Source organism: Staurois parvus, unplaced genomic scaffold, assembly GCF_062004578.1.
Source record: "Staurois parvus isolate SC_StPar_1 unplaced genomic scaffold, SC_StPar_1.0 ptg001150l, whole genome shotgun sequence".
Taxonomy (NCBI): Eukaryota; Metazoa; Chordata; class Amphibia; order Anura; family Ranidae; genus Staurois; species Staurois parvus.
In genome coordinates, this window is record NW_028318946.1 from 1,531,553 (window position 1) to 1,588,565 (window position 57,013).

The 57,013-nt window shown below is 44.9% G+C and overlaps 2 protein-coding genes across 3 annotated transcripts; both read left to right on the forward strand.

Moving 5' to 3' along the window:
* Nucleotides 1-1,582: 1,582 nt before the first annotated feature.
* Nucleotides 1,583-26,401, forward strand: LOC149439179 (NACHT, LRR and PYD domains-containing protein 12-like). Its single transcript, XM_089659372.1, has 11 exons — nucleotides 1,583-1,668; nucleotides 5,121-5,185; nucleotides 6,938-7,101; nucleotides 8,619-8,796; nucleotides 10,014-10,079; nucleotides 15,142-16,816; nucleotides 18,965-19,051; nucleotides 21,176-21,346; nucleotides 22,612-22,782; nucleotides 23,552-23,716; nucleotides 24,447-26,401. The coding sequence occupies exons 2-11, from the start codon at nucleotides 5,155-5,157 to the stop codon at nucleotides 24,529-24,531; spliced, it is 2,793 nt and encodes a 930-aa protein (XP_089515498.1). The 5' UTR covers nucleotides 1,583-1,668; nucleotides 5,121-5,154; the 3' UTR covers nucleotides 24,532-26,401.
* Nucleotides 26,402-27,359: 958 nt separating this feature from the next.
* LOC149439180 (NACHT, LRR and PYD domains-containing protein 3-like) lies at nucleotides 27,360-51,969 on the forward strand. 2 transcript variants are annotated; one of them, XM_089659373.1, is made up of 11 exons: nucleotides 27,360-27,427; nucleotides 32,430-32,494; nucleotides 34,506-34,669; nucleotides 35,916-36,093; nucleotides 37,495-37,560; nucleotides 42,452-44,126; nucleotides 45,849-45,935; nucleotides 47,149-47,319; nucleotides 48,736-48,906; nucleotides 50,375-50,539; nucleotides 51,288-51,969. In XM_089659373.1, the coding sequence occupies exons 2-11, from the start codon at nucleotides 32,464-32,466 to the stop codon at nucleotides 51,370-51,372; spliced, it is 2,793 nt and encodes a 930-aa protein (XP_089515499.1). In that variant the 5' UTR covers nucleotides 27,360-27,427; nucleotides 32,430-32,463; the 3' UTR covers nucleotides 51,373-51,969. The 2 variants fall into 2 exon arrangements, with proteins under 2 accessions (XP_089515499.1, XP_089515500.1); XM_089659374.1 differs by lacking the exon at nucleotides 27,360-27,427 and adding an exon at nucleotides 30,257-30,328.
* The last annotated feature ends 5,044 nt before the right edge of the window (nucleotides 51,970-57,013 follow it).

The window sequence follows — 57,013 nt, forward strand, 5'->3', positions numbered from 1 at the left end:
CCACCTGTGCCCAGCAGTGCACCCACCTGTGCCACTCTGCAGTGCCACCTACCTGTGCCCAGAAGTGCCACCTACCTGTGCCCAGCAGTGCCACCCACCTGTGCCCACCCACCTGTGCCCACCAGTGCCACCCACCTGTGCCCACCCACCAGTGCTGCCCACCAGTGCCGCCCACCAGTGCCACCCACCAGTGCAGCCCAGCAGTGCTGCCAGTCAGTGCCACCAGTCAGTGCCCAGGGGTTGTGCCAGTCAGTGCCGCCAGTCAGTGCCCAGCAGTGATGCCAGTCAGTGCCGTCTATCAGTACCCATCATCAGTGTCACCTATCAGTGCCGCCTATCAGTGCTGCATATTAGTGCCGCCTATCCGTGACACCTCATTAGTGCTGTCTATCAGTGCCGCCTATCCTTGCCGCCTCATTAGTACTGCCTATCAGTGCCCTTTAGTGCTGCCTATCAGTGCCCATCAGTGCCGCCTATCAGTGCCCATCAGTGCTGCCTCATCAACGCACATCAGTGAAGGAGAAAAAATACCTGTTTGAAAAAATTTTTAATAGAAACAAAGAAACTTTTTTTTTTTTTTTCAAATTTTTTACATTTTTTTTATTTTTAGCGCAAAAAGTAAAGCGCCCAGTGGCGATTAAATACCACCAAAAGAAAGCTCTATTTGTGAGAAAAAAATGATCAAAATTTCATATGGGTACAATGTTGCATGACCGCGCAATTGTCAATCAAAGTGCAGCAGCGATGAAAGCTGAAAATTGGCCTGGTAAATAAGGGGGTATAAGTGCCTGGTAGGCAAGTGGCTAAGAGGTGGGAAATTGCTCATTGCTCAAAGAACCCTTAGCAACAACTGGAGGAACCCTAGATGAGAAAGGCTGCTATAAAGAAAAAGGAAGAGTTGCTATAGAAGAGTTACTCTACCAACATGTGGCATTTGAACGACCTATGTAGGTTAATTAAAAAAAAGTTATAATAAATTCTAATTTGAATAGAATAGAATAGAAAAAAAATAGCATAGAATAGAAAAAATATAATATACATGTCTTCCAAAATTTGAATAGAATAAATTTGAATAGATTTGAATAGCCTAGAAAAGAATAGAATAAAATAGAAAGAATACAACCATCTCCCGAAATTCACATTTCGAATAGAATCAGTTAGAATTTGAATGCGGATTTTGAGATTTTCCGAATTTGAATCGAATTTGAAAACGAAACGAAGTAAACACATTTAATGAAATTAAATTATTTAAAAGAATAAAATGAAATGAATTATTTCAATATTAAATAATATCCAACAAAACAATTTTTTTTTTTTCGTTCTGCACATGTCTAGCTAATATGCACGGGACATAAAAAAAAAATGGGAACTTCCTCTGTTGTATTCTTCGGGGTGTCTGCATTTAGCAAAGTGTATTTTTTCGGGGTTTCTTACTAATCTTCAGACCTAAAATTATTTATTTATTTTTTTTACGTGTGTAAAAAAGCACAGAGAGGGCTCTGGCAGTGAACGGGTGCATTGACGTATTTACACATCTGTGCAGACAGGCTGGGGAAGGTAAATTCCTGGGTGTGGTGAGTGATCAGAGTCTGACCAGGAAGTACCGGGAGAGCACAAAGCGCAAGGTGTCCCCCAAGACCGGACTTTAGAGGACGATAAACTTTGCAGGTAACATTATTCGTTCTTACTGTCTGGGGGAGGGGGCGCCGTTTAACCCCTCGCCTACTCGGCACTTACACCCCCTTCTTTACCAGGCCAATTTTCAGCTTTCAGCGCCGTCGCATTTTGATTGACAATTGCGCGGTCATGCAACATTGTACCCATATGAAATTTTTATAATTTTTTTCTCACAAATAGAGCTTTCTTTTGGTGGTATTTAATTGCCGCTGGGCGCTTTACTTTTTGCGCTATAAACAAAAAAAGTGCAAAAAATTTGGAAAAAAAAAAAGTTTCTTTGTTTCTATTATAAAATTTTTCAAACCGGTAATTTTTCTCCTTCACTGATGTGTGTTGATGAGGCGGCACTGATAGGCAGCACTGATGGGCACTGATAGGCAGCACTGAAGGGCACTGATAGCCAGCACTGAAGGGCACTGATAGGCAGCACTGATGGGCACTGATAGGCAGCACTGATGGGCACTGATAGCCAGCACTGAAGGGCACTGATAGGCGGCACTGATAGGAAGCACTGATGGGCACTGATAGCCAGCACTGAAGGGCACTGATAGGAGGCACTGATAGGCAGCACTAATGAGGTGGCACGGATAAGCAGCACTGATAGGCAGCACTAATGAGATGTCACGGATAGGTGGCACTGATAGATGGCACTGATGATGGGTACTGATAGACAGCACTGATAGGTGGCACTGACTGGCATCACTGCTGGGCACTGACTGGCGGCACTGCTAGGTATTGACTGGCGCAACTGCTGGGCACTGACTGGCACAACCGCTGGACACTGACTGGCATCACTGCTGGGCTGCACTGATGGGCACTGGTGGGTGGTACTGGTGGGCACAGGTGGGTGGTACTGGTGGGCACAGGTGGGTGGCACTGGTGGGCACAGGTAGATGGCACTTCTGGGCACAGGTGTGTGGCACTGCTGGGTGGCACTGGTGGGCACTGCTAGGCACAGGTGGGCGGAACTGGTGGGCGGCACTGTTGGCACTTGTGGGTGGAACTGGTGGGTGGCACTGCTGGGCACCGATCATCAGGGCACTGATCGTCAGTGCCCAGATGATCGTTGCCGATCCCTGCTCTCACGATCCCTGCAGCCGAAAACCGGCAATTGGATTTCCCGATGATCAGTGTGTCATTGGACACGGCTGATCACATGGTAAAAGGCCGCTGTGATTGGCCTTTTACCACATCACATGATCAGCTGCGTCACAGAGATTGCCGGGTGCGTGCCCCCGGGGGTGCACAGGAGAGCGCGTTCTGGGAGGACATCATATGACGCCCTCCCAGAACTGGCCAGCCGCAGTGTAGCCGTCATTCGGCTATTTGCGGTCGGCAAGTGGTTAAACGATCGGGGAATTCGAATATTGGCTGGAAAACACTCAAACCATAAATAAGTAGGGCATCAAAACAGACGAGGTAACGAGATCTAACCGGAGATACGGTCTACATGCACTTACAGTCTATAGAGGTACACTATATTGGCAAAAGTATTGGCTCCGCCCTCCAAATCATGTGATTCAGGTGTTCCAATCCCCTCCATGGACACAGGTGTATACAATCAAGCCCCTAGGCATGCAGACGGCTTCTACAGACATTGGTGAAAGAATGGGTCGCTCTCAGGAGCTCAGTGACTCCAAGCGTGGTCCCGTGATAGGTGGCCACCTGAGCAATAAGTCCATCCGTGACATTTTCTGGCTACTAAATATTCCACGCTCAACTGTTAGTGGGATTATAACAAAGTGGAAGCGACTGGGAACAACAGCAACTCAGCCACCAAGTGGTAGGCCACGTCACATGACAGAGCGGGGTCAGCGCATGCTGAAGCGCACAGTGCGCAGAAGTCACCAACTGTCTGCAGAGTCAATAGCTAAAGACCTCCAAACTTGGTGTGGCCTTCAGATGAGCCCAACAACAGTGCGTAGAGAGCTTCATGGAATGGGTTTCCATGGCCGAGCAGCTGCATCCAAGCCTTACACCACCAAGTGCAATGCAAAGCGTCGGATGCCGTGGCGTAAAGCACGCCGCCACTGGACTCTAGAGCAGTGGAGACGTGTTCTCTGGAGTGACCAATCACACTTCTCTGTCTGGCAATCCAATGGACTTGTCTGGGTTTTGCGGTGGCCAGGAGAACGGTACTTGCCTGACTGCATTGTGCCAAGTGTAAAGTTTAGTGGAGGGGGGATTGTGGTGTGGGGTTGTTTTTCAGGGGTTGCGCTTGGCCCCCTAGTTCCAGTGAAGGGAACACTTAAGGCGTCAGCATGCCTAGACATTTTGGACAAATTCATGCTCCCAACTTTGTGGGAAGAGTTTGGGGATGGCCTCTTCCTGTTCCAACATGACTGCGCACCAGTGCACAAAGCAAGGTCCATAAAGACATGGGGGAGCCAGTTTGGGGTGGAGGAACTTGACTGTCCTGCACAGAGTCCTGACCTCCATAGAACACCTTTGGGATGAATTAGAGCGGAGACTGCGAGCCAGGCCTGTATACATCATAAAAGAACACCTGGTCTGCAGGTAATGCAGTTCTTCCGGAGTGGAAGAGGATTGAGTAAGACCACAGAGATGTCCAAAGATGGTAGATACCACTGCAGAAGCAGATGGGGCCACAGAACCTGGGTGTAATGGGCCACTTTGCTGCGTATCATAGGAAACAAGCATGCTCATCAGCTCCACCTAGTGGCCGCAAGGCGGATCTCTCCCCATTCACGCTTTTATTTTTTTTTATTTAAAATCTAAAAAAACTACTAAAATCTAAAAAAAACTACTAAATCTAAAAAAACTACTAAATGAAATGGAAGAAGGTACCCCAAGGAAAGCCCAGAGAGGGAGGGGGATAGGTGATCTGCTGTTCATATGGAAGATACACTAGTGGTATGTCCATAAATCTGATGTCCTATCCATGATAATCTGGAGTGGCATGCATGAGGCAATGGGGTCCTGACCATGGTTGTTGAGTAAGACCACAGAAATGTCCAAAGATGGTAAAGACCACTGGAGAAACAGATGGGGGACACAAAACCTGTGTGTAATGGTCCACATTGGGAGCCCTTGTTTTGCAAAATCAGAAAGTACCCCCAGGATAACCCAATGACAGAGGGGGGATAGGTGATCTACTATTTACATGGAAGAGGTAAAAGTGGAATGTCCATAAACCCGAGTCCTAGTGATGTCCTATCCATGAAATCTGGAGAGGCACAACAGGAACGCTCAAATACATGAGGCAATGGGGTCCTGTCCATGTGTAGGAAAGTGAGCAGAGTGAGGAACACCAAGAAATATCTAGCATGATCACTACCTAAGTCTCTCTTTCTGCAGTATGGTCAATGCCCCACCCCTCAACAAAAGGTTAACAACCCCCCAGCATAAAAAACAGATGGATTGTGATAGACCCCCCCCCCCCCTCCCTTTACATTCATATAATTTATATTTTTGCTTTATAGGTCGGGTTTCTTGTTTGCTCTGCTGGAATAGAAGATGGGTCAGATGCCTTCAAGATACAGTGATGGTAGGTCCTCTACCTATTTGCTATGTTCAGCCTGTGTTGGTCTCTAATGCAACTTCAGTCGTACAGAATCACATGGTAATGGAAATTACATTGTTTTGAACGGTGCCATCAATGTGACTCGGCACAGTGCCATTTCAGAAAAGGTCCTCGTGCTACTTTGGTGTGATCCCAGTTTGATTTTGGACCTATAGACTTCAATGGAAAGGCACAGAAATCGTACGCACGTGGGATTCTGATTTGGAAAGCAATTTACTTTTTTTAAACTCTGAATTCTCCTCCGAGGCAAATCCTTGATCCCTCAAAAGTAGTAGTAGTAGTAGTAGTAGTTTACAAATCGAGTGAAAATCTCAAACAAGCCACATTATATAATTGCACCTGAAATCAGAAATAAAATCGCATCTTACTCAAGTGAACCAGGCCTAAAAGAAAAGTAAGGTGTCCTGCGGAAGAGCCTATATTTTGAGCTACCCACCTCCGAGCACCGTCACTTGGTTCCATCTCCTACCCACCTCCCAGCACTGTCACTTGGTTTCACCCCCTACCCACCTCCAAGCACTGTCACTTGGTTCTACCCACTACCCACCTCCGAGCACCGTCACTTGGTTCCACCCCCTACCCACCTCCGAGCACCGTCACTTGGTTCCACCCCCTACCCACCTCCGAGCACAGTCACTTGGTTCTACCCCCTACCCACCTCCAAGCACCGTCACTTGGTTCTACCCACTACCCACCTCCAAGCACCGTCACTTGTTTCCACCCCCTACCCACCTCCGAGCACTGTCACTTGGTTCTACCCCCTACCCACCTCCAAGCACCGTCACTTGGTTCTACCCACTACCCACCTCTGAGCACCGTCACTTGGTTCCACCCCGTACCAACCTCTGAACACCATCACTTGGTTCCACCCCCTACCAACCTCCGAGCACCATCACTTGGTTCCACCCCCTACCCACCTCCGAGCACCGTCACTTGGTTCTACCCCGTACCAACCTCTGAGCACCATCGCTTGGTTCCACCCCCTACCCACCTCTGAGCAACATCACTTGGTTTCACCCCCTACTCACCTTTGGGCACCATCACTTGGTTCCACCCCCTACCCACCTCCGAGCACCATCACTTGGTTCCACCCCCTACCCACCTCCAAGCACCGTCACTTGGTTCCACCCACTACCCACCTCCGAGCACCATCACGTGGTTCCACCCCCTACCCACCTACGAGCACCGTCACTTGGTTACACCCCCTACCCACCTACGAGCATCATCACTTGGTTCCAACCCCTATGCACCTCCCAGTTCCTCTTCTTTTAGAGAATACAGAGCCAAGTATCATTTTGTGATGCAAAACAATTGGAATGTATGGAATGGTAACAAGAAAAGCAGAAAAATAGATCCCCTGCAGCCAGCAGCAATAGGCCCTCCTCCCTAAAAACAATATATTCTTCCAGCAACAATGGGTCCCCAAAACAAAATACCACCCCAGCAACAACAGACCCCAGAAGCTACAACAGATCTCCCAGCAGCCAGCACAAATAGACTCTCCAGCAGCTAGAAACAATAGACCCCTCCCTCCATTAGATCTCTTCCAGCAACAACTGACTCCCATCAACAATAGACCTCCCACCAGTAACAATAGACCCCACCCAGGAACAGTAGACCACCACACAAAAATACATCCCCTTCAGTGACAATAGATCCCCAGAAGCTACAACTGATCTTTAGGTAAACGTTCGTTTTGTCCCTCTTTTTATCCAGACACACAGGAAGAGTTCCATCAGCTGCTGGCTCAGCGCGACTTCAACGAACTTCAACTCATCTGCGAGTATTTTAAAAATGACCTGATCTACATCGTGGCGTCCGCCTCCGAAATCAAACAAATGTTGGAGCACATGGAGTCTCGGAATATCCTCAATAAGGAGGTAACTAGGGAAAATGTGCCGATAGCAAAAAAAAAAGAAAAAGAAAATGAAAGGAAAACTTAAAATAAAAGACAAATCGCAGAGCACCGCGGGGTATCTAAGGAGAGGACGGCAGAAGCTGCTTTCTTTCAGACTCTCGGTCTCTTACAACTCATATAGATTGGTCCAAAGGAGGCAGAGATACGTTATTTGTTTGAGTAAATTACATTTTTACCTAATTAGCTTTTTTTTTTTAAGTCTTTACCAAGATATAAATCTTTCAGAAAATGTTATATACTGTGTATGTCTGTGTCTACGTCACATGTGTCAAACACGAGGCATGCTGGCCAAATCTGGCCCACTGGGCCATTTCATGTGGCCCTCACACCAACAGCTGTGGCACCCCCCTTGCCTTTGCCCCCACCTTGTGTCAGCAGCAGAGAGGAGCACAGAACTCCTCAGCCAGATCCTGTGCTCCTCTGTGCAGTCATGGTAAGGCTCGTCTGTGCCCCCCCCCCCCCCCCGTTCTCAGCAGTCAGCAACAGAGAGCAGGACAGAACTCCTCCGCCAGATCCTGTGCTCCTCTGTGCAGTCATGGTAAGGCTCGTCTGTGCCCCCCCCCCCGTTCTCAGCAGTCAGCAACAGAGAGCAGGACAGAACTCCTCCGCCAGATCCTGTGCTCCTCTGTGCAGTCATGGTAAGGCTCGTCTGTGCCCCCCCCCCCCCCCCCGTTCTCAGCAGTCAGCAACAGAGAGCAGGACAGAACTCCTCCGCCAGATCCTGTGCTTCTCTGTGTAGTCGTGGAAAGGCTTATCTCTGCCCCCCAGTCTCAGCTGTAAGCAACAGAGAAGAGGACAGAACTCCGTCAGATCCTGTGCTTCTCTGTGCAGTCATGGAGAGGCTCGTCTCTGCCCCCTCCACATCTCAGCAGTCGGCAACAGAGAGGAGGACAGAACTCTTTTGCCAGACCCTGTGCTTCTCTGTGCAGCTGTGGAGAGGCTCCTCTCTACCCCCCCCTCCACATCTCAGCAGTCAGCAAAAGAGAGGAGGACAGAACTACTCCTACAGATCCTGCACCTCTCTGTGCAGCCGCAGAGCCCCCTTGTCTCTGCCTCCCCTGGTCTCAGCATTCAGTAGACTCTGGCAACTGAATTCAGCCCTCCTCTGGTCCTCCTCCAGACCCTGCACTTTCTGTTTCCCCGTTCCACCACCAGCTTTTTTCCTGGCAGGAGCAAGGGTAAGGGGGGACTCTTGACTTTTAATGGTAGGGGGTCTCTTAACGTCTGATGTCGGGGGGGTTGGGGTGCTCTGGACATCTAGAGATATAACCGGCCCTTTGAGGGCAACCATAAGGCTGATGTGAAATTGGCTTTGACCCCCCCCCCCTCCCCCCCGCTTTACATGACTCTTCCATGAAGCCATCTGCACATATTAGGCAGGGTGGTGGGAGGAGTCTCTTCGGGACGATGAAACCGATTATATTCACAAATATGTTGCTTCTGTTTATTTTCCCTGAAATCAGTCACATTCTATTCTAGATATACCTCCAGATGAGGAGCGACCTTGGACCCTTCATGTTCTCAGAGAAGCTGCTACAAGAAATCCTGGAGGCTGGAAGAGAGGCCATCATGGGGTTCTTGGAAGGGATCTACAATCTGCAGTTTTTCAACTCCCCTAGTCATTTGTATGAGCTGCGGGACGAATTGGATCGATTCGGTAACTGAAATGTCACATCCTGTGTGCTGATCCGATATATTCACTGACTAGACATGTGCAGAACGAAAACATTTGTTTAAAGTAAAAATGATGCCGCACCCTTATATTATAACCATGAATAAATAAATAAAATCAATTTTTAAATAATATTAATTCAGTAATTAAATAATAAATGATTGCCCTTGATTTGTCAAAATATAAAAATATAAAATGTGCAACTCATTATTATAGAGATATATAATACATCAATTATGAAGAAGAAGAAGGAAAAAAAAAAATTCCAAATTATATAAATAAAATAATCAAAAATATAAAAATATATATAATTAAAATTAATAATTAAAATTAAGTAAATAATTAAAAAAAAGTATATATATTTTTATTAATTAATTTTAATTATATATATTTTTATATTTTTGATTATTTTATTTATATAATTTGGAATTTTTTTTATTTATTTATTTTTTTTCTTCTTCATAATTGATGTATTATATATCTCTATAATAATGAGTTGCACATTTTACATTTTTATATTTTGACAAATCATTTATTATTTAATTACTGAATTAATATTATTTAAAAATTGATTTTATTTATTTATTCATGGTCATAATATAAGGGCGCGGCATCATTTTTACTTTCAATTTGTTATTTTCAGTATATTTAATGAGAATATAGCTAGGAGCTCGCGAACTTATCCTAGACTAAATACTTATAGTGGCTCACAGGATATTTCCATCATATTTTCCTTGAAAACATTTGTTTCATTTCGGATTGATTCATATCGTTACTCATTTCATACTCGTTACCAGAATTATATATATATATACTGTATGTTGAAATGCATTTTTTATATATTACAAAATATATGAAAAATATATTTTTTTTAAATATATTTTTTAAATGTATTCTTCAGATTTTTTTTAACATATAGAAAAGTCTTTTTAACGTATGTTTATGCATATATTTGTAAATGCATTCCAAAAATATAGATTAAATGTATTTGTAAAGACATACGGTATATTTGAAAATATGTAATTTGAAAAATATTGTTCAGATATTTGGTAATATATAAAAAAAAAGCATTTCAGCATACAGTATATATATATATACAATTTTGGCCGTATACAATATATTTCAATATATATATACATATATATTTGAAAATGTATTTTTAAAAATATTTTTCATATATTTTGTGATTTCCATTTGTTTAGGGGACAGTCTGATGCAACAGATATTACTGGACCGGAATGGACACCCTCTGACTCCCGAGCTGAAAGGTAAATGTTAGAGGATGTTCGTTGGTTGGGAAGCCAATGCAATGCCGTAGAAAAGAAAGAAGAAAGGAAAGAAAGAAGAGGGGCGCCCATCAAGAGTCCATCAAAAAAGTCCAAGTGGGGGACTATTAGTGTTCACAATGGCAATATATGTCAAACGGCAGCATCAGTGGCAGCACCCTCAGACCAAAGCTGAACTCCAGATTCCCTGGAAGCGATGGAGGACAAGTGGTAACCTTGCGTCAAGTTGATGCTTCAGGTTATGGCTGGAAAGGTCTCCTTGGAATGCAAATGGCGTGACGTCAGCGTGGGAACGTGATGACGTGCGTTTCGAAGCGGAGCTTCTTCCTAAGACCTCAGCTTCAACTTGACGCATGGATACCTCTTGTCTTCCATCACTTCCCAGAAGTCTGGACTACGTCTGGTGAAATTCTTATTTCCTTTTTATTTCTTGTGAGTTGCCAATTGTCATTTGGCAAATAAATTGTATACTTAATGCTGCACTTAGTCGGGCGCCCCTCTTCTTTCTTTTCTTTTGCAGAGTTCAGCTTTGACTGAGGGTGCTGCCACTGATGCTGCCGTCTGCAATATATTGGCATTGTGAAGACTAATAGTCCCCCACTTGGACTTTTTTGATGAACTTTATGGACTTCTTTATAGCTCTAATATACCCCTCCAGCGCCACATTTGTACATATAATGCAGTGCCGTAAGGCTAGTTTTGGTGTAAAATGTGAAAAACAAAAACAGCATCCTAGGCCAAGTCCCAGCCAATGGGTAATGCAGGCATCCTGTGTGACACCTACGTCTGTCATACATAACCTTCCAACAAAGAAAAAGAAGATACACTCCATCATAAGAGCCTAGTATGAAAATGTATTATTACTTTCCAGGAGAGAGGCTGTTCCATCTGCACTTCTGCCTTCTAACATGTTTTACTCTCTCGAGAGCTTAATAATAGAATGAAATAAGTTACAGTCTCACGGTCAGGGGTCAGGCTTGGAGACCAGTAGCTATAGCAGTAGAGAAGCTCCCACTGACCAGCTGGATAAGTGCACAAGCAGGTCACCTTGGCCAATGATGCAGGCTCGCCCGAAGTGTGTGGTCTGAGCACTAACCAGTTTTCACCAGAACTCCTGATGGTGGAGACAGGGGTGTATTTACCACAAGGCAAACAAGGCAGTTGCCTAGGGTGAAATTTTTCAGGGGGGCAGCACCTCCCCCCAGAAGAAGGGCTGGAAGGAGGGACATGTACACCTTGGGAACGAGGTGGCATCCGAAAAAGGCTGCGGTTTGCTTGATGGTGTATATAGAGCCTGACTCTCATTCCCAGAGCTGTGAAGAGTGTCTTTCTCTCTGTTGCCTTGAGGTAGGGGGTGGTTAATGGAAGGCTCTCCCAGGTGGTGGGCAAGGGTGTTGTTGGTCAATGTCAGGCTCCCTCCGTGGGTAATGTTGGTTCGTGTCCTTGGGGGGAAGACAATCTTTGAAGAGTTTGGAGATGGCCCTTACCTGTTCTAACATGACTGCGCACCAGTGCACAAAGCAAGGTCTATAAAGACATGGAGGAGCCAATTTGGGGTGGAGGAACTTGACTGGCCTGCACAGAGTCCTGACCACAAACCCATAGAACACCTTTGGGATGAATTAGAGAGAAGACTGCGAGCCAGACCTTCTCGTCCAACATCAGTGCCTGACCTCACAAATGCACTTCTGGAAGAATGGGCAGCACAAAACCTAAATGCACCATTGGGTGTAGATGAGTTTTGTTAGTACCAGGTTGTAGGCCTCAGGGTCACCCCACCAGGAGGAGGACCAGCTGTGGTCCAACAGCAGATATAGCAGGTAGGAATCAAGCAGAAGCATAATCAGTAAACAAGCCAAAGTACAGTAATAAGCAGTTGCAGGTTGGGATCAAGCAGAAGCGTAGTTGAGGAACAAGCCGAAGGTTGGTAAGGAGTGGTAGTAAAGATACGGACAGCAGTAAGAAAGACAAGAGCGAGACATTGGCTGCAGAGAGCACAATATTCTTGCAAACAGGAAGTGCAAAGGCATGGCTTTAGTAGGAAGTACATGTGAGGAGCAAAGGGTTCAACGTTCAGGACAAACAAGGTACAAAGCCAGGTTGTCCTAAGAGATCAGAAAGGTAGCTGACCAGCATCTCAGGTTATGACTGTGGAGCAGGTAGCAGACCACTTGAAGCCATTGCCTATTGGCCAATGGAGCAGAGGGTAGAGTGCTTTGAGCGGAGCGAGGTTGTCTTCTCCTGTCATTGTGGGTCATTTGTAGCATAAGGTTAAAAGTTAAGGTAATAGCACCCCTACGGCACTGAGAGCCATCATGGGCGCAAGGTAGAAGACCTTTCAAAAGCCCCTCTTCACATTCTTCTAAACAGCTTCATAAACAAAGGCTAAAAAACAAAAAAAACATTAAATAAAATAATTTTTTTGCCAATGCAGAGCAATGCAACAGGTTCAACTAAATGCCACCACCACAGCTTACACTATATTGCCAAAAGTATTGGGCCCGCCCTCCAAATCATTGAATTCAGGTGTTCCAATGTGTTCAGCTCCATGGACACAGGTATATAAAATCCTCACCTAGGCATGCAGTCTGCTTCTACAAACATTTGTGAAAGAATGGGTCGCTCTCAGGAGCTCAGTGACTCCAAGCGTGGTCCCGTGATAGGTTGCCACAAAGTCCATTTGTGACATTTCCTGGCTACTAAATATTCCACGCTCAACTGTTAGTGGGATTATAACAAAGTGGAAGCAACTGGGAACAACAGCCACTCAGCCACCAAGTGGAACGCCACGTAAAGTGACAGGGCGGGGTTAGCGCATGCTGAAGCGCACACTGCACAAAATTCGCCAACTGTCTGCAGAGTCAATAGCTAAAGACCTCCAAACTTCATGTGGCCTTCAGATTAGCACAGCAACAGTGCATAGAGACCTTCATGGAATGGGTTTCCATGGCCGAGCAGCTGCATCCAAGCCTTACATCACCAAGTGCAATGCAAAGCGTCGGATGCAGTGGTGTAAAGCACGCCGCCACTGGACTCTAGAACGGTGGAGACGTTCTCTGGAGTGACCAATCACGCTTCTCTGTCTGGCAATCTGAAGAAAAACATCTCTGGGTTTGGTAGTTGCCAGGAGAACGGTACTTGCCTGACTGCATTTTGCCAAGTGTAAAGTTTGGTGGAGGGGGGATTATAGTGTGGGGTTGTTTTTCAGGGGTTGGGCTTGGCCCCTTAGTTACAGTGAAGGGAACTCTTAAGGCGTCAGCATACCAAGACATTTGGGACAATATCATCTTCCCAACTTTGTGGGAAGAGTTTGGGGATGGCCCCTTCCTGTTCCAACATGACTGCGCACCAGTGCACAAAGCAAGTTCCATAAAGACATGGATGGACGAGTCTGGAGTGGGGGAACTTGACTGACCTGCACAGAGTCCTGACCTCAACCCCACAGAACACCTTTGGGATGAATTAGAGTGGAGACTGCAAGCCAGGCCTCCTCCCCCGACATCAGTGCCTGACCTGACAAATGTGCTTCTGGAAGAATGGTCCAACCTTCCCATAGACACCCTCTTAAACCTTGTGGACGGCCTTCCCAGAAGAGTTGAAGCTGCAAAGGGTGGGCCAACTCAAGATGACACTTGGGGGTTCCAGAACAATGACACACTGACACTTGGGGGTTTATTTACTAAAGCTGGAGAGTCCAAAATCAGACTCCCTTCTGCATAGAAACCAATCAGCTTCTAACCTCAGCTTGTTCAATGAAGCTTTGGCAATGAAACCTGGAAGCTGATTGGTTTCTATGCAGAAGGGAGTCTGATTTTGGACTCTCCAGCTTTAGTAAATAAACCCCTTGGAGTCCTGACCTCAACCCCATAGAACACCTTTAGGATAAATTAGAGCAGAGACTGTGAGTCTGTCCTACTTGTCTGACATCAGTGCCTGACCTCAGAAATGCACTTCTTGAAGAATGGTCAAACCTTCCCATAGACACCCTCCTAAACCTTGTGGATGGCCTTCCCAGAAGAGTTGAAGCTGTTATAGCTGCAAAGGGCGGGGCCAACTCAATATTGAACCCTACGGACTAAGACTGGGATGCCATTAAAGTTCATGTGCGTGGAAAGGCCGGCCGACCAATACTTTTGACAATATAGTGTATGCAAGTATGGCAGGAAGATCTTGCTGTGAGAATATTCAAGACATCTAATGAAGCCAGGGGCTGGCTCAGACCCTTGTGTTCCATCTGTAACTAAAGCAGCCCTTAGAGGAGTAATTTCTTTTCCATTCAACCTGTGGGTTGAACAAAAACAACAACTCGATTCCCCCATCTACACTCAACGTGGATGTGGGAATCCTCCTTCTGAACCTTTGAAGTCTGAAAGGGAGACTTCATCGCCATTAGTTCACACTGATTAGCACTACCTATAGCCAGCAGCACTGATCGAGTGGCAAAAATCTGACAGGGTGGTTGTACAGAAATTGACTGGTAGAGCAACGTCTGTACCAGGGGTGGACTGACAACTCATGGGGCCCCCGGGCAATAGGGGATCATGGGGCCCCTGTGTCCTTGCCCAAACTCAAAAAAGCCTATGAAAAAGGTACCAGGGGCATCTCATGGAGCCCCCTACTGACCCCGGGCCCTCGGGCAGTGCCCGAGTTTCCAAATGGTCAGTCCACCCCTGGTCTGTACAATCTGAGTGCCCATACATAGAACAAAATTCAGATGGCCTCTGCTAAACTGACCAAATTTCGATCCATGTATGGTTGGGATCTACTCTTGGAAGGAGAGGTCATGAATGCTCAGGTGACCTGAGTGTTTCTCTTCACAATGGCATCTAGACCCAAAGACATCTTTAGATGGTTCTATTCTGCACGTTCAGTTAATGTCGTGCAGTTTGTGGTCAGCTTAGAACACATGACCACCTGGCCTAAAAAAGAAAAAAATAGGCTGGTCGTTCTGGTGTAAAACAAATTGGCATATAAATCTTTGGACACCCTCAACTCATTTTTTTTTCTTTTATAATTGTATTGATATTATATTTTGCTTTGGCAGAAATACAAGAACATCACAAACAACATCTGCTACAAACTGCTATACCAAAACCCTCAGAGTCTACAGGACAGAATAAGGATTTTTATGTTTCTGATCGTTACATGGATTTGATTGCATCCCATGTCCGCCCCTTTCATAGATCAGCTAAAAACAAGCTTCTAGAGACAGCAGCAAAACATAGAGATTACTTTCGAAATGACGTAGGAAGTGTTTCTCCTTACAGACTGTTCCGGTGGTGCCAATGGCTAAAATGTGAACCGCATGTAGTGATGGTGACTGGTGTGCCAGGAATAGGGAAGACAACGCTACTACAGAAGCTGGTTTGTGATTGGGCAAATGGAAAATTCTATCAGGGGTTTTCTTTCATCTTCTTCTTGAGGTTTCGGGATCTCAACAAGCTAGAAAAGATCAGCTTGGAGTCAATGATCCTTCAGGAATATCCATATTTAGAGAATCAACTTGGGAACATTTTACAGAATCCAGAAAGGTTGCTCTTTATCTTTGATGGCCTGGATGAAAGTGTTCATGAAATAAATTTTAAATCAGGCCAGCTTCCCCATGATATAAAACAAGTGGCAAATGTTGGAGCGGTTGTGGTTGGTTTGGCAAAACAGACTCTACTCAAGGGCTGTCGTTTTCTTATGACCAGCCAACCAGACAGGTTAGCGGGAAAGAATATTAACATTTGCAGGAGAGCACTGGAGGTCATTGGATTCTTACCAAAAGAAAGTCAGCTTTACATCGAAAGATTCTTCATGAACAAAGAAATATCAGACAAAGTTTTGGGTTTTCTGAGGGAAAACAGTGTGCTGAACACCTTCTGTTACAACCCATCATACTGCTGGATCATCTGCACAGTGCTATCAAAGTGCTTCAAAGGTCAACCAACCAATGATGACCAAATAATGCCATCACTGCCGAAAACTCTGACGCAGCTCTTTGCGGCCTTCATTGCTGATGTTCTGTCCAATCTTGGTTCAGATAAATTCACTGCTCGGAGTCTGTTGACATCTATCGGGTGGATGGCAGAACATGGAGTTATAAACCGCATTACCAAATTTAAAAAACACACCTTCGCACAGTTTAACGTGGACAGGACCTCAAAACTTTTACCAGGATTAATGAAAGAATACACCTGTTCCCCAGAGGCATCCTTCTCCTTCCTTCACCCCATCACCCAGGAATTTTTGGCTGCCTTGGTCCATTATATTGATTATTCTCCTGAGAAGTTACATGACTCACTTGAAAGAGCCAAGTCCTTCAAAGATAACTATGGTGAATTATTTCTCTCGTTCCTCTGTGGTCTCTCCGATATCTCCACCAGGACCATTTTGGAGCCTTATCTGGGTGATTTGTCTTCCGATGCTGCCAAGGATGTCCTCTCTTGGCTTCAACAAGAGGTTACAGAATTAGACCCTTTGGAAAAAACAAGGCTCTTGAGTATATGTTTTAAATTCTTTGAGCAACAGAATAAGGCATTTTGTTCAGAATGCCTAGGATCATTCAGAAGTTTTAACTTTTATCAAGAAAAGCTGACCCCTCTGGACTGCTCTGTGGTGTCTTTTACAATTCAGTCCTTAGAAGAGATTGACGTTCTTGGCCTAGGACAATGTGACCTTCAGAGGGACGATGTTGAGAGATTTGCACCTGCTCTACATAAAATACATAGCATAGGGTACAATATAAATGCATGTCTTCTTGTGCCTTGTGAATGTCAAAAGATCTTGATGTTAAGGAAGGAAATGTTACAATATAACGAGAGACGATACAGCAGCAATAAAGTTTAATACAAGAGGGTTAGAGGAGGGCCCTGCTCTTTGGAGCTTACAATCTAGGAGGGAGGGGCTGGTGGTACAAAAGGTAATAACTGTGGGGGATGGACTGGTAGGAGGAGTAGAAGATTCCATTATTAGCTGAGGGCAGGATAGGCTTCCCTGAAGAGATAGGTTTTCAGAGATCACCTAAAAGTGAGCAGAGTAGGTGATAGTCTGATAAATTGGGGTAGAGAATTTCCAAAGCATGGGGGAAGCTCTGGAGAAGTCCTGGAGATGAATAGGGGAGGATGAGACAAGGTAGCTAGTGAGCAGGAGGTCGTGCGAGGAGCGGAGAGGACAGTTTGGGTGATATATGGAGACAAGATTGGTGATGTAATTGGGGGCAGAGTTATAAATGGCTTTATATGTTATTGTTAATGTTTTGAATTTTATCCGTTGGACAATGGGAATCCAATGGAGGGATTGGCAGAGAGGGGTGGAGGTCACTGAGTGGAGGCCAGTGGAGGGATTGGCAGAGAGGGGTGGAGGCCAGTGGAGGGATTGGCAGAGAGGGGTGGAGGTCACTGAGTGGAGGCCAGATTGGCAGAGAGGGGTGGAGGACACTGAGTGAAGGCCAGTGGAGGGATTGGCAGAGAGGGGTGGCAGATATGGAAAGGTTAGTAAGGTGGATGAGTCTAGCAGCAGCATTCATGATAGACTGAAGAGGGGATAGCCTGCTACGAGGTTGGCCAATGAGGATGGAGTTACAATAGTCAAGGTGAGAGATAACCAGGGAGTGAATAAGTTGCTTAGTAGTTTCCGAGGTTAGGAACGGGCGTATCTTGGAGATGTTGCAGGGACGGGCAGAGAAGAGGAGAGGCTCTGTGACCTCTTCTGTCTCCCACCAGTGCAGCCTGTAGAGCCCAGTCAGTCCTCTGGGGGCAGTGTATACATTATATGTGTGTTCCTGGGGGAAGGGGAAGAAAGGGGCTGATAGGAAGAGGGAAGACAGACACTGAGGCTCCCACCACTTCCCTTTCTATGCAATTCTTCCAATGCATTTTCTAGAAATCCAACATCCCTATTTATTAGTTATTAATTTTACTGCTTTTTCATGGTAACCTTATTTACAACCCCGCTATTTATCACTCCTCCTTCCTAAATGAGTGACCCTTCTAAATTATTATTTTGAACAGGCAATCTCTATATCAGGCTGGAACTAAGGGGGAAACTACAACTCTAATTTTACTTCCTTTGTACTAGAAGGGTAGGATAGGTTATGCAATCTTTGCTGTACAACATTGCAAAGGATTTCCAGAGCACTATGGGTTAGCTAATGAGATCAAAAGACCACAATAGACAGTGCCAGCCTTTACCTGGCTTTAATTGAAAACTGGGGCTTAGGCATCCAATACTGCTGGAATTTATTGCCTTGTGTATGCAGATTTCCACTTATGCTTTTGCATTTTCTAAACTGCATGCATTTTTCTACATGAGTAGAGATGGCAAAGTTCTCCAAACCAGTGTGCAATATATTAATAGATAATATTTTATACCTAAGAAAATAAAAATATGTTTTACAATACTGCAGTTATGTATTTAAACATTTTAATGAAATATGTTCAAATACAGCTAGTGTGGGGAACCTAATATGAGCCTCCTTTCATTGTGTGCACTGCAGCAAACAGGCAGAGAAATGGAGGGAAACACTAGGAGCCAATCAGCTGTCGTGCATTGGGCTCACTGACAGGAGGAGAGAGCAGAATAAGCAGAGGGATGGCTACATCAGTCTACTGCTACTCCTTCACTAGACAGTCAGTAGGCTAGTCGTATGTACTTCACCAAGTGTGCTGCTTCTTCAGTGGAAGAGATTGAGGGCCTGGTTGTGCTATCTTGCAGAAGTGTCTGGATCACAAAGCCGAACATCCCAGCACCCCTGCCACTGAACCCCAAGATACCAGACACATTACAAATTCACTTGCAGGGAGGATAGTACTGTATATGTGAGTAGTTGAACAATGGATTTTTTGAACATGGTACTGAAATGTCTCTTATTCATCTCCTTATAGATTCTATGGCTTTGGATTCGGAGATGATGCAGCCGAATTGATATGTTCAGCATTAAAACATCCTGACTGCAAGATACACACTCTGTGGTAAGCAGGGGCGGACTGACAACTCATGGGGCCCCCGGGCAATAGGGGATCATGGGGCCCCTGTGTCCTTGCTCAAACTCAAAAAAGCCTATGAAAAAGGTACCAGGGGCATCTCATGGGGCCCCCAACTGACCCCGGGCCCTCGGTCAGTGACCGAGTTTCCAAATGGTCAGTCTGCCCCTGGTGGTAAGTTATCTTATCATATGTGATTGTATAATTCAATGTCCAATTTTAGACTTTGGCTCTAAATTAAGGATAGCAGGAAAGCTGTCAGCGTAGACTAGGGGTTTACTCCAACCTTTCTAGAAAAAATGGCCGGTTTACTGTCCATCAGACCTTGGGGGGCCAGACTGTAACCAGTGGGAGCCAAAATGCCCCCACATCAGTGGAAGTGGACAATGTCTTAGGGTGTCATTGGATGTAAAAGAAAAACCTTGCACCTGTGGTCAGTAGGAGGAGTAGTGCCCCTTTCATTGGTATAGGTGGGAGGAATGGTGTCCTATTATTTGTGTCAGTAGAATAGTGCCCCATGATTGGTGTCAGTGGGAGGAATAGTGCTCCATCATTGGTACAAGTGGGAAAAATGGCGTCCCATTCTTGGTATCAGTGGGAGGAATAGTGCCCTATCATCGGTCTCTGTGGGAGGAATAGTGTCCCATCATTGGTATCAGTGGGAGGAATAGTGCCCCATCATTGGTATCAGTGGGAGGAATAGTGCCCCATCATTGGTATCAGTGGGAAGAATAGTGCCCCGTCATTGGTATCAGTGGGAGGAATAGTGCCCCATCATTGGTATCAGTGGGAAGAATAGTGCCCCGTCATTGGTATCAGTGGGAGGAATAGTGCCCCATCATTGGTATCAGTGGGAAGAATAGTGCCCCGTCATTGGTATCAGTGGGAGGAATAGTGCCCTATCATTGGTATCAGTGGGAAGAATAGTGCCCCATCATTGGTGTCAGTGGGAGGAATAGTGCCCCATCATTGGTATCAGTGGGAGGAATAGTGCCCCATCATTGGTGTCAGTGGGAGGAATAGTGCCCCATCATTGGTGTCAGTGGAAGGAATAGTGCCCCATCATTGGTGTCAGTGGGAGGAATAGTGCCCCATCATTGGTGTCGGTGGGAGGAATAGTGCCCCGTCATTGGTATCAGTGGAAGGAATAGTGCCCCATCATTGGTGTCAGTGGGAGGAATAGTGCCCCATCATCAGTCTCTGTGGGAGGAATAGTGCCCCATCATTGGTATCAGTGGGAGGAATAGTGCCCCGTCATTGGTATCAGTGGAATGAATAGTGCCCCATCATTGGTGTCAGTGGGAGGAATAGTGGCCATCATCAGTCTCTGTGGGAGGAATAGTGCCCCATCATTGGTGTCAGTGGGAGGAATAGTGCCCCATCATTGGTGTCAGTGGGAGGAATAGTGCCCCATCATTGGTATCAGTGGGAGGAATAGTGCCCCATCATTGGTATCAGTCAGAGGATTAGTGCCCCGTCATTGGTATCAGTGGGAGGAATAGTGCCCAATCATTGGTCTTTGTAGGAGGAATAGTGCCCCATCATTGGTCTCTGTGGGAGGAATAGTGCCCCATCATTGGTGTCAGTGGAAGGAATAGTGTCCTGTCATTGGTATCAGTGGGAGGAATAGTGCCCAATCATTGGTCTCTGTAGGAGGAATAGTGCCCCATCATTGGTCTCTGTGGGAGGAATAGTGCCCCATCATTGGTGTCAGTGGAAGGAATAGTGCCCCGTCATTGGTATCAGTGGGAGGAATAGTGCCCCATCATTGGTCTCTTGGGGAGGAATAGCACTCCATCATTGGTATGAGTGGAAGGAATAGTGCCCCCTAGTTGGTGTCAGTGGGAGGTATTATGCCCCATTGTTAGTGTCAGTGGATGACATGGTGCCTCATCATTGGTGGCGGTGGGAGGAAATGTGCCTTGTAGCAGTGAGAGTAACAGTGCCCTAAGGGCTGGATAAAGCCAAACAAAGAGCCGCTTCTGTCCCGCGGGCCACAGTTTGGAGATCACTGGCATAGACAGTGAATTACACATGAAATCTGCACTCCAGTGACATAAAAAGAACAAATTATTTTTTTAATCAGATTTCTTTTATATTCCTTTCCTGTAGTTTGTCACTCACTGGACTAACAGACCGGGCATGCTCATATTTTGGACCTGCAATCAGTGCCAACAAGTCACTACGAATACTTCGATTGTCCAATAACAGGCTGGATGGGCCTCACTTTGGTGACCTGATGACAGCTTTGTCCAGTCCTTCCTGTAAATTAGAGGAACTGGAGTGAGTAGAATACATGTAAATGAGAAGGCATTTGCTGGGATTGGTTGTGGGTGTTTACCAACATGTCTGATCTGATGAAAAATTCAACACCAAAGGAAAACTATAATGGTCTGGTAAAATGATATCTTATAACTGATACTCGGGGTCTTATGGCTGTCATTGTTCCTCAGTCAGGGAGTTACTCGTCTCTTAGCTGTTACATGAGAGACGGGTCATGTATCCGGGGTTCACCTTCTTCAGTGCACTCCCTTTCTTCCAGTCTTTTCCCAAGCTGTCTCAGCTCTTTCTTCTGCTGTTGTCAAACGAGCTGATACAGTTATTGACCAGACCGAATTTTCTGTTTCTGAGAACCAGGTAGTTCCTTACCTGGTTTTTCAGTTCCAGAGGTGGGGAAATCTTCTTTTCTCACATTGAGGGGGGTCCTATCATTTGAGGTTTCTTGTCTCCTGGTCTACATCCTGTAGTTCCAAAAAAAGGTTGTTCATTCAACATCAATGGATCATTTCCTTGGAAGGTCATTTGATCTAAATCCAGCTGGATAATGTCACAGTTCTAACACACCTCTATCTTCAAGAAGGAATGTAAAATCTTGCTTTAACAAGAATGGTAGTTTGAATTCTGAAGCAATTTTAGGTTCTAGTTTTGTTTGCTGTGCTGATCTCAAATGTGGTCCTTTGGAGATCAGGTTTTGTCATCTAATGGTTTCTGGGTATGGAGAAGCAGTCCATACACCTGGGTTCAATCCAGGACCTGCAGTGCAGGTGGAAAACCCTTTTTTGGCGGGTCCCTCAATAGCCCTGTTCAACAGAATGCTGAACAGGCTTGTCTCCAAGGGCCAGAATGTTCTGGCAGTAGCACCAAATGCTCCATGCAACTAGATCTAGGTCTTTCTTCCTTGTCCACTTCAGAGGCTTAAGAGTGGGGGCTTTCTAGCAATCCTCCTTGCTCTGGATTGATCCAGGAGAATGTTCCTCGAAGATTCTGGTAAGCTTCTTGCTCCAGAGACCAAACACTTGATTCAGTTTGTCAGATGCATCTTTAATCTGTGACTCTGAATGCTTGAGGATAAGTAGGACATTTCAAGAAGGTTTACCACGGGACTTTGCTTACCAGAATTTTGAAAAGGCACCCAATGGTGCAAATGATGAGGTAGCTCCTGGTGCTTCGTACTGGCTGAGAGTCAGATGTGACTGAAGGGATATCACACACAAATTGATACATGCTTCATCATTCCTATGCTCTTACATTCCTTTTTCTTCCTCCAGTTTGAGCAGCAACTGGTTGATGGACAATTCCTGCTCCCTTTTGGCATCAGGAATAAGAAGTAACCAGTCTCTGAAGATACTCATCCTATCGTCCAATTATTTGATCTGTCCATACTTTGGTGACTTGATGCAGGCTTTGTCCAGTCCAACCTGCATGGTGGAGCAGTTGGAGTGAGTATATCATCACTATACAGTGCATTTGACTTGCTCTCTTTCTTACCATGTGGGTACCCATGTGGGATGTGTCGTTGGTGATTGTGAAGTATCGATGTTACATGGGGGTGAGTCCTTTTTACTTTGTCTTCCTTTGGGAAAACAGAGCAGTGAGGGAGCAGAGGAAATGTAAGTATAGGCAGCTGTATGGGTCGTCATTAAAGAGAACCTGTTACTTTGGTAGGATGGGAAGGATAAGGAAGAGAGGAAATGAAGGAAGGAGGGGAAGGGAGTGAGGTAGGAAAGAAATAAAGATTAAGAAATAGTAGGGAAGGGAGGAAGGAAATGGAGAGGAAGAGTGAGAGAAAGAAGCCCAGGATAGGAGAGGAGAGAGAAAAGGGAAGGGAGAGGAAAGGGAGGAGAGAGGAAAGGGAGGGGGGAGGAGAGAGGAAAGGGAGGGGGGAGGAGAGAGGAAAGGGAGGGGAGAGGAAAGGGAGGGGAGAGGAGAGAGGAAAGGGAGGAGAGAGGAAAGGGAGGGGAGAGGAGAGGAGAGAGGAAAGGGAGGGGAGAGGAGAGAGGAAAGGGAGGGGAGAGGAGAGAGGGGAGGGAATGGGGGAGGAGAGGAATGTTGGAAGGAAATAAAAGAAGAATGGAATGGAGAGAGCAAAGAAGGAATAGGGAGAACTGAAAAGAACAAAAGCTAACCTTGCAAATTCTCAATATTATTTTTAAAAATTAGCAAAACCGATTTGGGGAAGACATGATGCTTTTTTCTTCTTTCGGTCAGGCTACAGGATATTTTGCTAGATGATGAACACTTCCAATTGATGATGCCTCTGAGTAACAATAAGAACCTCACATATCTAGACCTGAGGAGGAATAGCGTTACGGGTGCCTCAACCCCTTACCTCCGAGAGCTCATCCTAAACTCAACCAACCTGAAGAGGGTCAGGTATGTAGAACCAACACCGGACAACGACGAGGAGATTGAGGGGTTTTTATACTTTGGTAAAAAAGTTTTCAAATGTCAATTGGGTGGCACCTTATCTTCTCAGAATAGTGCCATATTGTGCTAATCCTATCCAAGGTTTGGTATGAAAGTGGAGGAAATAAAAAAAGCTATAGTTAAACTATAACTATGGGCAAAATGTAAAAGATGACATACAGTATACTTGTTTCATCCTGGCAGCAGATGAGTTATTTTTCCTCTTCCTTTATCAGTGTGACAACCATTCCAAGGCACCCCTGACGATGTCATATGTTTTGTCCCAACCCTGTAACTGCCATGTTCCATGACGACTTGGCCTAGGGAAGAGAAAGAAATGGAATATTATAACTTTAATAGTTGTCACCAGAACAGGTTGTGAGGGAAATCATCCAACAAGGAAATCAGATGTCATGGTTACAACTGCCTAAACTTGGGGAGTGCTCCACCTACTTCCTCTTGTTCCTCCGACATAGGAAGTGAAGGGAAATCTCCCTGGTGGGTTTAAATACATCAAAAACCTAACAAGAGTTCCAGCCTCTTTTCACTCCATCCAAAACTAAACAAAAGCTTTGACTTACTTTGTCCTATACATTCCTTTTTAATGGACATGGTGGCTTGTTGGGTAATATTTTGCTTTATAACAACTGTGGAAATATTTTAATATCTGCTCATTTTCTATCTTTCTTCCTTCTAGCCTCTTTTTTAATCACAACCTGTTCCTTGAAGACAGAAGATCGTTGCAAGAGCTGGAAGCTCAGAAACCAGGCCTTCATATTTAAGTTGGTTGAACTCAATGGACATGTGAACAGTTGTGACATTGAGAATTGTACAATTGCCATGATGATACATTCACTGTGACGATGAGCTCCGCAAATGTGGTGTGGGGATGAAACTCTGACATTTGCTGGGATGATGAGACTTGTACATTCCATGCGATATGAGACCCATACACTTGTCATGATGATGATGAGACTAATGAGTTCAAATTTTAAAAACTTTAAACCTTCACCTATACAGACCCATCAATGCAAACATTTAAATAAATTGTATACAGTAGATATAATATTTAAATCAATATAATTATTTACCAAACCTTTGAGCGATAGACAAAGTTATAGTACATCTAGAGCAATGGTCTCCAAACTGCGGCCCTGGGGCTGGATACAACCCTTTCCATTCATAATCCATTCGTAGCTCCAGTCTTTTGTAACCCTGAGTTTATTCCTGGCCTATCACCATCTGCGTTTCAGTGGTGGATCAGTAAGGGGTTTTTTGCGTATTTAGGACTATTTAGATGGCCTTCGTCCTCGTTCTCTCCAATACTTTTTGACAAATTGCCAGATGCCCTGCAGTGAACTGTTCCATTGCCATTAAATTATATCTTTTGTCACCAGTAAACTCAAATTACTTCTAGAACCCTGTACACTCACACCTCTAGAGATCTTCTGTGGTGCTACTGGGATGGTGAAAGGTCGATTATCCATTATTTATGCTTCCCTTGTTGATCCACTTACTAAGCTATCCTATAAGACTCAGTGGGAAAGGGATTTGAATAGTTCTTTAGATTTGGACACTTGGCGGACTATGGCCAATGCTCTATCTAAAATTTCGAACCCTGTGCATTCACACCACTAGAGATCTCCTGTGGCGCTACTGGGATGATGAAAGGTTGATTATCCATTATTTATGCTTCTCTTGTCGATCCACTTACTAAGCTATCCTATAAGACTCAGTGGGAAAGGGATTTGAACAGTTCTGGACACTTGGCGGACTACGGCCAATGCTCTATCTAAAATTTCGATTAATACTACTCTTACCAAATCCAGTTATAAAACACTTCTTCACTGGTACCTAGTTCCTACACGTCTTGCCAAAATGTACCCATCTGTGTCCCCTAATTGCCTTCGACACTGCGGACAAGAGGGCACTATGCTTCCACATGGTGGAAATGTCTGGTGGTTCATAGATTTTGGAATCCGAATATTTAACTTCATTTATTCGGTAATGGGAATTAATATTCGTAAATCACCAGAAGCAGCCTTATTTCATTTGTTGCCCCACTGATATTCCCAAGAAATCAGTTAAATTAATCCTTTATCTTCTGTTGGCAGCACGAATTACTATAGCTAGATGTTGGAGACAGCCATCCATTTGACTCGGTCAAACAGAAATTGGATTATGATAAATGATAAACTTACGAGTATCGTTAACAATAATACTTCTAAATTTGAGGTTACATGGGAACCATGGATTAGGTATATCTCTAATATCTAATGGACTTATGGCTGGCCCTCTTCTCTTCTTCTCGTCTCTCTTTTCTTTCCTTCCTCCTTCTTTCTTCTCTTCTGTTTTTTTTTCCGTTGTATTCTTTAGTCTCTTCTTTGACTCCTCTGTTCAATTTTTTCGGTCTCCTTATTTTGTCAGATGACTATCTGAAACTGCCCAGGTTTACTGACCGATGGAATATGTGCTACCCTACTGGGGCTGTGTCCTCTTGTTTACAACATCGTTGGTTGATGTATTCATATGTGCCTATGTACTCTATGAATCTGTTTGTTCGCCACAACTCACCATGTAGGTGGGCTGTTTCCAATTTTTCTGTACATCCTTTCTACAGTTTTTCAATAAAAATATTGAAATATAAAACCATTCAATGTGTTTCGGGATGGATCTCCACTCTCCACTTGAGGTGCCTGCAGAACATAACATTTGGGTTGCATTGGGTACTCTCATGACCGTGGCTCCTCAGCTGCTGATGAAATGTCTGGCCTCTTCACCTCAAATGAATAAGGTGACCTGTACAAGCCAAATCCAATGACTATATGACCATAAATCACCAGCGCCAAAAATTACAAATTTTAACCACTTGCCGCCCAGCCACTGTAGAAATACGGTGGCAGGGCGGCACGGCTGGGAAAAACCATGTTTTAAAACTTGTGTTTTTAAAACAGGTAGGGGGCGTGTGCGAGGCGCGCCGCCGCCGCCCAACCTGTCCCGCCAATCACGGCCACGGATGTCAGTCGCCGGGTCATAGCCGGTCGTTACCGGCTATGTCCCGGCGATTAGCGGCAATCAGTGAGATATATATTTTATATTGAATTTAATATTTTTTATATATTGATTTAGCACTATAACAAATTATTTTGCGCTGTTTGTGATGTTACAAATCCAATGACTGAATGTTTTATGGCAGATCATTGGCATAGGACAACAGTCATCCACAGAACACCTTTAATGCATTTTACAAAACTGACTCTTTCGTCAGTAGAAGTTCTACATCAGGGGCGGACTGACCATTCGAGCACTCGGGCACTGCCCGAGGGCCCGGGGTCATTAGGGGCCCCATGAAATGCCCCTGGTACCTTTTATAGGCTTTTTTGGGTGTGCTTTGAGTGTGGGCAAGGACACAGGGGCCCCATGATTCCCTATTGCCCGGGGGCCCCAGGAGTTGTCAGTCCGCCCCTGTTCTACACCTCACCAGCTCTGCCCTCTGATATTACGAGGGATGGAGTATCTGTGTGATCCGGCTATGGAATGTTCTGAAAGTGAAAGTAACAGCTGTGGTTACATTGTAGTCATCTTTCCCTCCTCCTCTTCCCCCTGCTCCTGCTCCTTCCTGCTGACACCATCCATTTTCAGAGCCGCCCAGATCTGTGTCTTCACAATTACATACAGGTAAAGCAGACTGATCTGCTAATGCGGTCTATCGGAAAGCATCCGGACTTTATCATGGATTCTTTCCTAGATACACAGAATATAACTGGATATAACATTTATAGGTAAAGTTGATCCAGGGAATATCCGATTGCCTCTCGGGGGATCAGGAAGGAATTGTTTTCCAAGCAGGAGCAAATTGGATCGTGCTTTGCTGGGGGGTTTTTTGCCTCCCTCTGGATCAACTGTGGGTGTAGGATAATAAGTTGGTTTTTTTTAATGGTTGAACTGGATGGACTTTTGTCTTTTTCCAGCCAGACTAACTATGTAACTATATCATGGAATAAGTTTCTTGGCTTTTTTGTAATTCCTCACCCCCCCTCCTGTAATCTGATTCTGTTGGATAAAGCATGTTAGTTGAGGTGATGTAACAATAGCCATAGCAGCAATGGAGCCAGGGAGTGAAGGGGCCCCATTAGGGGGGTTGTTGAGGAACATTAAACTCTGGAAAATCTGTGTGCAGTTGAAGATGACACAGATCCTTCCAGCATATATGCTATGTTATTAAGGATTGGAGTGGTTGCTGACCCTGTACCCCCTGTGATAATCCCAATCAAGAGCTGACATCAGATGTACAGGAGGAGACTTTAGAATAATTGTTGCCACTCACAGATCCTCTGTTGCAGGCTGATCAGTAAGGAGAATTTGTTTAGCTGTCTTGCAGGCCATAGACGGGGCAAAAACCGGCCGTTTTTTTATAAAAAAAAAACGAAAAATCGGTCGTTCGATCGGCCGACATTACCACCAACGGTAAAAAAATTGCCCGATTTTCGTCCCGTCTACGGCCGGCATTTAACCCTATAATTACTTCTGTCCCTTGCAGAGAGCTCTGCTATTATATTTTATATGAAAAGTCTTGCAGTTGCAACAATGTATCCATTTTGGATCTTCTTCTTCTTCTTCTCCTCCTCCTCTTCCTCCTCCTAGATTTAAATAGCATAGAAAAGAATAGAATAAAATATTCCTCCTCCTCCTTTCTTCTTCTCCTTCTTCTTCTCCTTCTTCTCCTCCTTCTTCTTCTCCTTCTTCTCCTTCTCCTCCTTCTTCTCCTCCTTCTTCTTCTTTTTTTTCTCCTCCTCCTTCTCCTTCTTCTCCTCCTCCTTCTTCTTCTCCTCCTTCTCCTCCTCCTCCTTCTTCTTCTCCTCCTCCTTCTCCTCCTTCTTCTCCTCCTCCTTCTTCTTCTTCTCCTCCTTCTCCTCCTTCTTCTCCTCCTCCTTCTTCTTCTTCTCCTTCTTCTCCTTCTTCTTCTTCCTCTTCTCCTTCTTCTTCTCCTTCTTCTCCTCCTTCTTCTCCTCCTCCTTCTTCTTCTTCTTTTTCTCCTCCTCCTTCTCCTCCTCATTCTCCTTCTTCTCCTCCTTCTCCTCCTCCTTCTTCTCCTCCTCCTTCTCCTCCTTCTTCTCCTCCTCCTTCTTCTTCTTCTCCTCCTTCTCCTCCTCCTTCTTCTTCTTCTCCTCCTCCTTCTTCTCCTTCTTCTCCTCCTCCTTCTTTTCTTCTCCTTCACCTCCTCCTCCTTATTCTTCTTCTCCTCCAACTCCTTTTTCTTCCTCTTCTTCTTCTTCTTCTCCTCCTCCTCCTCCTTCTTCTTCGACCAAATTGTGCAAGACGTGCATTGCGTTGGTGCGCCCTAATATTAACTTTGGTTGAGTTTTTTTACTGACATTTTAAGTTTCGTGAACCACTGCGCTAATATTAGACATATGTGATTCATTTTGTTCCGAATTCGAACAAATTTTTGGTTATTCGGATGTCTCTGAATGTACGACGTACAATAGTAACAAATCTGAAATAAAATTTGGACGAAATTTGAAAAGAATAGAGTAGAACATAAAAGAATACAATAAAAAAGAATAGAAAAACAATAAAATAGAATAGAATGCAATATAAAAGAATTGAGCAGATTAAAATAGAAAAGACTAAAATAAAATAGAAAAAAAATTTTAATAGAATAGAAAAAAATAGAATAGAATAAAAGAGATTGTAACTGTCTTCCGAAATTTGAATTTTGAATAGAATCAATTTGAATTTGAATAGAATAGAAAAAAACAATAGAATAGAATAAACGTGAATAGATTAGAATAGAAAAGAATTGAGTAAAATAGAAAAAAATAGAATAAAAAATAATAAAATAATAAAATAGAATAAAAGAGAATATAACTGTCTTCCGACATTTGAATTTTGAATAGAATAAATTTGAATTTGAATAGAATAGAAAAAAAATAGAATAGAATAAAATATAATATAACTGTCTTCCGAAACTCGAATAGAATAAATTTGAATAGATTTGAATAGCATAGAAAAGAGTAGAATAAAATAGAAAGAATATAACCAACTCCCAAAATTTTAATTTAGAATAGAATCAATTAGAATTTGAATGCCAATTCGAATGCGGATTTTGAGCTTTTTTCCAATTCAGTCGAATCGAATTTGAAAACGAAACGAATTCCAGAAATGAAGTAAACACATTTAATGAAATGAATTATTTTAATATTAAATAATATCAAACAATTTTTTTTTTCGTGCTGCACATGTCTAGCTAATATGCACGGGACATAAAAAAAAATTGGAACTTCCTCTGTTGTATTCTCCGGGGTGTCTGCATTTAGCAAAGTGTTTTTTTCGGGGTTTCTTACTAATCTTCAGACCTAAAATTATTATTTTTTTTTTTACGTGTGCAAAAAAGCACAGAGAGGGCTCTGGCAGTGAACGGGTGCATTGACGTATTTACACATCTGTGCGGACAGGCTGGGGAAGGTAAATTCCTGGGTGTGGTGAGTGATCAGAGTCTGACCAGGAAGTACCGGGAGAGCACAAAGCGCAAGGTGTCCCCCAAGATTGGACTTTAGAGGACGATAAACTTTGCCGGTAACATTATTCGTTTTTACTGTCTGGGGGGCGTCGTTTAAACGATCGGGGAATTTGAATATTGACTGGAAAACACTCAAATCATAAATAGGTAGGGCAGCAAAACAGACGAGGTAACGAGATGTAACCGGAGATACAGTCCACATGCATTTACAGTCTATAGAGGTACACTATATTGTCAAAAGTATTGGCCCCTCCCTCCCAATCATGTGATTCAGGTGTTCCAATCCCCTCCCAATCATGTGATTCAGGTGTTCCAATCCCCTCCCAATCATGTGATTCAGGTGTTCCAATCCCCTCCCAATCATGCGATTCAGGTGTTCCTATCCCCTCCCAATCATGTGATTCAGGTGTTCCAATCCCCTCCATGGACACAGGTGTATACAATCAAGCCCCTAGGCATGCAGACGGCTTCTACAAACATTGGTGAAAGAATGGGTCGCTCTCAGGAGCTCAGTGACTCCAAGCGTGGTCCCGTGATAGGTGGCCACCTGGGCAATAAGTCCATCCGTGACATTTCCTGGCTACTAAATATTCCACGTTCAACTGTTAGTGGGATTATAACAAAGTGGAAGCAACTGGGAACAACAGCAACTCAGCCACCAAGTGGTAGGCCACGTCACATGACAGGGCAGGGTCAGCACATGCTGAAGCGCACAGTGCGCAGAAGTCGCCAACTGTCTGCAGAGTCAATAGCTAAAGACCTCCAAACTTGGTGTGGCCTTCAGATGAGCCCAACAACAGTGTGTAGAGAGCTTCATGGAATGTGTTTCCATGGCCGAGCAGCTGCATCCAAGCTTTACATCACCAAGTGCAATGCAAAGCGTCGGATGCCGTGGTGTAAAGCACACCGCCACTGGACTCTAGAGCAGTGGAGACGTGTTCTCTGGAGTGACCAATCACACTTTTCTGTCTGGCAATCCGATGGACGTGTCTGAGTTTGGCGGTGGCCAGGAGAACGGTACTTGCCTGACTGCATTGTGCCAAGTGTAAAGTTTGGTGGAGGGGGGATTATGGTGTGGGGTTGTTTTTCAGGGGTTGGGTTTGGCCCCCTAGTGCCAGTGAAGGGAACACTTAAGGTGTCAGCATGCCAAGACATTTTGGACAATTTCATGCTCCCAACTTTGTGGGAAGAGTTTGGGGATGGCCCCTTCCTGTTCCAACATGACTGCGCACCAGTGCACAAAGCAAGATCCATAAAGACACGGAGGAGCCAGTTTGGGGTGGAGGAACTTGACTGGCTGCACAGAGTCCTGACCTCAACCCCATAGAACAACTTTGGGATGAATTAGAACGGAGACTGCGAGCCAGGCCTGTATACATCATAAGAGAACACCTGGTCTGTAGGTAATGCAGTTCTTCCAAAGTGGAAGAGGGTTGAGTAAGACCAGAGAGATGTCCAAAGATGGTAGATACCACTGGAGAAGCAGATGGGGGCCACAGAACCTCGGTGTAATGGGCCACTTTGGAGACCTTTGTGTTGCAAAATAAGAAGGTACCCCAAGGAAAGCCAAGAGAGGGAGGGGGATAGGTGATCTGCTGTTCACATGGAAGATACACTAGTGGTATGTCCATAAATCTGATGTCCCTATTCATGATAATCTGGAGTGGCATGCATGAGGCAATGGGGTCCTGACCATGGTTGTTGAGTAAGACCACAGAGATGTCCAAAGATGGTAAAGATCCCTGTAGAAACAGATGGGGCCACAAACCTGCGTGTAATGTCCACATTGGGAGCCCTTGTTTTGCAAAATCAGAAAGTACCCCCAGGATAACCCAATGACATAGAGGAGATAGGTGATCTACTATTTACATGGAAGAGGTTAAAGTGGAATGTCCATTAACCTGAGTCCTAGTGATGTCCTATCCATGAAATCTGGAGAGGCGCAAGAGGAACGCTCAGATACATGAGGCAATGGGGTTCTGTGAAGGAAAGTGAGCAGAGTGAGGAACACCAAGAAACATCTAGCATGATCACTACCTAAGTCTCTCTTTCTGCAGTATGGTCAATGCCCCCAGCATTAAAAAAACAGGTGGATTTGGATTGTGATAGACCCCCCCCCCCCATTACATATATATCATTTATATTTTTGTTTTATAGGTTTGGTTTCCTGTTTGCTCTGCTAGAATAGGAGATGGGTCAGATGCCTTCAAGATACAGTGATGGTAGGTCCTCTACCTATTTGCTATGTTCAGCTTGTGTTGATCTCTAATGCAACTTCAGTCGTACAGAATCGAATTGTAATGGGAATTACATTGTTTTGAACGGTGCCATCAATGCGACTCGGCACAGAGCCATTTCTGCAAAGGTCCACGTTCTACTTTGGTGTGATCCCAGTGCGATTTTGGACCTATAGACTTCAATGGAAAGGCACAGAATTCGTACGCACATGGGATTCTGATTTGGAAAGCAATTTAATTTTTTTTAAACTCAGAATTCTCCTCCGAGGCAAATCCTTGGTCCCTCAAAAGTAGTAGCAGTAGTAGGTTCACAAAATCGAGTGAAAATCTCAAAGAAGCCACATTATATAATTGCACCTGAAATCAGAAAAAAATAGCATCTTACTCATGTGAACCAGGCCTAAAAGAAAAGTAAGGTGTCCTGCTGAAGAGCCTATATTTTGAGCTACCCACGTCCGAGCACCGTCGCTTGGTTCTTCCCACTACTCACCTCATAGCACTGCCGCTTGGTTCCAGCCCCTACCCACCTCTGAGCACCATCACTTAGTTCCACCCCCTACCCACCACCGAGCACCATCACTTGGTTCTACCCACTACTTACCTCATAGCACTGCCGCTTGGTTCCACCCCCTACCCACCTCTGAGCACCATCACTTAGTTCCACCCCCTACCCACCACCGAGCACCGTCACTTGGTTCCACCCCCTACCCACCTCCGAGCACCGTCACTTGATTCAACCTCCTACCCACCTCCGAGCACCATCACTTGGTTCCACCCCCTACCCACCTCTGAGCACCGTCACTTGATTCAACCTCCTACCCACCTCCGAGCACCATCACTTGGTTCCACCCCCTACCCACCTCTGAGCACTATCACTTGGTTCCACCCCCTACCCACCTTCAAGCACTGTCACTTGGTTCCACCTCACACCCACCTCCGAGCACGGTCACTTGGTTCCACCTCACACCAACCTCCGAGCACGGCCACTTGCTTCCACCCCTTACCCACCTCCGAGCACCATCACTTGGTTCTACCCCCTACCCACCTTCAAGCACCATCATTTGGTTCCACCCCTACCCACCTCCGAGCACCGTCACTTGGTTCCACCGCGTACCAACCTCCGAGCACCGTCGCTTGGTTCCACCCCCTACCCACCTCCGAGCACCATCACTTGGTTCCACCCCCTACCCACCTTCGGGCACCATCACTTGGTTCCACCCCCTACCCACCTCCAAGCACCATCACTTGGTTCCACCCCCTACCCACCTCCAAGCACCATCACTTGGTTCCACCCCTTACCCACATCCGAGCACCATCACTTGGTTCCACCCCCTAACCACCTCTGAGCACTGACACTTGGTTCTACCTCCTACCCACCTCCGAGCATCGTCACTTGGTTCCACCCCCTACCCAACTCCAAGCACCATCACTTGGTTACACCCCCTACCCACCTCCAAGCACTATCACCTGGTTCCACCTCCTACCCACCTCCAAGCACTGTCATTGGGTTCTACCCCCCACCCACCTCCCAATTCCTCTTCTTTTAGAGAATACAGAGCCAAGTATCATTTTGTGATGCTAATCAATTGGAATGTATGGAATGGTAACAAGAAAAGCAGAAAAATAGATCCCCTGCAGCCAGCAGCAATAGGCCCTCCTCCTTAAAACAATAAATTCTTCCAGCAACAATGGGTCCCCAAAACAAAATACCACCCCAGCAACAATAGACCCCAGAAGCTACAACAGATCTCACAGCAGCCAGCATCAATAGACTCTCCAGCAGCTAGAAACAATAGACCCCTCCCTCAACATTAGATCTCTTCCAGCAACAACTGACTCCCATCAACAATAGACCTCCCACCAGTAACAATAGACCCCGTCCAGGAACAGTAGATCACCACACAAAAATAGATCCCCTTCAGTGACAATAGATCCCCAGAAGCTACAACTGATCTATAGATAAAGAAAACGTTTGTTTTGTCCTCTTTTTATCCAGACACACAGGAAGAGTTCCATCAGCTGCTGGCTCAGCGCGACTTCAACGAACTTCAACTCATCTGCGACTATTTTAAAAACGACCTGATCTACATCGTGACGTCCGCCTCCGAAATCAAACAACTGTTGGAGCACATGGAATCTCGGAATATCCTCAATAAGGAGGTAACTAGGGAAAATGTGCTGACTTTTACGGCCATCAAAGCTCGGAGCGGCAGGTCAGCAACAAGCGCTAGCAAAAAGAAAATGAAAGGAAAAACTTAAAATAAAAGACAAATAAATCGCAGAGCACCGCGGGGTATCTAAGGAGAGGACGGCAGAAGCTGCTTTCTTTCAGACTCTCGGTCTCTTTATTACAACTCACATAGATTGGTCCAAAGGAGGCGGAGATACGTTATTTGTTTGTGTAAATTACATTTTTAACTAATTAGCTTTTTTTTTTTTTTTTTATTTAAGTCTTTACCAAGATATAAATCTTTCAGAAAATGTTATATACTGTGTATGTCTGTGTCTACGTCACATGTGTCAAACACGAGGCATGCTGGCCAAATCTGGCCCACTGGGCCATTTCATGTGGCCCTCACACCAACAGCTGTGGCACCCCCCTTGCCTTTACCCCCACCTTGTGTCAGCAGCAGAGAGGAGCACAGAACTCCTCAGCCAGATCCTGTGCTTCTCTGTGCAGTCATGGAAAGGCTCGTCTGTGCCCCCCCCCCCCCATTATCAGCAGTCAGCAACAGAGAAGAGGACAGAACTCCTCCGCCAGATCCTGTGCTCTTCTGTGCAGTCGTGTGGAAAGGCTCGGCTGTGCCCCCCCATCTCAGCAGTCAGCAACAGAGAGGAGGACAGAACTCCTCTGCCAGCACCTGTGCTTCTCTGTGCAGTCATGGAGAGGCTCGTCTCTGCCACCCCCTGTCTCAGCAGTCAGCAGCAGAGAGGAGGACAGAACTCCTCCGCCAGATCCTGTGCTTCTCCACACAGCTGTGGAGAGGCTCCTCTCTACCCCCCCCCCCCCACGTCTCAGCAGTCAGCAAAAGAGAGGACAGAACTACTTCTACAGTAGTTGTCTCTGCCTCCCCTGGTCTCAGCATTCAGTAGACTCTGGCAACTGACTTCAGCCCTCCTCTGGTCCTCCTCCAGACCCTGCACTTTCTGCTTCCCTGCTCCACCGCCAGCTTTTTTTCTGGCAGGAGCAAGTGTAAGGGGGACTCTTGACTTTTAATGGTAGGGGGTCTCTTGACATCTGATGTCCCCCCCCCCCCCCCCCGCTCTACATGACTCTTCCATGAAGCCATCTTCAGATTTTAGGCAGGGTGGTGGGAGGAGTCTCTTCGGGACGATGAAACCGATTATATTCACAAATATGTTGCTTCTGTTTATTTTCCCTGAAACCAGTCACATTCTATTCTAGATATACCTCCAGATGAGGAGCGACCTTGGACCCTTCATGTTCTCCGGGAAGCTGCTACAAGAAATCCTGGAGGCTGGAAGAGAGTCCATCATGGGGTTCTTGGAAGGGATCTACAATCTGCAGTTTTTCAACCCCCCTGATCCTTTGTATGCGCTGCGAGACGAATTGGATCGATTCGGTAACTGAAATGTGACATCCTGTGTGCTGATCCGATATATTCACTGACTAGACATGTGCAGAACGAAAACATTTGTTTAAAGTAAAAATTATGCCGCACCCTTATATTATAACCATGAATAAATAAATAAAATCAATTTTTAAATAATATTAATTCAGTAATTAAATAATAAATGATTGCCCTTGATTTGTCAAAATATAAAAATATAAAATGTGCAACTCATTATTATAGAGATATATAATACATCAATTATGAAGAAGAAGAAAAAAAAAAAATCCAAATTATATAAATAAAATAATCAAAAATATAAAAATATATATAATTAAAATTAATTAATAAAAATATATATACTTAAAATTAATAATTAAAATTAGGTAAATAATTAAAAAAAAGTATATATATTTTTATTAATTAATTTTAATTATATATATTTTTATATTTTTGATTATTTTATTTATATAATTTGGAATTTTTTTTATTTATTTATTTTTTTTCTTCTTCATAATTGATGTATTATATATCTCTATAATAATGAGTTGCACATTTTATATTTTGACAAATCATTTATTATTTAATTACTGAATTAATATTATTTAAAAATTGATTTTATTTATTTATTCATGGTCATAATATAAGGGCGCGGCATCATTTTTACTTTCAATTTGTTATTTTCAGTATATTTAATGAGAATATAGCTAGGAGCTCGCGAACTTATCCTAGACTAAATACTTATAGTGGCTCACAGGATATTTCCATCATATTTTCCTTGAAAACATTTGTTTCATTTCGGATTGATTCATATCGTTACTCATTTCATACTCGTTACCAGAATTATATATATATATATATATATATATATATACTGTATGTTGAAATGCATTTTTTATATATTACAAAATATATGAAAAATATATTTTTTTTAAATATATTTTTTAAATGTATTCTTCAGATTTTTTTTAACATATAGAAAAGTCTTTTTAACGTATGTTGACGCATTTATTTGTAAATGCATTCCAAAAATGTAGATTAAATGTATTTTTAAAGACATACAGTATATTTGAAAAGATGTCATTTGAAAAATAATGTTCAGATATTTGGTAATATATAAAAAAAAGCATTTCAGCATACAGTATATATATATATAGATAGATAGATAGATAGATAGATAGATAGATAGATAGATAGATAGATATCTATAGATATATATAGATATATATATATATATATATATATATATATATATATCTATATAGATATATATATATATAGATATATATATCTATATATATATATATATACAATTTTGGCCGTATACAATATATTTCAATATATATACATATATATTTGAAAATGTATTTTTAAAAATATTTTTCATATATTTTGTGATTTCCATTTGTTTAGGGGACAGTCTGATGCAACAGATATTACTGGACCGGAATGGACACCCTCTGACTCCAGAGCTGAAAGGTAAATGTTAGAGGATGTTCGTTGGTTGGAAAGCCAATGCAATGCCATAGAAAAGAAAGAAGAAAGAAAAGAAAGAAGAGGGGCGCCCATCAAGAGTCCATCAAAATAGTCCAAGTGGGGGACTATTAGTGTTCACAATGGCAATATATGTCAAACGGCAGCATCAGTGGCAGCACCCTCAGACCAAAGCTGAACTCCAGATTCCCGGGATGCGATGGAGGACAAGTGGTAACCTTGCGTCAAGTTGATGCTTCAGGTTATGGCTGGAAAGGTCTCCTTGGAATGCAAATGGCGTGACGTCAGCGTGGGAACGTGATGACGTGCGTTTCGAAGCGGAGCTTCTTCCTAAGACCTCAGCTTCAACTTGACGCATGGATACCTCTTGTCTTCCATCACTTCCCGGAAGTCTGGACTACGTCTGGTGAAATTCTTATTTCCTTTTTATTTCTTGTGAGTTGCCAATTGTCATTTGGCAAATAAATTGTATACTTAATGCTGCACTTAGTCGGGCGCCCCTCTTCTTTCTTTTCTTTTGCAGAGTTCAGCTTTGACTGAGGGTGCTGCCACTGATTCTGCCGTCTGCAATATATTGGCATTGTGAACACTAATAGTCCCCCACTTGGACTTTTTTGATGAACTTTATGGACTTCTTTATAGCTCTAATATACCCCTCCAGCGCCAAATTTGTACATATAATGCAGTGCCGTAAGGCTAGTTTTGGTGCAAAAAGTGAAAAAAAAACAGCACCCTAGGCCAAGTCCCAGCCAATGGGTAATGCAGGCATCCTGTGTGACACCTACTTCTGTCATTCATAACCTTCCAACAAAGAAAAAGAAGATACACTCCATCATAAGAGCCTAGTATGAAAATGTATTATTACTTTCCAGGAGAGAGGCTGTTCCATCTGCACTTCTGCCTTCTAACATGTTTTACTCTCTCAAGAGCTTAATAATAGAATGAAATAAGTTACAGTCTCACGGTCAGGGGTCAGGCTTGGAGGCCAGTAGCTATAGCAGTAGAGAAGCTCCCACTGACCAGCTGGATAAGTGCACAGGCGGGTCACCTTGGCCGATGATGCAGGCTCGCCCGAAGTGTGTGGTCTGAGCACTAACCAGTTTTCACCAGAACTCCTGATGGTGTAGACAGGGGTGTATTTACCACAAGGCAAACAAGGCAGTTGCCTAGGGTGAAATTTTTCAGAGGGGGCAGCACCTCCCCCCAGAAGAAGGGCTGGAAGAAGGGACATGTACACCTTGAGAACCAGGTGGGATCCAAAAGAGGCTGCAGTTTCCTTGATGGTGTATATAGAGCCTGACTCTCATTCCCAGAGCTGTGAAGAGTGTCTTTCTCTCTGTTGCCTTGAGGTAGGGGGTGGTTAATGGAAGGCTCTCCCAGGTGGTGGGAAAGGGTGTTGTTGGTCAATGTCAGGCTCCCTCCGTGGGTAATGTTGGTTTGTGTCCTTGGGGGAAAGACAATCTTTGAAGAGTTTGGAGATGGACCTTACCTGTTCTAACATGACTGCGCACCAGTGCACAAAGCAAGGTCTATAAAGACATGGAGGAGCCAATTTGGGGTGGAGGAACTTGACTGTCCTGCACAGAGTCCTGACCACAAACCCAAAGAACACCTTTGGGATGATTTAGAGAGAAGACTGCGAGCCAGACCTTCTCGTCCAACATCAGTGCCTGACCTCACAAATGCACTTCTGGAAAAATGGGCAGCACAAAACCTAAATGTACCATTGGGTGTAGATGAGTTTTGGTAGTACCAGGTTGTAGGCCTCAGGGTCACCCCACCAGGAGGAGGACCAGCCGTGGTCCAACAGCAGATATAGCAGGTAGGAATCAAGAAGTAGCATAATCAGTAAACAAGCCAAAGTACAGTAATAAGCAGTTGCAGGTTGGGATCAAGCAGAAGCGTAGTTGAGGAACAAGCCGAAGGTTGGTAAGGAGTGGTAGTAAAGATACGGACAGCAGTAAGAAAGACAAGAGCGAGACATTGGCTGCAGAGAGCACAATATTCTTGCAAACAGGAAGTGCAAAGGCATGGCTTTAGTAGGAAGTACATGTGAGGAGCAAAGGGTTCAACGTTCAGGACAAACAAGGCACAAAGCCAGGTTGTCTTAAGAGATCAGAAAGGTAGCTGACCAGCATCTCAAGTTATGACTGTGGAGCAGGTAGCAGACCACTTGAAGCCATTGCCTATTGGCCAATGGAGCAGAGGGTAGAGTGCTTTGAGCGGAGCGAGGTTGTCTTCTCCTGTCATTGCAGGTCATTTGTAGCATAAGGTTATAAGGTAAGGTAATAGGACCCCCATGGCACAGAGAGCCATCATGGGCGCAAGGTAGAAGACCTTTCAAAAGCCCCTCTTAACATTCTTCTAAACAGCTTCATAAACAAAGGCTAAAAAACAAAAAAAACATTAAATAAAATTTTTTTTTTGCCAATGCAGAGCAAGGCAACAGGTTCAACTAAATGCCACCACCACAGCTTACACTATATTGCCAAAAGTATTGTCCCCTCCCTCCAAATCATTGGATTCAGGTGTTCCAATGTGTTCAGCTCCATGGACACAGGTGTATACAATCAAGCCCCTAGGCATGCAGACTGCTTCTACAAACATTGGTGAAAGAATGGGCCGCTCTCAGGAGCTCAGTGACTCCAAGCGTGGTCCCGTGATAGGTGGTCACCTGGGCAATAAGTCCATCCGTGACATTTCCTGGCTACTAAATATTCCACACTCAACTGTTAGTGGGATTATAACAAAGTGGAAGTAACTGGGAACAACAGCAACTCAGCCACCAAGTGGTAGGCCATGTCACATGACAGGGCGGGGTCAGCGCATGCTGAAGCGCACAGTGCGCAGAAGTCGCCAACTGTCTGCAGAGTCAATAGCTAAAGACCTCCAAACTTCATGTGGCCTTCAGATTAGCACAGCAACAGTGCATAGAGACCTTCATGGAATGGGTTTCCATGGCCGAGCAGCTGCATCCAAGCTTTACATCACCAAGTGCAATGCAAAGCGTCGGATGCAGTGGTGTAAAGCACGCCGCCACTGGACTCTAGAGCGGTGGAGACGTTCTCTGGAGTGACCAATCACGCTTCTCTGTCTGGCAATCTGAAGAAAAACATCTCTGGGTTTGGTAGTTCCCAGGAGAACGGTACTTACCTGACTGCATTGTGCCAAGTGTAAAGTTTGGTGGAGGGGGATTATGGTGTGGGGTTGTTTTTCAGGGGTTGGGCTTGGCCCCTTAGTTACAGTGAAGGGAACTCTTAAGGCATCAGCATACCAAGACATTTGGGACAATATCATGTTCCCAACTTTGTGGGAAGAGTTTGGGGATGGCCCCTTCCTGTTCCAACATGACTGCGCACCAGTGCACAAAGCAAGTTCCATAAAGACATGGATGGACGAGTCTGGAGTGGGGGAACTTGACTGGCCTGCACAGAGTCCTGACCTCAACCCCACAGAACACCTTTGGGATGAATTAGAGCGGAGACTGCGAGCCAGGCCTCCTCCCCCGACATCAGTGCCTGACCTGACAAATGTGCTTCTGGAAGAATGGTCCAACCTTCCCATAGACACCCTCTTAAACCTTGTGGACGGCCTTCCCAGAAGAGTTGAAGCTGCAAAGGGCAGGCCAACTCAAGATGACACTTGGGGGTTCCAGAACAATGACACACTGACACTTGGAGTCCTGAGCTCAACCACATAAAACACCTTTAGGATGAATTAGAGCAGAGACTGTGAGTCAGTCCTACTTGTCCGACATCAGTGCCTGACCTCAGAAATGCACTTCTTGAAGAATGGTCAAACCTTCCCATAGACACCCTCCTAAACCTTGTGGACGGCCTTCCCAGAAGAGTTGAAGCTGTTATAGCTGCAAAGGGCGGGGCCAACCCAATATTGAACCCTACGAACTAAGACTGGGGGGCCATTAAAGTTCATGTGCGTGGAAAGGCAGGTGCCCCAATACTTTTGACAAAATTGTGTATGCAAGTATGGCAGGAAGATCTTGCTGTGAGAATATTCAAGACATCTAATGAAGCCAGGGGCTGGCTCAGACCCTTGTGTTCCATCTGTAATTAAAGCAGCCCTTAGAGGAGTCATTTCTTTTCCATTTAACCTGTGGGTTGAACAAAAAATAACAACTCGATTCCCCCATCTACACTCAACGTGGATGTGGGAATCCTCCTTCTGAACCTTTGTAGTCTGAAAGGGAGATTTCCTCGCCATTATTTCACACTGATTAGCACTACCTATAGCCAGCAGCACTGATCGAGTGGCAAAAATCTGACAGGGCGGTTGTACAGAAATTGACTGGTAGATCAACGTCTGTACCAGGGGTGGACTGACAACTCATGGGGCCCCTGGGCAATAGGGGATCATGGGGCCCCTGTGTCCTTGCCCAAACTCAAAAAAGCCTATGAAAAAGGTACCAGGGGCATCTCATGGGGCCCCCTACTGACCCCGGGCCCTCGGGCAGTGCCCGAGTTTCCAAATGGTCAGTCCGCCCCTGGTCTGCACAATCAGACTGCCCATACATAGAACAAAATTCAGCTGGCCTCTGCTAAACTGACCGAATTTTGATCCATGTATGGCTGGGATCCACTCTTGGAAGGAGAGGTCATGAATGCTCAGGTGACCTGAGTGTTTCTCTTCACAATGGCATCTAGACCCAAAGACATCTTTAGATGGTTCTATTCTGCACGTTCAGTTAATGTCGTGCAGTTTGTGGTCAGCTTAGAACACATGACCACCTGGCCAAAAAAAGAAAAAAATAGGCTGGTCGTTCTGGTGTAAAACAAATTGGCATATAAATCTTTGGACACCCTCAACTCATTTATTTTTTCTTTTATAATTGTATTGATATTATATTTTGCTTTGGCAGAAATACAAGAACATCACAAACAACATCTGCTACAAACTGCTATACCAAAACCCTCAGAGTCTACAGGACAGAATAAGGAGTTTTATGTTTCTGATCGTTACATGGATTTGATTGCATCCCATGTCCGCCCCTTTCATAGATCAGCGAAATACAAGCTTCTAGAGACAGCAGCAAAACATAAAGATTACTTTCGAAATCCCGTAGGAAGTGTTTCTCCTTACAGACTGTTCCGCTGGTGCCAATGGCTAAAATGTGAACCGCATGCAGTGATGGTGACTGGTGTGCCAGGAATAGGGAAGACAACGCTACTACAGAAGCTGGTTTGTGATTGGGCAAATGGAAAATTCTATCAGAGGTTTTCTTTCATCTTCTTCTTGAGGTTTCGGGATCTCAACAATTTAGAAAAGATCAACTTGGAGTCAATGATCCTTCAGGAATATCCATATTTAGAGAATCAACTTGGGAACATTTTACAGAATCCAGAAAGGTTGCTCTTTATCTTTGATGGCCTGGATGAAAGTGTTCATGAAATAAAGTTTAAATCAGGCCAGCTGCCCCATGATATAAAACAAGTGGCAAATGTTGGAGCGGTTGTGGTTGGTTTGGCAAAACAGACTCTACTCAAGGGCTGTCGTTTTCTTATGACCAGCCAACCAGACAGGTTAGCGGGAAAGAATATTAACATTTGCAAGAGAACACTGGAGGTCATTGGATTCTTACCAAAAGAAAGTCAGCTTTACATTGAAAGATTCTTCATGAACAAAGAAATATCAGACAAAGTTTTGGGTTTTCTGAGGGAAAACAGTGTGCTGAACACCTTCTGTTACAACCCATCGTACTGCTGGATCATCTGCACAGTGCTATCAAAGTGCTTCAAAGGTCAACCAACCAATGATGACCAAATGATGCCATCACTGCCGAAAACTCTGACGCAGCTCTTTGCGGCCTTCATTGCTGATGTTCTGTCCAATCTTGGTCCAGATAAATTCACTGCTCGGAGTCTGTTGACATCTATCGGGTGGATGGCAGAACATGGAGTTATAAACCGCATTACCAAATTTAAAAAACACACCTTCGCACAGTTTAACGTGGACAGGACCTCAAAACTTTTACCAGGATTAATGAAAGAATACACATGTTCCCCAGAGGCATCCTTCTCCTTCCTTCACCCCATCACCCAGGAATTTTTGGCTGCCTTGGTCCATTATATTGATTATTCTCCTGAGAAGTTACATGACTCACTTGAAAGAGCCAAGTCCTTCAAAGATAACTATGGTGAATTATTTCTCTCGTTCCTTTGTGGTCTCTCCGATATCTCCACCAGGACCATTTTGGAGCCTTATCTGGGAGATTTGTCGTCCGATGCTGCCAAGGATGTCCTCACTTGGCTTCAACAAGAGGTTACAGAATTAGACCCTTTGGAAAAAACAAGGCTCTTGAGTATATGTTTTAAATTCTTTGAGCAACAGAATAAGGCATTTTGTTCAGAATGCCTAGGATCATTCAGAAGTTTTAACTTTGGTCAAGTCAACCTGACCCCTCTGGACTGCTCTGTGGTGTCTTTTACAATTCAGTCCTTTGAAGAAATTGAAGTTCTTGGCCTAGGACAATGTAACCTTCAGAGGGACGATGTTGAGAGATTTGGACCTGCTCTACATAAAATACATAGCATAAGGTACAATATAAATGCACGTCTTCTTATGTCTTGTGAATGTCAAAAGATCTTGATGTTAAGGAAGGCAATTTTATTAACTTCCTGGTGCTACTGCACAGGGTATTGGCATTATTTTGGGTTGTCCCAAACACTGTACACTCCCCAGAGTGGATCTGGCATTTAGCGACAGTCTGTCCCGCAACACAGAGAGTACCACGTGTTGCTGTTAAACACACATTACTACAGCGCTTAGGTCTGAAGGGGGCCTAAAGGCTAATTATAATTACAGATAACTTAATCCTGATGACCTTTTTCCCCATTCTAACTAAATATCCTTTCACGTACCTTAGATCAGTGGACAATGCTGTCCAGGAGCCGCACCATATCGGGTGGCACTTAGTCAGAGAAGCCTTTCCGCAGACGTACATATAGATGGCTTTTGAATTTGGGCCCTTGAAGAACCAAGTGCTTTTGGCACCCTGTCTCCTGACATTTCCTGCCACCAAGAACTTCTAACACTGAATCCCCTTGAACCCCAATGCCTCCCAGAGTCCCTGTTACTGCACGTCAACAACCCAGACACTGCACCTATCTGAACTCAAGACTTGCCAGGCTCCCAGCACCCCGTCACTGCACCCAAACATACCAGACACTGCACCTTTCTGAACCCCTGACTCTGAACTTGCCAGACTCCCAGAACCCCTATCACTGCACCCAAATATACCAGACACTGCACCTTTCTGAACCCCTAACTCTGAACTTGCCAGACTCCCAGCACCCCTATTACTGCACCCAAACGTACCAGAAACTGCACCTATCTAAAACCCTGACTCTGAAGCTCCCATCCTCCCAGCACCCCTGCCACTGAACCCCAAGATACCAGACACTGCACCTATCTGAACCCCTGACTCTGAGACCCCAGTCTTCCAGCACCCCTATCACTGCAGCCCAACATAATAGACATTCGACCGTTCTGAACTGTTCCTGCTCCTCACTTTTGCAGGGACAGGCAGAGAAGAGGAGAGGCTCTCTGACCTCTTCTGTCTCCCACCAGTGCAGCCTGTAGAGCCCAGTCAGTCCTCTGGGGGCAGTGTATACAATATGTGTGTGTTCCTGGGGGAAGGGGAAGTAAGGGGCTGATAGGAAGAGGGAAGACAGACACTGGGGCTCCCACCACTTCCCTTTCTATGCAATTCTTCCAATGCAGTTGCCATTTTCTAGAAGTCCAACATCCATATTGATTAGTTATTAATTTTACTGGTTTTTCACAGTAATCTTTTTTACAACCCCGCTATTTATCACTCCTCTTTCCTAAACATGTGACCCTTGTAAATTATCAGGCTGGAACTAAGGGGGAAACTACAACTCTAATATTACTTCCTTTGTACTAGAAGGGTAGGATAGGTTATGCAGGCAGAGAAATGGAGGGAAACACTGGGAGCCAATCAGCTGTTGTACATTGGGCGCACTGACAGGAAGAGAGAGCAGAATAAGCAGAGGGATGGCTAAATCAGTCTACTGCTACTCCTTCACTAGACAGTCAGCAGGCTAGTCATATGTTCTTCACCAAGTGTGCTGCTTCTTCAGTGGAGGTTGAGGGCCTGGTTGTGCTATCTTGCAGATCACGAAGCCGATCACAATTACAAAATCTCTTGCAGGGAGGATAGTAATGTATATGGGAGTAGTTGCACAATGGATTTTTTGTATATAGTACTGAAATGTCTCTTATTCATCTCCTTATAGATTCACTGACTGTAGATTCGGAGATGATGCAGCCGAATTGATATGTTCAGCATTAAAACATCCTGACTGCAAGATACACACTCTGTCGTAAGTTGTCTTATCATATGTGATTGTATAATTCAATGCCCAACATTGTACAAGTGGGAAGAGTGGTGTCCCATTCTTGGTATCAGTGAGAGGAATAGTGCCCCATCATTGGTGTCAGTGGGAGGAATAGTGCCCCATCATTGGTATCAGTGGGAGGAATAGTGCCCCATCATTGGTATCAGTGGGAGGAATAGTGCCCCATCATTGGTATCAGTGGGAGGAATAGTGCCCCATCATTGGTATCAGTGGGAGGAATAGTGCTCCATCATTGGTGTCAGTGGGAGGAATAGTGCCCCATCATCTGTCTCTGTGGGAGGAATAGTGCCCCGTCATTGGTATAAGTGGGAGGAATAGTGCCCCATCATTGGTGTCAGTGGGAGGAATAGTGCCCCATCATTGGTATCAGTGGGATGAATAGTGCCCCATCATTGGTATCAGTGGGAGGAATAGTGCCCCATCATTGGTGTCAGTGGGAGGAATAGTGCCCCATCATTGGTATCAGTGGGAGGAATAGTGCTCCATCACTGGTATCAGTTGGAGGAATGGAGTCCCATTGTTAGTATCAGTGGGTAGAATAGTGCCCCATCATCAGTCTCTGTGGGAGGAATAGTGCCCCATCATTGGTATCAGTGGGAAGAATAGTGCCCCATCATTGGTATCAGTGGGAAGAATAGTGCCCGCTCATTGGTGTCAGTGTCAGGGGGAGGTATTATGCCCCATTGTTAGTGTCAGTGGATGACATGGTGCCTCATCATTGGTGTCAGTGGGAGGAAAAGTGCCCCATCATTGGTATCAGTGGGAGGAATGGTGTCCCATTGTTGGTATCAGTGGATGGAATAGTACCCCATCATCGGTGTCTGTGGGAGGAATTGTGCCTCATCATTGGTCTATGTGGGAGGAATAGTGCCCCATCATTGGTATCAGTGGGAGGAATAGTGCCCCTTGTTGGTGTCAGTGGGAGGTATTATGCCCCATTGTTAGTGTCAGTGGACGACATGGTGCCTCATCATTGGTGTCAGTGGGAGGAAAAGTGCCTTGTAAGAAACAGTGCCCTAAGGGCTGGATAAAGCCAAGCAAAGAGCCGCATCTGGCCCGCGGGCCAGTTTGGAGACCACTGGCATAGACAGTAAATTACACTTGAAATCTGCAGTCCAGGGAAATAAAAAGAACACATTTTTTTAAATCAGATTTGTTTTATATTCCTTTCCTGTAGTTTGGCAGCCACTGGACTAACAGACCGGGCATGCTCATATTTTGGACCTGCAATCAGTGCCAACAAGTCACTACGAATACTTCGATTGTCCAATAACAGACTGGATGGGCCTCACTTTGGTGACCTGATGACAGCTTTGTCCAGTCCTTCCTGTAAATTAGAGGAACTGGAGTGAGTAGAATGCATGCAAATTAGAAGGCATTTGCTGGGATTGGTTGTGGGTGTTTACCAACATGTCTGATCTGATGAAAAATTCAACAGGAAAGGAAAACTATAATGGTCTTTGTTCAATGTTTTTAAGGTTCATATGTTAAACTGATACTCGGGGTCTTATGGCTGTCATTGTTCTTCAGTCAGGGATTTACTCGTCTCTTATCCGTTGCATGACAGACAAGTCATATATCAAGGGTTCACCTTCTTCATTGCACTCCCATTCTTCCAGTCTTTCCCAAGCTGTCTCAGCTCTTCCTTCCGCTGTTGTCAAAAAGCTGATCAGCAGGGGTGGACTGACCAAGAGTTACTGATCAGCAGGGGCGGACTGACCATTTGGAAACTCGGGCACCGCCCGAGGGCAGGGGGTCAGTAGGGGGCCCCATAAGATGCCCCTGGTACCTTTTTCATAGGCTTTTTTGAGTTTGGGCAAGGACACAGGGATCCCATTATCTCCTATTGCCTGGGGGCCCCATGAGTTGTCAGTCCACCCCTGCTGATCAGACCAAATTTTCTGTTTCTGAAAACCAGGTGGGGGATCCTATCATTTGAGGTTTCTTGTCTCCTGGTCTACATCCTGTAGTTCCAGAAAAGGTGGTTCATTCAACATCAGTGGATCATTTCCTTGGCAGGTCACTTGATCTGAATCCAGCTGGATAATGTCACAGTTCTAACACACCTCTATTTTCAAGAAGGAACATAAGATCTTGCTTTAACAAGAATGGTAGGTTGAATTCTGAAGCAATTTTAGGTTCTAGTCTTGTTTGCTGTGCTCATCTCAAGTGTGGTCCATTGGATATCAGGTTTTATCTTCTAATGGCTTCTGGGTATGGAGAAGCAGTCCATACACCTAGGTTCAATCCAGGACCTGCATTGCAGGAGGAAAACCTTTTTTTGGGGGGTCCTACAATAGCCCTGTTCAACAGAATGCTGAACAGGCTTGTCTCCAGGAGCCAGAATCTTCTGACAGTAGCAGGAAATGTTCTATGCATCTAGATCTAGGCCTTTTTCCTTGTTCAGTTCAGAGGCTTAAGAGTGGGGGCTTTCTAGCAATCCTCCTTGCTCTGGATTGATCCAGGAGAATGTTCCTTGAAGATCCTGGTAAGCTTCTTGACCATTGCTCTAGGGACGCAGTTTGTCAGATGCATCTTTAATCTGTGACTCTTAATGCTTGAGGATAAGTAGAATATTTCAAGAAGGTTTACCACGGGACTTTGCTTACCGGAATTTTGAAAAGGCACCCAACGGTGCAAATGATGAGGTAGCTCCTGGTGCTTCGTACTGGCTGAGAGTCAGATATGACTGAAGGGATATCACACACAAATTGATACATGCTTCATCATTCCCATGCTCTTACATTTCTTTTTCTTCCTCCAGTTTGTGCAGCAACTGGCTGATGGACACTTCTTGCTCCCTTTTGGCATCAGGAATAAGAAGTAACCAGTCTCTGAAGATACTCACCCTATCGTTCAATTATTTGATCTGTCCATACTTTGGTGACCTGATGCAGGCTTTGTCCAGTCCAACCTGCATGGTGGAGCAGTTGATGTGAGTATATCATCACTATACAGTGCATTTGACTTGCTCTCTTTCTTACCATGTGGGATGTGTCGTTGGTGATCGTCAAGTATCGATGTTACATGGGGTGAGTCCTTTTTACTTTGTCTTCCTTTGGGAAAATAGAGCAGTGAGGGAGCAGAGGAAATGTAAGTATAGGCAGCTGTATGGGTCATCATTAAAGAGAAATTCTGTTACTTTGGTAGGATGGGAAGGATAAGGAAGAGAGGAAATGAAGGAAGGAGGGGAAGGGAGTGAGGTAGGAAAGAAGAAAATATTAAGAAATAGTAGGGAAGGGAGGAAGGAAATGGAGAGGAAGAGTGAGAGAAAGAAGCCCAGGATAGGAGAGGAGAGAGAAAAGGGAAGGGAGAGGAAAGGGAGTGGAGAGGATGTCAAGGACCTACCTTTCCTCAGAGCTTGTGCTGCTCCATGTGCTGACATCCATCTTAGGTGTCTGCAAAGCATTGTGGGATCCTTTATGCTTTCAGCCCTCTGCGGCTCCTCCCCCAGGAGGTGGCGGCTTATCACATATAAGTCTGCTGTGTGTAGCTGTCCATTGCATTCGTGTCCTGTCTCTTGCACAGCAGCAAGCTCCTGTTTAGCTACACATTGCTTTCCTGGATACCGACTCGGCTTTGGCTAAGACTCCTCCTGGCTCCCGATCCCGGCTCTGGTGACCATTCTTCCTGGCTCCTGATCCCAGCTCTGGTGACGATTCTTCCTGGCTCCTGATCCCGGCTCTGGTGACCATTCTTCCTGGCTCCTGATCCCGGCTCTGGTGACGATTCTTCCTGGCTCCTGATCCCGACTCTGGCGACGATTCTTCCTGGCTCCTGATCCCGACTCTGGCGACGATTCTTCCTGGCTCCTGATCCCGGCTCTGGCGACGATTCTTCCTGGCTCCTGATCCCGGCTCTGGTGACGATTCTTCCTGGCTCCTGATCCCGGCTCTGGTGACGATTCTTCCTGGCTCCTGATCCCGGCTCTGGTGACGATTCTTCCTGGCTCCTGATCCCGGCTCTGGTGACGATTCTTCCTGGCTCCTGATCCCGGCTCTGGCGACGATTCTTCCTGGCTCCTGATCCCGGCTCTGGCGACGATTCTTCCTGGCTCTTGATCCCGGCTTTGGCTACGATTTCCGCTGTTGGACTTGCATAGACTCTTGCCTTATTTTGATATTAATAAACCTACCTTTAATTGCACCTCCTTGTGTGGCTGGCTCCTCGCGCCCTGACAGAGGAGAGTGGAATGGAGAGGAATGGAGAGAGGGGAGGGAATGGGGGAGGAGAAGAGAGGAATGGTGGAAGGAAATGAAAGAAGAATGTAATGGGGAGAGCAAAGAAGGAATAGGGAGAACTGAAAAGAACAAAAGCTAAACTTGCATATTCTCAATATTATTTTTAAAAATGAGCAAAACCAATTTGGGGAAGACATGATGCTTTTTTCTCCTTTCGGTCAGGCTACAGGATATTTTACTAGATGATGAACACTTCCGATTGATGATGCCTCTGAGTAACAATAAGAACCTCACATATCTAGACCTGAGGAGGAATAGCCTTACGGGTGCCTCAACCCCTTACCTCCGAGAGCTCATCCTAAAATCACCCAACCTGAAGAGGGTCAGGTATGTAGAACCAACACCAAACAACGACGAGGAGATTGAGGGGTTTTTATACTTTGGTAAAAAAGTTTTCAAATGTCAATTGGGTGGCACCTTATCTTCTCAGAATAGTGCCATATTGTGCGAATACTATCCAAGGTTTGGTATAAAAGTGGAGGAAAGAAAAAAGCTATAGTTAAACTATAACTATGGGCAAAATTTAAAAGATGATAAACAGTATACTTGTTTCATCCTGGCAGCAGATCAGCTATTTTTCCTCTTCCTTTATCAGTGTGACAACCATTGCAAGGCACCCCTGACGATGTCATATGTTTTGTCCCAACCCTGTAACTGCCATGTTCCATGACGACTTGGCTAGGGAAGAGAAAGAAATGGAATATTATAACTTTAATAGTCGTCACCAGAACAGGTTGTGAGGGAAATCATCCAACAAGGAAATCAGATGTCATGGTTACAACTGCCTAAGGAGGTGGCATGTGTGCTAAACTTGGGGAGTGCTCCACCTACTTCCTCTTGTTCCTCTGACATAGGAAGTGAAGGGAAATCTCCCTGGTGGGTTTAAATACATCAAAAACCTAACAGAAGTTCCAACCTATTTTCACTCCATCCAAAACTAAACAAAAACCTTGACTTACTTTGTCCTATACATTCCTTTTTAATGGACATGGTGGCTTGTTGAGTAATGTTTTGCTTTATAACAACTGTGGAAATATTTTAATATCTGCTCATTTTCTATCCTTCTTCCTTCTAGCCTCTATCTTAATGACAGCCTGTCCTTTGAAGACAGAAGATCGTTGCAAGAGCTGGAAGCTCAGAAACCAGGCCTTTATATTTAAGTTGGTTGAACTCAATGGACATGTGAACAGTTGTGACAATAAGAGTTGTACAATTGCCATGATGATACATTCACTGTGACGATGAGCTCCGCAAATGTGGTGTGGGGATGAAACTCTGATGAGACTTGTACATTCCATGCAATATGAGACCCATACACTTGTCATGATGATGAGACTTTAAACCTTCACCTATACCAGGGGTCTGCAACCTTTAAGATATAAAGAGCCACTTGGACCCGTTTCCGAAGGGAAAAAAAGACTGGGAGACGCAAAACCATTGCAACATTTAAAACAAATCCGACACTACATATATTGCAAAAAGCGCTCTGGTCATGAAGGGGGTTTAAGGGCCCAGTAAGCAAAGGGTTAATCAGGGCCACAGTGTATCGTCATAATCACAATCATAGCCTTAGGCCAGTGGTGGGCAACCTTTTTTTTCAACTGAGCCAAATCTCGCCAAAACCACGATTGAAATTTATTTTGAGAGCCACATTTTTAAAACTGAAAATACATCCCCCATATAGTAATTCATCCCCCATATAGTAATTCATCCCCCATATAGTAATTCATCCCCCATAGTAATTCATCCCCCATATAGTAATTCATCCCCCATATAGTAATTCATCCCCCATAGTAATTCATCCCCCATAGTAATTCATCCCCCATATAGTAATTCATCCCCCATATAGTAATTCATCCCCCATATAGTAATTCATCCCCCATAGTAATTCATCCCCCATAGTAATTCATCCCCCATATAGTAATTCATACCCCATATAGTAATTCATACCCCATATAGTAATTCATCCCCCATAGTAATTCATCCCCCATAGTAATTCATACCCCATATAGTAATTCATCCCCCATATAGTAATTCATCCCCCATAGTAATTCATCCCCCATAGTAATTCATCCCCCATATAGTAATTCATCCCCCATAGTAATTCATCCCCCATAGTAATTCATCCCCCATATAGTAATTCATCCCCCCTATAGTAATTCATCCCCCCTATAGTAATTCATCCCCCATATAGTAATACATCCCCCATATAGTAATTCATCCCCCATAGTAATTCATCCCCCATATAGTAATTCATCCCCCATAGTAATTCATCCCCCCTATAGTAATTCATCCCTCATATAGTAATTCATTCCCCATATTGTGTCAATTCACTTACCTTTGCTCCGTGCGTTCCTCTCGCCGTGTTCCCGCGCCGTTCCGGTCTTCAGGGCGGACTTTGAGAGGAGAGGAGTTTGTCACGTTGCCCCGCCTACATCCTGACAGCCAATGTTTGCCACGCTCCGCGGACTGGATTAAAAGGTCCGCCGGGCCATAATTTGCCCATTGCTGGGCTAGCTACAGAGTCCTGACTTTTGGGGCGGCCGCCCGAGAGGAGGGAGGGGAGCGGGCACCCGGCACACAGAAGAGCCGCATTAAAATGTGTAAAGAGCCGCGGCTTGCCGACCACTGAGCTACGGCAACCCTATTGCCTGTCACCTGGTGGGCAGTGTGCTCCGGAGCCGCAGCAAAGGTGAAAAAGAGCCGCATGCGGCTCTGGAGCCGCGGGTTGCCGACACCCGTCCTATACAGACCCGTCAATGCAAACATTTAAATACATTGTATAGATGTAATACTTAAATCATTATAATTATTTACCAAACTTTTGAGCGATAGACAAAATTCTAGTACATCTAGAGCAATGGTCTCCAAACTGCGGCCCTGGGGCTGAATGCAACCCTTTGCTTGCCTTTATCTATTCTTCCAACTGATACCAATGATGGGGCACTATTCCTCCCACTGACACCAATGATGGGGCACTATTCCTCCCACTGACACCAATGATGGGGCATTATTCCTCCCACTGAAACCAATGATGGGGAACTATTCCTCCCACTGATACCAATGAAGGGGCACTATTCCTCCCACTGATACCAATGATGGGGCACTATTCCTCCCACTGATACCAATGATGGGGCACTATTCCTCCCACTGACGCCAATGATGGGGCACTATTCCTCCCACGGACACCAATGATGGGGCGCTATTCCTCCCACTGACACCAATGATGGGGTGCTATTCCTCCCACTGACACCAATGATGGGGCACTATTCCTCCCACTAATACCAATGATGGGGCACTATTCCTCCCACGGACGCCAATGATGGGGCACTATTCCTCCCACGGACGCCAATGATGGGGCACTATTCCTCCCACTGACGCCAATGATGGGGCACTATTCCTCCCACGGACACCAATGATGGGGCACTATTCCTCCCACTGACACCAATGACGGGGCACTATTCCTCCCACTGACGCCAGTGACGGGACACTATTCCTCCCCACTGATACCAATGATGGGGCACTATTCCTCCCACTGATGCCAATGATGGGGAACTATTCCTCCTACTGACACCAATGATGGGGCACTATTCCTCCCACTGACACCAATGATGGGGCACTATTCCTCCCACTGACACCAATGATGGGGCACTATTCCTCCCACTGATACCAATGATGGGGCACTATTCCTCCCACTGATGCCAATGATGGGGAACTATTCCTCCTACTGATACCAATGATGGGGCACTATTCCTCCCACTGATGCCAATGATGGGGAACTATTCCTCCTACTGACACCAATGATGGGGCACTATTCCTCCCACTGACACCAATGATGGGGCACTATTCCTCCCCCCTGATACCAATGATGGGGCACTATTCCTCCTACTGATACCAATGATGGGGTACTATTCCTCCCCCCTGATACCAATGATAGGGCACTATTCCTCCCACTGATACCAATGATGGGGCACTATTCCTCCCACTGATACCAATGATGGGGCACTATTCCTCCCACTGATACCAATGATGGGGCACTATTCCTCCCACTGACACCAATGATGGGGCACCATTCCTTCCACTAATATCAGTGTTAGGGCACTCTTCCTCCCACTGACACCAATGATGGGGCACTATTCCTCCCACTGACACCAATGATGGGGCACTATTCCTCCCACTGATACCAATGATGGGGCACCATTCCTTCCACTAATATCAGTGTTAGGGCACTCTTCCTCCCACTGACACCAATGATGGGGCACTATTCCTCCCACTGACACCAATGATGGGGCACTATTCCTCCCACTGACACCAATGATGGGACACTATTTCTCCCACTGATACCAATGATGGGGCACTATTCCTCCCACTGACACCAATGATGGGGCACTATTCCTCCCACTGATACCAATGATGGGGCACTATTCCTCCCACTGACACCAATGATGGGGCACTATTCCTCCCACTGATACCAATGATGGGGCACTATTCCTCCCACTGATACCAATGATGGGGCACTATTCCTCCCACTGACACCAATGATGGGGCACTATTCCTCCCACTGACACCAATGATGGGGCACTATTCCTCCCACTGATACCAATGATGGGGCACCATTCCTTCCACTAATACCAATGATAGGGCACTATTCCTCCCACTGACACCAATGATGGGGCACTATTCCTCCCACTGACACCAATGATGGGGCACTATTCCTCCCACTGACACCAATGATGGGACACTATTTCTCCCACTGATACCAATGATGGGGCACTATTCCTCCCACTGACACCAATGATGGGGCACTATTCCTCCCACTGATACCAATGATGGGGCACTATTCCTCCCACTGACACAAATGATGGGGCACTATTCCTCCCACTGATACCAATGATGGGGCACTATTCCTCCCACTGATACCAATGATGGGGCACTATTCCTCCCACTGACACCAATGATGGGGCACTATTCCTCCCACTGACACCAATGTTGGAACACTATTCTTCCCACTGACACCAATGATGAGGCACGATTCTTCCCACTGGTGTGCATTGGAGGAGGGGTAGTCTTATACAGCGAGTATAGCCCAAACACTACATTTTAACAGGAAAAGTAGGGGGTCGTCTTATACGCCGGAAAATACGGTATATCTTTTGTCACCAGTAAACTCAAATTACTTCTAGAACCCTGTGCATTCACACCTCTAGAGATCTCCTGTGGGGCTACTGGGATGATGAAAGGTCGATTATCCATTATTTATGCTTCTCTTGTCGATCCACTTACTAAGCTATCCTATAAGACTCAGTGGGAAAGGGATTTGAACAGTTCTTTAGATCTGGACACTTGGCGGACTACGGCTTAATACTAGTCGATTAATACTACTCTTATCAAATCCAGTTATAAAACACTTCTTCACTGGTACCTAGTTCCTACACGCCTTGCCAAAATGTACCCATCTGTGTCCCCTAATTGCCTTCGACACTGCGGACAAGAGGGCACTATGCTTCCAAATGTTGGAAATGTCCGATGGTTCAAAGATTTTGGATCTGAATATTTAACTTCATTTCTTCGGTAATGGGAATTAATATTCGTAAATCACCGGAAGCAGCTTTATTTCATTCGTTGCCCCACTGATATTCCCAAGAAATCAGTTAAATTAATCCTTTATCTTCTGTTGGCAGCACGAATTACTATAGCTAGATGTTGGAGACAATCATCCATTTGACTCGGTCAAACAGAAATTGGATTATGAGTATCGTTAATAATAATACTTCTAAATTTGAGGTTACATGGGAACCATGGATTAGGTATATCTCTAATATCTAATGGACTTATGGCTGGCTCTCTTCTCTTCTTCTTTTCTCTCTTTTCTTTCCTTCCTCCTTCTTTCTTCTCTTTTTTTTTTCCGTTGTATTTTTTACTCTCTTCTTTGACTCCTCTGTTCAATTTTTTCGGTCTCCTTATTTTGTCAGATGACTATCTGAAACTGCCCAGGTTTACTGACCGATGGAATATGTGCTACCCTACTGGGGCTGTGTCCTCTTGTTTACAACATCGTTGGTTGATGTATTCATATGTGCCTGTGTACTCTATGAATCTGTTTGTTCGCCACAACTCACCATGTAGGTGGGCTATGTTTCCTATTTTTCTGTATATACTTTCTACAGTTTTTCAATAAAAATATTGAAATATAAAACCATTCAATGTGTTTCGGGATGGATCTCCACTCTCCACTTGAGGTGCCTGCAGAACATAACATTTGGGTTTCATTGGGTGCTTTCATGACCGTGGCTCCTCAGCTGCTGAGGAAACGTCTGGCCTCTTCACCTCAAATGAATAAGGTGACCTGTACAAGCCAAATCCAATGAGTATATGACCATAAATCACCAGCGCCAAAAATTACAAATTTTAACCACTTGCCGCCCAGCCACTGTAGAAATACGGCGGCAGGGCGGCACGGCTGGGCAAAACCATGTTTTAAAACTTGTGTTTTTAAAACAGGTAGGGGGCGTGCGCGAGGCGCGCCGCCGCCCAACCTGTCCCGCCGATCACGGCCGCGGATGTCAGTCGCCGGGTCATAGCCGGTCGTTACCGGCTATGTCCCGGCGATTAGCGGCAATCAGTGAGATATATATTTTATATTGAATTTAATATTTTTTATATATTGATTTAGCACTATAACAAATTATTTTGCGCTGTTTGTGATGTTACAAATCCAATGACTGAATGTTTTATGGCAGATCATTGGCATAGGACAACAGTCATCCACAGAACACCTTTAATGCATTTTACAAAACTGAC

Bases quoted from the DNA above. Each gene is read 5' to 3' on its own strand.
- LOC149439179 (XM_089659372.1), top strand. From the start codon at position 5,155: ATGGGTCAGATGCCTTCAAGATACAGTGATG. The intron at 7,102-8,618 runs GTAACTAGGGAA...ATTCTATTCTAG, and splicing joins GGAATATCCTCAATAAGGAG to ATATACCTCCAGATGAGGAG. The intron at 10,080-15,141 runs GTAAATGTTAGA...TTGCTTTGGCAG, and splicing joins TCTGACTCCCGAGCTGAAAG to AAATACAAGAACATCACAAA.
- LOC149439180 (XM_089659373.1), top strand. From the start codon at position 32,464: ATGGGTCAGATGCCTTCAAGATACAGTGATG. The intron at 47,320-48,735 runs GTGAGTAGAATG...TTCTTCCTCCAG, and splicing joins TGTAAATTAGAGGAACTGGA to TTTGTGCAGCAACTGGCTGA. The intron at 50,540-51,287 runs GTATGTAGAACC...TCTTCCTTCTAG, and splicing joins CCCAACCTGAAGAGGGTCAG to CCTCTATCTTAATGACAGCC.